Genomic DNA, 72,089 nt, shown 5'->3' with positions numbered 1-72,089 from the left:
TGTTGAGACAGAATTGGGTGTACTTTAAAGGGCTTTTAATTAGAATTTTTAATTTCCTTTTCTTAATTTTTATTATTTGGGGTTCAGGGCCATTCCTTCTGCAACTTTCAGTTAAGAAAGCCTATCTTCTGTTAATATTAACCTCACCTGAGCAACACCTGACTCATGGAATAATAGTGTTAAGGGGAGATGCTTGATATTCCTGAGGTAAATAACCAAGTGAGAGGAAGAATGGAATACGCCCTCTTTAAAACCTCTCAAAAATATTTTATTTGTGGGAGAACTTGCCATCTTTGAGACATGTAAATCCATTCCTCTCAATCAGCCCATTGTGACTTCTTTAAAATGTAGCCTTATAGTTTTGTAAGCATTGGAGTTTGCAAATTCAGTGTTTAATTTACAACCTGATTTGGTTTGCCTATAGAATCTGCTTAACTAGGTTTATTTCCTTAGGGGATATATGAGAGATGACTTTTTAACTGTTTCTTAAACTTTTATGACACTGAAAGAAGCATGGGATTACTAATCTGAATTTAATTTTCTTAGTAAATATTACTATGTAAAAGCTACTTAATGTCAATTAACTGACACTAGGATGCTAATCACTGGAAAAATAAATAATATAAGGAAGATATTAACTGTAAATGGCAAATGATATTAAAGAAAGCACATTGGAATGGGGGCTTGAGCTAATAGCATTAGAAGACACTGCCCTCAGGGGTGTTCCAGGGACTCTGAAGTGAGAGATGAGATGTAACCGGTTTTGCTCTGGTAACTCAACTTCCTAATTAGTGTGAGAGTTGAGATTAAAAAAAAAAAAAAAAGCAACCCAGAGCTAACAGGGGCTATGCAAATATATAAACAATATTTGCTTCGAAAATCATGAATAAAAGTCTAATATCCAAAATATGCAGAGAACTGACACAAACGGGCAAATAATTAATATAATTAAAGGATATTATGTTTTTAAAAAAATTGTAAATTATAAACAAGCACATGAAAACAGACTCCAAATAACTGATAGTGAGAGAGATGTGAATTTAAAAAAACTGTGAGGTTTGTCCTTGCACAGTGCAAATCAGAGAAGTTGGTTAAAAACATGGAACAATAAATTTAAATAGTTTGTGGGAAGACTTACATAGTGTCACATTGTTGATGAAACTGTGAAGTGACCCTCCTAGTGAGGAAACTCTCCCAACACCAATTGGTTACCAACCTGCTCTGAAACTTAGGCTTAAAGAGTTCATACTATCATTGCCATCTTAGGAAGCATTTATTAAGTGCCTACTATATTCCAGGCTTTAGAAATATTTGTAAATATTTATAAATTTGTAAATTTTGTAAATTTGTAAATATTTACAAATATTACAAAATATTACAAATACAAATACAAATTTACAAATACAAGTGCTTTACAAATATTATCTCATTTGATCCTCACACCAACCCTGTAAGGTAGATGCTATTATTATCCTCATTTTACAGTTGAGGAAACTGAGGCAAAGATTAGGGGACTTGCCCAGGGTCAAGCAGCTAGTAAGTGTCTGAGGCCAGATTTGAACTAGATTTGGGTTTTCCTGACTCCAGGCTCAGTGCTCTGGCCAGTGACTTAGGCAATTCCCTTAATATCTCTGGCCTCCAGTTTTCCACCTCTTTCCAAAGAACTAGATGAATTCCTCCTACAAGGTGTGGTTTTGCCACCAAAGATGATTAATTTTTACTGAACCCCTCCCCCCCCCCCCAGTTTATAACTGAAACTTCCCTTAATACTGTATTTAGTCCTTACCTATAGCTCTAGGACTCAATTTTCCCCCTTACTTCCACTCCCACAAATACTCTCTCCAATTACCCTTAAAAAATAAAAATATAAAAGTTTCTCAGTAATCTCTGGACTCTTCAGTTTAAAAAAAATAATCTAGGGTAAAAGTGCTTAACCTGAGACCATCCCAACCCCAAAGGGAACCCCTGTATATCTTTTAGGTGGTCAATGAACTTGGATGGTAAATAAATTACATCTTTATTTCAGTAACATTGGTTTTCTCTACAACCCTGTATGTTTTATTTTATGCATTTATAAATATTATTTTGAGTAGTGGTCACCAGGCTTCACCAGACTTTTACAAAGTGCCCTAACTCTAGAGGTATTTTGACAACTTCATGAAATATTTCATTGATTTTGTATAACTCAGGCATTCAGTTAAACCGCCCGTGACCTTTAAGTTTTTTTTGATGTAATCAGTCTCTAAACAAAAGAACTGCCAGATTGAGGCAAAGGGAGAAATACCTTAAAATACCTTAAAATTTCACCTTAAATATTCCCCTGAAAAACAAGAAACTCCCTTTGAAAATTACCACAGATTTTTATGCAAACAGAACTACCAAATTGTGCTGGAAACAACCCAAGTTATTCTTTTGGTTCAAATCAATGCACCTTACATAATTACAGAAATCATTGGGAAGCAATACTCTAATCAATTGTCATACCTTCCTTTTCAAAATAAAATCATAGAATTTCAGAGTTGGAAGGCACCTCTAAGATTGTCTGGTCCAACACATTGAAGCATGTCCTTGAGGAGTGGTTGGCCTAAAAATGGGCCCAAGCCCCAAGTGCTTTAAAGAGCTTGGCCTGAGAAAGAGTTTGGCAGTTCTGGTGAGTGCAAGCCAGGACCTGCTCTCATGAGGTAGAAACCCTAGGAGGGAGGGAGGAGGGAATGTTTTTCTCCTTCCCTTCCCCCACTGTCCAGGGTGGCCAGCTCTGAAGCTGTTTATACAGAAGGACACATCCCATTCAGTAGTTGAAAAGTCAGTTTAATCTATTAAAGCTTAAGACTTTGGGGATACCCTGTATATATTGACCTATCAATCAATCTATCTATCTCTCTAGCCATATCTAGTAGATTTCTTTATAAATAAACATATCTAAACAGACATATCTGTATGTAGAAAGTCTTTTTCTATTTAGTTAAGTATAATAAATTGAAACTCTTACTACCATAGTTTTATTGTGTTATGGAGATGGCTGGAGACCCCACCAGTTTCCTTGAAATTTCTAAAGTAAGCTTGTACCTTACTAACAGACCAGGCAGAAATCATACATTGAAATAGTAAAAGATTTAATTGTGACAGAATTGAAATACAAAGCAATTGAAAAATAATTCTCAATATCCCTACATGCTGTCCCCTATCCCCTGTCTCATTACCCTTAATCTTTAGCAAACAAACCTCTGAAAACATCTTCTCTGAGACTCATGCCTCCTGATGAAAGTTTCTCAATCTCTGCCTCTATCTTTGTCTCTCTGTCTTTCTCTGCTTCTGTCTGTCTGTCTGTCTCTGTCTCTCTCTTTTTCTCAGTAGGTGCTTCTGGTCCTTGCTAGAAAACCAAATATATTGTAATGTTCTATTCTGTAGCCATTTCAGGAACACACTGGGAGTCCTGGATTTCTGTATACCATGAAGTTCCAGATACCCCAATAACCCAGGTACACAAGCAATTACAAAATCATGAGAATTAACGCCCTAGGAATGTGGATGGGACCCATCTATGAGACTTACAGCCTTATACTAAGTGTATCTGGGTATGTCTCTGTCACATTAGTGTTTAAGAATAATTTTACAAAAAATTACTTATAAAAAATACAAATAATCCTCCCAAACTCATGTCCAAATTACTTTCCCTTTTCTGCACCTCATCTGCTATCTCTTCAGGTTAACCCCTTGAACTATTCCATGGCATTCTTGTAACCAAAAAACTGTCCTATGCTGGGTTATCACATGTCAGGTTCTTTCCATGGTCTTTTCCTTTAGCAACTTGAAATGGGATTGGTATCTTCCAACTTCTCTTTCAAAACTGGAAGCCAAAAGCAGCCCTAAAAGCCAGAAGAGACCTGAAGAGACTCAAAGCTTGAAGAGCTCTCCTCTCTCCCATCCTCAAACATGAGAAATGTCCTGGAAATTCAATTTTCAGCTAACAGGAAACAAATGCATCAATTCAGTGTACATTAAAGTAAAAATATCCACAAGTCACAAAAGTTTGAGAGACCCAAACAATGGAGGATCACAGGCTGAAGAAATCCCCCTTAAGAAAATACATACATAGCCAATATTTTAAATTCACTCTAGATCCAGGTCTTTTCCCTCCATCCACTCTTGACCTTCCTCTTTCCCTCAAGCTAACTTCGAGAAAAAAGACCTAAGGTCTTATGGCCTTTCAATGTAGGGATTCATTTATTATTTGTTCATGGAAGCATTTCCTGCACCAATAGTATTTCCTGACAAATAGTAGGTGCTTAGTTAAATTCTTGATGATGAATTGACTAAGAAATTCTAAAGACATAACTTTTTCTGAGGTAGTAAGGAGTTAAGGTAGCTGGCAGCCTTGAGTAATCTGAGTAATGTAAGCTAAGTGCTTAAATCAGTAGTTTCCAAACTTTTTATAGCAATATCACTCTTTTCTAATGACAACAACAAAAATACTTTCCCTCCTTACTTTTCTTTTTTTCTCATTTTTTTTATTTTTAACATGTGTTTTTAAAACTTTGGGTTACAAATTTTCTTCTTTCCTCCCTCCCCACCCACCCTCATTGAAAAAGCAAGCATCTCAATACAGGTTATAGATATATAGTCATGCAAAACACTTCCACAGTAGTCATGTTGTGAAAAACTGAGTATGTTTCCCTTCATCCTATCCTACCCCTCATTTATTCTATTCTCTCTTTTGACCCTGTCCCTCCTCAGAAGAGTTTGCTTTTGATTATCCTCTCCCCCAATCTGCCCTCCCCTCCATCAACCCCCTGCTCTCTTGTCCCCTTCCCTCCTTATTTTCTGGTAGGGTAAGATAGATTTCCATATTCCATTGTGTATGTTATTCCCTCCTTAAGCAAATCCTATGAAAATAGGATTCACTCATTCCCTCTCACCTTCCCCCATTTCCCCTCCATTGTAAAAGCCTTTTCTTGTCTGTTTCATGTGAGATAATTTACCCCATTCTACCTCTCCCTTTCTCCTTCTCCCAGTATAATCCTCTCTCTCACCCTTAATTTTATTTTCCAGATATCATCCCTTCATCTTCAACTCACCCTGTGCCCTCTATCTATCTATCTATACGTACATATAATTTTTCCCCTCCCACTACCCTAATACTGACAAAGGACTTGTGAGTTACAAATATTCTCCTTCCCTGCAGGAATGTAAACAGTCTAATCTTAATAAGTCTCTTATGATTTCTCTTTCCTGTTTACCTCTTCCATGTTTCACTTGAGTCTTGTATTTGAAAGTCAAATTTTATATTCAGCTCTGGTCTTTTCCTCAGGAATGCTTGAAAGTCCCCTATTTCATTGAATGACCATTTTTAACCCTGAAGGATTATACTCAGTTTTGCTGGGTAGGTGATTCTTGGTTGTAGTCCTATCTCCTTTGCCCTCTGGAATATCATACCCCATGCCCTCCAGCATTTTTTGTGGGGTCTCCTTTAGCATCACTCTCAGTTTTTCCTCTACTTCTCTTACTTGCTTTTCAAAATCCTTTTTGAGCTCTTCCATTGCCTGGGACCAATTCATATTTTTCTTGGAGGCTTTGGATGTAGGAGCTTTGGCTTGGTTGTCCTCTTCTGGTTGTATGTTTTCATCTTCTTTGTCACCAAAGTAAGATAATATAGTCTGACTCTTTTTGCGCTGCTTGCTCATGATCCTGGCAAATTACTTGAGTTATAAACTCTTTGTTAAGGTAGGGGACTGTTTCCAGTGTGGAGAATGTACTGTCCCAAGCTTCAGGGGTTTTGTGCAGCTGTTTTTAGAGATACTTCTAGGGACCTGTAAGTTTTCAGTTCTTCCAAGGTGCTATGATCAAGGGCGAGGTGTTTACTCCTTTCCTGGCCTGTGCTGTGGTCTATGAGTGACTACAAGCAATCTTTTCTGTCTTGGAACTGTGAGGAGGATTTCCTCTCCACTGCAACTACAAGCTCACCACGCCAGTGCTCCTCCTCGCCCCAGGACCACCCCTCAGAACTGTGACCCAGATCAAAGCACAGGCAAAGCAAGAGAATTCTGCACCAGCAAAGAGATCCCTGCAATCCCCTTCTGATCAGCCACTCTATTCCCCTCAGTCTGTGGCCAAAAGTTCAGGAGGCAGCCGCCGCGCCGGGGCCACGCTTGGGACTGGGGCTGGAACCCCACCATGCTTCTCTCTCTTACTGCAGAAACAGACTTTTCCCACTGACCTTCTAAGTTGTCTTTGGCGTTCATGGGTTGAGAAGTCTGGAAACCACCACAGCTGAACCATGATTCAGCCTTCTGATCCAGGTTTGCTGCAGCCTGCACACCCATGCCGAACTGTATTCCTCTCCCAGCCTGGTGCGATATACCTTTCCAACCAACCATCCAGGTTATCTTGGGCTGGAAATTTGTTTCACTCTGTCTTTTTGTGGGTTCTGCTGCTCTATAATTTGTTTAGAGCCATTTTTTATAGGTATTTGGAGGGGTTTGGGGGAGAGCTCAAGCAAGTCACTGCTTTTACTCCGCCATCTTGGCTCCACCTCCCCTCCTTACTTTTCATAAAACAGTCTACACAAATTATTTGTTTTAGCTTGTATTTTATTGAAATATAACTAAGTATATGTTATGATTTTATAACAATTTTAAACATGATAAAAGTAACAACACAAATAGATATTTTTAAATCCTTTATAATTTTCATATTTAGAACTCATAACAGTAATAATCAGAATAATATTATTATTAATGTGGTGGGAGGGCTTGTTTTTCTGCACAAAATTTTTCAAAATGAGTTATATTGATGATATTGCTATTTGTAATTGTTTTTCAACCATTAATCCAATTTGAAATTTAGGTCTTTATAACAAATACAACAAGAAATCCAATTTCACACAAAGATCCTAGGAATGTTAGTAAAATTTATGTTGTTTTGCTTGATAAACCAGAGAACACTTTCTTTACCTGTTGTTAAAACATAAAATTTTCAGATTCAAAAACTTCTCAACATATTATCACAAAACAAGTCTTATTAAGCATTCTTGAACAGATAAAATAACAACAAATGTCTATTTGTCTATGACAAATAGGTTCCTTATCTATTAATGTTTAGGAACATCAAGGTATTTAAAACAAAACAAAGATTGTTTCTGTAGACTGCACAAATGATTAACAAGCAGATTTTTATTTCTACTTCACTAGCAGGAAATGTAAAAATTAAAATAGGAAAACTTATCAAAATATTTTATAGATATATTATCCAAAGCTCTAACATTCATAAATGCAATCATTTTATCTTTTAATCAGAATATTAATTTGAGGACATAATGGTATACTGGGTCAAAGGGTATACACAGTTTTATAACTCCTTGTGCATAATTCCAGATTGCTTTCCAAAATTTTTGGATCAATTCACAGTTCTACCAACAGTGTATTAATGTCCCAATTTTTCCACATCCCCTTCAACATTTGCCATTTTCCCCTTCTATCATTTTAGCCAATCTGAGAGTTATGAGATATCTTAAAGTTGTTTTAATTTGCATTTCTGTAATAAATAATGGTTTAGGGCATTTTTTATGACTATATATGACTATATGTATATGTTTATATAACATAAACATATACATATATGCATATATATTTTTAAATTTCTTCATTGAAAAACTGCCGGTTTATATCCCTTGACCATTTATCAATTGCAGAATGACTACTTCATCCGCTTTCAATGCAAAATAGGAAGGTTTCTATTTCTCATTTAATTGATCCCAAAGGTCTTCAGTTCCATATCGAATTCTCCTTCCCCTTACCCAGAAAACCATTCTGCTTGCCCTTTGCCAGTGGAACCATTTGAAGTTGACTGCATTTTGATTTGCTCTATTGTTTTAACCATATCAATAGCTGCAGGTAGGTTTGTCCTTGTAAATTGTATTTAAAGACAGTCAATAATTGTGACCATTGCTTTGTAACAATTCCTTCTTTCCCTTTAAAGGTCTCATCTCCCCAGTAAAGTTAACCTCACAGTTGTGAAGACTTTAATTTAAAGACAGTCAATTGGAGAACAATTTGGGTTGCTCTCTCAGCCTCTAAACAAATGGAGAACATTAAATTAAATTCAATAAACATTTATTAAAGTGTCTATTGTACCTAGAATCATGCTAGGTACTAGAGGAGATGGGAAGTTTAGACATAACATGGTGCTAACCTTCATGGAATTTTATTCTTTCATTCATTCAACAAGTAAGTTAATTAATCAGTGAATCAGTCAGAAGTATAACATAGGCATGAACAAATTCTTAATCAATTTAGGACAAGTAAAATCCATTGATCATTTGATATCATATGAGCCACACAGGAAATATAATGGGATTGGTTGAGACAATCAGACACACCCCTGGACCTATGTATGCTACAGCAAGCCAGGTCAGAATGGTCATTCCAGCAGCAGTGAGTCATGGGGTATGGGGTGGGAAGGACCAAGTTTTTCCCATTTCCCTCCCCTCAACTGACCAAGTGATAGCCTTATGAACTTTGAAAGCTCAGAATGTCTAGAGTTTCCATTAATAATGGTACAGTGTACCTGAATTACAGTGGATGATGACACTTTCTTCATCAAGAGTTGATAGAAATGCTGAGGAAAGGAAATTTTGGGACCTTACAATGGCACTGACACTCAGCACTAATCAGATCTTTAGGAGGAACCCCAAAAAGAAGAAATGGACTTCAAATAATCAGGACCTGTTAGTTTATCCTTTGGCCACATTAGCTCTTTAAGCCTTTCTAGAGATGTTGCACGTGCAAAAGAGGGTACACCCCAGGTTTGGATAATGTTTCTGTAAAATTTTCTGTAATAATTATCCTTGCCATTCCTGCTTAGTAAATATCACTTTTTAAAAGCTAATTGTCTGGTTAACTGATAAACCACGGAGAGCACACCAGATGGGGGCTCATAAGTAATAGTACTAAAAATCCAAGACCTCTGAAAGTTCATTCCTAGAACTCCGAGGAGAAAAGAATTCATCTGTTTTCTGGAGACCCATCCTTCTAGTGCTAATAGTTAGCTAATAGGAAGCAGGTAGGGGAGAGTGGGGTCCTGAATGCGAAGAGCACAACATCTATCCCAGATGAGTCTCTCTATGTAATAATCCCACCCTAAGCTATTTCCTCCACCTTCACTGGCAGGTCATCAGGGTGCATATATAAGTGTAAACTGTATAAATGAGTCATGAAGCTGAGCTATACAACTGTGTAACTCCCGAGACAACTTTCAGCCGGTGAGCAATGACATTAACCACAGCCAATCTACCGCAGTGCCTTCAGCAGCTTCAGCACCAACGCCTCAGCTTAAAATGGCAGCAGAAAGCAAAGATGAAGGCAAAGTCGAGTCACCTTCAGCACAAGCAACCTCAGGCACAAAATTTCCAACCCTCATACCCTGTGAGATTTTTCTCAGTGTGGCTTATATTGTTTCAATTTAGTCTATGCAGGAGATTATTGATTTAATATACTCTCATACTTTCATCAGAAATCAAGGACATTCTTCTTTACCCCTCTCTTACTTCATGATTAAAAAAAAAAAAAAGCCCATACATAAATATAAATAATCTATCCCTTGAAAAGTAAAATTTCTTCCTAAACTCACCTAAAGCCACTATCATTAAATTGTACAAGTTGGGATTCATGGTCTACCACGTTTTCATTTATATCAAAGGGGATAAATTAAAAGCAATGAAAAAAAAATAGCAATGAGTAACAACAGTAAACAACTTTTGTCTGGTCTCTGACTGCCCAGGTTGCTGCTCCCCACAGGGGACTGATGAATCTTTTGTTCATGGGAGACATATGGTTTGAGCATTGATGGGAAAAAGTAAGAGGACACTTTTTCACCCAAAACTGCAAAGGAGAAAGATGGCCAGGATTCAGTATATCTTCTATCTCCCCGACTTATCTAATCAGTTTACAATATAGTTTCCGGACTTCCCTTTAGTTCCTGCTTTCTAATATCCCCATCAGCAACCCACCAATGTTGTCCCAGAGGGTTTCAAGACCCACAGAGGTAAGGAGCAGGGAGAATTTTAAGGAGCAGGGCAGAATTTTTCCTGCTCCTCTTCATGTTTCAAAAAGAAATGGATTCATTCCTCTTTCTAAGAGTTCTCCGTGCCAAATTTAAGAAGTCATTACTCCTGTAATTTGTAACATTGTTCATTTGGTTCTACTTCATTGTGCTTCAATTCATACAAGTCTTTTCATTCTCTCTGACTTCCTCAGTCATCATTCCTACCACAAGATAATATTCTGGGTAGTGCAGTGGATAGAGCATTGTTGGACCAGTCAGGAAGACTTGAGTTCACCCTGGGCTATGTTTTCCTCAGTTTCCTCATCTATAAAATGTGGATAATAATAGCACCTACCTCCCAGGGTTGTTGTGAGGATCAAATATGACAATAATTGTTAAATGCCTTCACGGTGCCTGGCACATAGTAAATGCTATTTAAATGTTAGCTATTATTATTATTATTATTATTACTATATTCAGGAATTCTACTGTATATTGTGTTTGAACTCTGAAGCAACTGTAAACTCAAGCCTGGAATACCATAGATTCCTATGAACACCCCCACTCATAACAAGAACTACCCAAAGATGCTAGTCACAACACTACCACCACAGTTGCCCTGCACCTCCCAACCAAAACCAGTCTTTCTCCACCAAACATAGACCAGTCTGATCAATGACACACTATCTGCCTTCCCACTATTTGGCTCACCTACATACTCTGGCAGAGGTACAGGTGCTGTTCAACCTGCACTCAATTTATCTGTTCCCAGGGAGTTTCCCCAGTGAATTTCCCACATGCTACTCATGCCTTCTTTCATCTCTGTGGCCCATGTGCCCCATTCTCCCTGACATTCTGATAGAAAATAATTCTTACATATACATTGATTTAGCCTGAAAGTAAGTCAATTCCTGAAATTTTAGACAGCAACCTATGCCATTGTTAAGTCAGGAAATATTTAGAGTTTATTCGGAGTGCAAGACTTGTGATCATGGAACTACTCGTTCACCATCCAAAGGACATATGTGATGAATTGTTTTTCCAATAGACTTTACTGTTGTGTACAGAGCCACTCTCTTTCTCAGCCCCAGTTGTGACCAACCATTTTCATTTTTAAGAGCCTAACCACATTTAGTCATGAATTTGGCCATGGATCAGAGAAAAGCCAATGGATTCACATAAGAGTGAAGCTCATGTTCTTGGCCTTGTTAGCAACATACACAAAGCTTTACTTAAACTAACAACTAGTTTTTGGAATGGATGTATAAACAGAAGGATAATTTATGGTTTCACTAATTATTCTTCCTTCCTGAAAGCGCTGACTGGCTTTGCTTGTTAATCTTAAACATAGTACAACTTTATTTTAAACAACTCTAATTTATCCTTATCATAGAGTTACAGCAGCAAGAGATCATCTAATCCCACCCCCTTATTTTAAAAATAAAGAAAACTGACTTCTGTGGAGCTTGAGTGATTTAAGTTAAGTTCCTTGAGAAGAGGAATAGTTTCATCTTTTGTTTTTGTAGCCTCAGTATCCAACTCGGTGCCTGGCACACAGAATGTGCTTAATAAGCACTTGTTGATTAATTGATTTCCTACAGTCACCCAAGTAGTAAATGGCCCAACCAGGACTCAAACTCTGGTCCCCACTCTTTCCATTATCCCATACAGTCTTTTGGTACAGATCCCCTCTCTCAGAGAAGACTTGTTTGCAAATGCTCTGGCTGATGAAGCCTTAGGGGTTTCTGGTAACTTTCTGCACTTATTCCAAAACCTTCAATTTAAGGAGGATGCCCAGGGCAGTCATTTCTTCATTCCTACCCAGCTGCATTTCTCTGATCTCTGTCATGCTCCCAGGAACCTCAGTATTCTGCAAAATAATATCAATTCTGAAACTCACAGTCCATCAGGATAGAGATGTCCCTGGGTCCCTCCCTCTCTGATTGGAGAGGGCAGAGGATGGATAGCAGAGAGCTTCTCCCAGATTCTCCATTTAAAGAGGGTGCCCAAGGTATCCATCTGTCTCATCATTTCCTATCCTGCTATACTCCTCTGGGCTTCATCATGCTCCCTCCCTCTCATCCTCCCCACTCCCTTTCAGCTGATTTTTATTTGCTGCTTTCCCCATTAGACCTTAAGCTTCTTGAGAGCTGGGACTCACTTATGCTTTTCTTTCTATCCCTAGCACTTACCATAATGCATGGCACATAGCAGACACTTAATAAATGATTATTGACTGGCTGTCTACTCCTAATTAAATAATAGAACCAATGGGTCTATCCTGTAACGGCGGCAAAGTGCATATACTAGAATAAGCAATAGGTCTAGAATCAGAGAATCTTGTTTAAATTACAACTCTGCTATTTTCCTGTGTGGATATGGGTAAGTAATTTTACTGGGCCTCATTTCCCTCATCTGAAAAAAATAGGGCATTGGACTAGACTTCTAAGTTCCTTGACAGTTCTAAAACTATGATCCTAGAAATTCTAGTGTTTTACAATTTGTATCAGGAATGTAGTTCTGAAATGAGGAAATTATAGATCCTTGAAATATCCTTTAAGTATTGACATAGCCAAATAAGATCCTATACCTCATTTTAACTACCTTTATGGGAAAATACCTGGAGAGAGGTGGAAATGGAGAACAGAAGAATATCCTATCACAAATATAAGACCCTTAGATATTAACCTAGCCAGGGCAAAGGTAAGGAAATTGAATAGAGATCAATTTGTAAATTTAAAGTATAATATGATTTACTGATAGGTAATGATGTCTTCAGTGAAGACAGATGAAGACATTGTTCAAACAAATACTTTATTAAAGGTGCCAACAGAAGTATAAATAGGACTCAATGAATTTCCTAATTGATCATTGCCTAACATGTAGCAGATTCTTAACAAATGTTGAACTAAATTGTTCTTCCCTCCTGGGACATTATCCCATTAGTGCCTTTAGCTAGGGCACTAAGAAATCCTGTCATGCACTTGATCTTGCCTGTTACTTACTTGTACATCAGGGCCTCAAAAGGAAGGCAGAATTAGCGGACCGATAACATAGGGGGGTGGGTACAGCTGATGTAAAATATATTGTCGTTTTGGAAAGAAATGGGCTGGATGATAATTTAGAGCAATACTTTGACCAATATGCCAGGAGAAAAGTTCTAGTTGTTGGATAGAATTATAAGGTATACAAGGCTCAAAATCAACATTACACACTCTTGAGGGAAGAGATATCCAAGCTTGAGTGAATAAGTTTCTTGCCATCAGGTATGGGTATATTAGGTGAGTCCTTAATCCATGAGTCCTTGATCCATGTAGGGCCAGTTCTATGAAAAATGATGATCTATTTGCTTTTTCTTGGTATTTCAGTTTGTCACTTTCAATTTCCTTGGAAATGTCTCCTATCCCCCACTCTTTCAGCGTTCCTAATCTGTAAAAATTAAGAGCTTGAAGTTCCTTCCATTTTTAAATTTATGATCATGGCATTTGTATACTTTATTTACCCAGTTCTCTGCCCTTCCCCATAAACATGCTGTGCTGGAAACTTGGCCCTTGGCTGGCACTGGCTTCTTCCAAACTTCCTTCCTATTACATGGCAAATTATAGCTCTGGTACTTTATTTGGAGGATTAAAATCCTTTCTTCTGCTTCTCTGTGGCCATTTGGTTGTGAACAGGTTGCTTTTAATGAAACTCTCTTTGTTCCTGGCTTTCTACCCCTTTAGGTCATTGAATTTTACTGCATTTCAAGTGAGTGAGTGTGTTTCAGAAGGCTTTTGTATCTGGGAGCTTGTGTTTGCTTTCTGACTCATTTTTGTGCAGTCAGATAATTGATTTATTCTTAGAGTAAAATGTTCTGCCCATATTAGTGGCATTTCAGAAGCAACTGACTTTTTTTTTTCCTGTCAGGTATTTTTTCCCTAATCTTTTGCTTCTTTTCTTTATTCTTTTTGTGACACCCTCAGAAATTTATTAAAAGTTCTTTTTGTGCCTGATTTATTTCCCCCACGATTAATTTTAAATTAGCTTTCTTACAGCAGAATTGAAATTCATTGTGTGTGAACTTTTGAACCTGTACTTCACATGAAATCATCAACTATATAAGAGAAAAAGCTCTGAATTTCCTAATTTCTTTCCCGTTGTGGGGAGGAGGGAGGAGGCAGAGGGAGACATTGTACAAAATGGCTGCTAATACAGCTTTAAGGAGTCCCACTATTCAATAAGCACTTAGTATCAGCTGCAGAAATGAAGAGGAAGAAAGAAAGGAAAGGTTTCTGGCGCTTGACTGGCATTCTGTCCAGCCTTTTTCTGCTTGGTTTTACAAAAAGGCATGTCACTATTTTACAAGTACTAAATGCATTCAAGTTTGAAGGTCAATATAGCTTACTAAGAACACTGGATTGATCCTAAACTATAGTTCTTTCCCTTACCTGCTGCTGTTTGGAATCAATCCTTCACAATGAAGAGGATAAATATAGTGGTAGCTCTTGGCTTTATAGTGGATATTTATGTAATTTAGAGTTGGAAGAGATCAGAGACTTTTAAATTTAATCCCCTCATTTTATAGATGAGGGAACTGAGGCCCTAAAAAGTTGTATGATTTGCCAAAGGTCAGACTGGTAGGAAGGAGTAGAGCCCAGAATCCTCATTCATTTTTTATACCAATTTTGATAGTTGTCAGAAAAGCGGGAAAGGCCTTTTACTAAGAGATTTCCTTTTGTTTTCTACTCTAAAATATATCCCAGTAGACTGTAAGCTCTTTAAAGGTAAAGACTATTCTGGTTTTTACAGAGCCTTTCCTTTAACAAATATTTGTAGAATTATACTGCCAGAAGTCATGGAGATTAGAAAAGAGATTCTATTCATTCCACCACAGGGTACCATATATGCTTATACACCTTCATGATTACCCCTTTTTTCTTTTTTTTAAAAATAAGGTTTTACTTTTTTTAATTTATCAGGTTTTTTCCTCCTACTTTTAACCTCCCTCACTGACAAGTAAGAAAGGAAGGAAAGGAGGGAGGGAAAGAAGGAGGAAGGGAGGAAAGAAGGAAGAGAAGCATGGAGGGATGAAGAGAAAGAAAGGAAGAATGGGAGGACCTGAGTTCAAATCCAGCCTCAGACACTTGACACTTACTAGCTGTGTGACCCTGGGCAAGTCACTTAACCCCGATTGCATCACCAAAGAAAAAAGCAAAAAAAAAAAAGGAAGGATGAAAGGAAGAAAAAAAGTAAGAAAGAAGTCCTGTATCACATAAGCATTGTGAAGAAAATAAATTCCCATGCAGTCCATGTCCAAAAATACATTTCTTATTCTGCATTTTAATCCATTATCTCCCTGTCAAAAACTGGGCAGTGCTCATCATCTATCTTCTGCAATTATGGTATTTAATTGATCACAGTACTTAAGTCTTTCAGGATTGTTTGTTTAATTCTCCTGAAGCTTATAAGTTCAATCCCTAGATCCTAAAATTCCATTTGTTCTTGACTTAGGCCCTTATTAATGCTGACTGTTGGTTATACATCTTATAAGATGAGACTCAATTAGCACGTCCTCTCAAACTTCTCTAGAATAACTCAGAAAAATAGAAATAATACTAAAAATGCCTGTAGGATACCTAGCGTTCTCATTGATTGAGCTTAAGGTGGAACTGCCTCTAGAAGAGTCAAAGCACTTAACCTCTTTGCTAAACAAAATCCATCAACTAGCAAACTAGAGTTTTGATAGAAATTCCAGCCCACATAGGAATGGGCCAGCTTACTCCAGGAACTTATAAATACAGCTCACAGATCTGCAGCACACAGCAGTGCACAGAGAGCCCTTCCAGGAGAGCTGACTGGCTGAAGGTGAGGGTTGAGTGGAGAAGGGTATGTATGTGGCTGGGAGGAAGCTTTCCTTTCCTCCTTAATGAGGGGAAAGAGCCCATACACGAGCAGTAGACACACATAATTCAAAACTCTACTAATGCTGAGATGGCTGAAAAGCCATTCTTCAGGATAATTTCCCCAAAGAACCTAGCAAAGAAAGTTTGGAAATGGCAGATTGCAGATAAGGACAAGATGGCAACTTCAGGATTCCTTAAAGTTAGTATTTGGGAAATACATTTTAACTGGACACATGAGCTTACTATTAAAGATCATACTATTTTAAAAAATTAGAAGAGAAACAGACCATACACCTCTCACAGAGATGGGTAAGAGATGTATTCTTAAGCAAACAAGAGATAAAAGCAATTACAAAAGATAAAATAGATAAACCTTGATTACTTGAAACTAAAAGGCTTCTGCACAGACAACATTTATGTATCTAGGATAAGAAGGGAAGTGGTTGATAGGGGGAAAAAATCTATGTATTAATTTTTCTGGTAAGAGTTTGGTATCCAAGTTAGATAAACTGTATGTGTATGTATATACATACATACATACATATATATTAATCATTACCCACTAGACTTCCAATGGATATGAACAAAGAGTTCTCAAAAAGAAGTGTAAAATATTCACAACCACATAAAAAAATGCTCCAGATCACAATAATAAGAGAAATGCACATCAAAACAACCATGAGGTTTCACCTCACACCTTGCAAATTGGCCTCCCCAAAATGACAAAAAATGGTAATAGTCAACGTTGGGAGGGTTTTGAAAAGAGGCACACTAATACATTGTTGGTACAGATTCGAAGTGGTATAACCGCTTTGGGAAGCAATTTGGAATTATGCAAATAAAGTTATTAAAATGTCCATACCCTTTGACCCAGACTCCATTACTGGGCTCATAAGAAAAAAAAAGTCCCCATATATTCCTAAATATTTATAGCAGTACTTTTTGTGATAGCTAAGAATTGAAAACAAACTAGATACCTATCAATTGAGAAATGACTAAACAAATTGTGATGCAGAATGAAAGAGAGCTAAAAAAAACATTAGATGCAGTAATTACAACGATTTAAATGAAAAGAACGACACACTAAAGAATCAAAAGTAAATGTAACAAAATTATGAAGACCAAGCAAGCTTCAAATAAGGAGGTATGACAAGACACCCTCAATCTACCCCTTCATGGAGGTGGGAGGTCCACAGGTGCTAAATATTGTACTATTTCAACATATTGATCAGTTAGGGTGTTTTCCTATCTAAAAAATACTATTTGTCATATGAGATGGCTCTCTTGGGATAACTATGGTGATATAAGAAATAGAAACTATCAATAAAAAAAAACTCCTAGAAGGGCTCAAAAGGGATTTTTAAATCAAATAAGAGGAGTAGGAGAAAAAATTGGGAAAAGAAGTGAGAATTATGCAAGAGAATTATGAAAAAAGAGCCAACATCCTGGTAAAGGAAGCACAAAGAAAGGGAAAAGACATATAAAAATTCACTGAAAAAAAAACTCCTTTCAAAGTAGAATTGGCCAAATGGAAAAGGAGGTACAAAAGCCAACTGAATTAGAATTGGCAAGTGTAAGCTAATGACTCCATGAGACATCAAGAATCAATCAACAAAATCAAAAAAATGAAAAAGTGGAAGAAAATGAGAAATATCTCATTGGAAAAACAATTGACATGGGAAATAGATGCAGGAGAGACAATTTAAGAATTACAGAACTACCTGAAAGCCATGATCAAAAAAAGAGCCTGGACATCATATTTCTAGAAATTATCAAGGAAAACTGCCCTGACATCCTAGAACCAGAAGTTAAAATAGAAATTGAAAGAATTCACTGACAACCTCCTGAAAAAGATCCTAAAATGAAAACTCTCAGGAATATTAATAGCTAAATTCCAGAAGTCTTAGGTCAAGGAGAAAATAGTACAAGCAGACAGAAAGAAACAATTCAAATATTGTGGAAACACAGTCAGGATTACACAGAATTTAGCAGTTTCTACATTAAAGGATCAGAGAGCTTTTAATATAACATTCTGGAAGGTAAAGGAAGTTGTATTACAACCAAGAATCATCTACCCAGTGAAACTGAGCATAATCCTTCAGGGGGTAAAACGGATATTCAATGAAATAGTGAACTTTCAAGTATTCTTGATAAAAAGACCAGAGGTAACAAGAAAATTCAATTTTCAAATACAAGACTGAAGAGAAGCATAAAAAGGTAAACAGGAAAGAGAAAACCTAAGGAATTCAATAATGTTAAACTGTTTACATCCCTACACATGAAGATGATGCTTGTAACTCTTAAGAACTATGTCACTATTAGGGCAGTTAGAAGGAGTTTAACATAGACAAAGGGTGCAGGTATGGAATGATATGAAAAAGAAAAAAGTATGCAGGAGAGGGCTCTGAATCATGGCCTGAGGCATACTCTGGATACCAGAACTATGCAGAGAGAGCATGTGTTAAACAGTACAGGAATACAGGAAGAGGCAGATAATTTTCTTTCTTATCAAAGCAAGGTAGCCAAGATCCTCAGTGGCAGGGGTTCTTAATCTGGAATATATGAACTTTTAAAAAAATTGATAACTATATTTCAATATAATTAGTGTCCTTTGGAATACTATTTTATTTCATGCATTTAAAATCATTATTTTGGGCAGGGGTCCAGAGTCTTTAACAGATTGCCAAAAAAGATCCATGACACAAAAAAAAGTTAAGAACACTTCCTTATCACTCACTCATATCACACTACCCTACTTCCAGCCTCCCACCAGCTTTGGTGATGCAGAGTGACAACATCAACTGTTAGAGCATATTTTCACATTAGCATTATAGGTGTTTTGCTTCTTCAGTATTGGCTATAGGTCCAAAGAGAGAGGATGCCAGGACGGACCATGTATTTTCTGAGTATTTTTTTCCTCCACGTCCTGCAGGGGCTTGAGTAAGAACACACTGGAGATAAGAAACTGCTCAGCTGAAAAAAAAACCCTCTTCTTTCAAATAAACTTATTCCCCCCTCTCCTTCCTAATCTCTTTTTTATTAAATGATCTGGGGGAATAACAACAATGGAGATTTGCTACAAAATCAATGTAAATAATATATATTTTACAAGAGAATATACCAAACTCTGAAGAACATAAAGAAATGTGTGTGTGTGTACGAGAAAAGTCAAATAAATTAAAATTTGACAATGTGTTTTTTTTTTATTCAAAGATTGTTATATCTGGAAGGGACTTCAGAAATCAATGAGTGCAAACTCTGCATTTTGCATATGGACAAACTGAGGCCCGGAAAGAAGTGACTTGACCAATGTCCCCCAACTAGTTGGTTGCAGAACTATGATCACTGACCTTAAATTCCAAAGTCTCATTACTTGTAGCCTAGTGTTTTTTTTAGTTTAGCACATTTATCTCTTCTTAAGAATCCCAGTTTTAATACCCCAAAGAGATAAAAGAAATAGTGGAAAGACCCATATGCATTAAAATATTTATAGCAGCACCTTCTGTTGTAGCAAAGAACTGGAAACTAATGGGATACCCGTCAATTGTTCCATAAAAAATGACGAAAGGTATAGATTCAGAAAAATCTGGGAAGACTTGTAAGAACTAATGTACAATGAAATGAGCAGAACCAGGAAAATAATTTCTACAATGAATACAACATGTAAAGAAAAACAGTTTTGAAAAATTTAAGGACTGATCAATGTAGTGACTAACCATGACCGCAGAGGACTAATGAAGCAATTTTCTCAGAGTGGTGATGGCCTAGTGGTGTAGAACAAGACAAACATTTTCAGACATGGCCTCTATATGGGCTAGGTTTGCTTGACAATTCTAATTTGGTAAAGGAGAAGTTTTTTTTGTGTTTGAGGGTCTGCATAAAATTTGAGGAGGGAAAACAGTGTTAGTGATACTGAAAAAGAAAAGAAATAATAGTTCACTAATGAAATATTTTTTTAATGTACAAAAGAGAACAAAGCATAGTTCAGAGGGAAACAGACAAAAACAGCTTTGAAACTAATGTGCTGAATTTATTATATACTTTAAAATAAGCTGTATATCATAGAGTGTTATGGTTTCATATATAGTCCTCTTTTTCCGTTCTTTGGATTTGCAAATGTTTATATTTGTTAAGTTTTCACCAAGTTCAGAATAACATAAAAGAATTTTTCAAAAATTATTGCTTTAAGCCATTAATAAAGCAAAGTCTCAATGTTGTCAAACCAGTAATCTAATGTGAAGTGCTGACTTTAATGCTCTTTAGAAAGAAATGAGTCACTTTTAAAAAGCAACTGGGAACACTCCTAAATATACTTTAATATGAAAGGAGAGGTAAAGATACACGGGCTGCTGTTTGCTTTTCATTAAATATAAACTCTGTGACCCTACTCCAAAAAAGAAGGGTAATAGAAACACTATTTAATAAAGATTACTGGGAAATTGGATAGCTGATGGTAAAAAATGGATTTCTATCCAAACTTCAAACCATACACCAGAATGAATTCAATTCCATTACCATATGACCTGCTGTTGCACCCTAAAGCTTCCTGGACCTTGTCATTCACTCTGCTGCTGAACTCTAAAAACCACTAGAGGCCTTTCTATTGGCTCTGCAAATGAACCCTGCTATAGGGTTCATCCCTGAATTGGGATGTGAGCTCCCGGAGATCAAGGACTGTTTTGACTTTTTGTCCCTCTGGTGCTCACTGCAGTATTTGACACAGTAAACATTTATAAAATTTTTTTATTTGTCCATTCATTCTAACTATATTGGTGATCTAAATATTAATAAATAAGTGAATCGTCTGAAGAAAGGCATCATGTATATAGAGAACTGACCTAAGATGTGAGTTCAGGTCTTGCCTCTGACATATTGCCCCGGGCAAATTACTGAACTTCTCAGTGCCAGTGCTGTAGGCAATTCTTTAAGACCATAAGTTGCTGAGCAGGTATCAACAAGTATTTGGTAGAGGGAGTTCCCTTTACCCAATGAAATCGCAACTCCAGTCCAAAAAAAATAACTATAAGAAAAATATATTCATCTTTACTACAGAGAGAATATTTACAGCAAACAAATAGAAAAAAAATCATTGGCAACAATAGGAATCGTTTGATTGTTTTTTGGTGCTGCAAACTTGGTAACTCCTCGTATATTGAATCTTTGAAGATGGAGATCAGCTCTCCCTTAACTCTTTTTGCCAGTTTAGGCTGTAAACTTTTGCTTTCTTTTGCATGCGTTCTGTTTGGAGAAGCTTTTGTGGTCTCCAGAAAAAATTTTAAAAGCTTGCCAGAGGTGAAACAGGAAATATAATCTTTCCCAGTTGGTTATTCTCTCAAAAAAGTCCAGTTCTGTCTCACTACTCAGACACTAGACAAAGAGACAAGACACCCATGGATTTTGGAGACTCATCCACCAAAGGAGGACATGAAGATGAACTTGGATTGTGAACTTTCCAAGAGCTATAAAATAGTCTGTAGTGTTTGAGGAGAGAATAAAAATTAACCACTTGTCAAAGAAAAGCATTGGTAAATTTGGGGCTGGCCACATGGAAAATTGTGAAGTAGGCAGATTGTTTCCATAGGACTGCCCTGCCCACTTCACCACATACCTCTTCTTTCTGTTCCCTTTCCCCTCCTCCATAGTACTTCCTTCTTCCTTCTTCACAAGACCCCAGAGTTCCCTACTTCCCTTTATCAAAGCCTATTTTGCTCTTAAGAAGGGAGATGGAAAATTCATTCTAATTACTGATAAGGTTTAATATGTTATTATTCCTAGGAATATTTGCTTTTATTTTGATGAGGGGGGAGAGGTCCCTACCTTTATAAAGGGAGCCTTCCTCGCTGAGGAAACTCTCTCTACTAATGCAGATCAGCAAATATTTGTAATTTATAGTCTTAGCTAGGTTCCCTGGGGCATTAAGAGGTAAAGTCACATAATCAATATATGTCAGAAGCAGTAATTGAACCCAAGTTCTCGAATCCGAGACCAACTCCCTAGAAGATAAACAAGGAATGAATTCCTACCTGTGGGATTAAGAATCATTGGGAGTGAGAAGGAAGACACCATGCAAAGGCTGTCTCTAGCCAACTGTTTCCAGTGGATAAGGCTGTCTCTTTGTGATTTTGCTGTCAAAACTTAAAACTAAAATAGTTCACAGTGTTTCATGTAAAGTAGTTCACAGGGTTTGAAATGAGGGTAACAAAGCTTGATGAGGTATTAAACAAAGCATTTCTCTGATTTTTCTTCAATCTGTATCTTAACAGTGACAGTATTATTTATGTATTTAGAGACAAACAATCCCTCCTCTGACATGACAGATACTGACTGTACCTGGGCAAATCATTTGATCTGAGGCCCTCTCTAAGGCTATAAATTGAAGAGCACGTGCTGATTTGCTCTGGTAGAGAGAGTTTCCTCACTAGGAGTTTCCTAGACCAATAAAATCACAGGTCCAGTCTTCCCCCTCCTCTTTAAATCATGGGTTTTAAGATTCAAGGTGAGCCTTTAACGGATAGGTCCTTAGAGCCAGGAAATAACACTCCTTTAAAGTCATTATCAAAATTATGATGGCAGTATCTCTGACAAGTATCTCTGCCAAGAAAACCTCACTTAGGGTCACAAAGAATCAGACAGAGCTGAAATGACTAAACAACTATCCTTCAGATTAAGTTTTCATAGTTTAAAAGACTAATCATTATTTGTTAGTACACTAATAGTTATGTTTAGCTGCAAGTTTGACTAGATATTATAGAATATTCCTCAAGTAACACAAAAGGATCCTTTGGTGGGACTGCCATGAGGAAAGCGCATTGTAAACTTTAAAGCAAAGTAGAAATGCAAGAGTGTCTTATTATTGGCAGTAGTAGGAAGTAAAATTTGTATTTCACCACTAGCTCCAGCGGTCAAAATAGCTTAAGAGTCTTGCAGTTGTCCTAGGGAACATAAAATAGATTTGGAGCTGGAAGGGACCTCAAAAGTCATGGGGTCTAACTCTTAGTTAGTTATGGAAACAGGGACCCAGAGAAGTAAAATGACTTGCCCAAGGTGGTGTAGGTGAGAGGTATGATTTGAACCTGTTTCCTGACTCTCAATCCAGTACAGATTACTGAGCTCTTTTACAATCTCTGATGCTTGTGCAACCTAAGTAATGGCTGTATAAATGTTTTAACTGGAATAGAATATGCTTTTGGTAGTGCTCATTCTGAACTCATTGAATTTCCGGATTTGGACTGGCTTATTGACATAATCCAGCGCTCTGACTTTGCTTTTCTGAATTATATTACTCTAAATTTGGAGTATTAGTAAATGTCAATTTTTTTTTATCCTATGCTATTTCAATACTTGTCAGCAGCCACAGAAGCCTCTGATGAATATGAACTATAGATGGTTTGGCATAGAGAGATTTGGGCTGAAATATTGGTTCTGCAACATACTACTTCTGTGACTTTGGACAACATGGTACTTATGTTTCCTCATTTGTCAAATCAAAGAGTTGGCCTACCTGATCCCTAGTGACACTTCCCACGCTGGTCAGCTCTGATAGTGTGTGTCTACTTCGCCACATTTCCAGTCATCATAACTCTACCCCACATACCTACATTGTAGTCTTCAGAAGCAGCTTGCCAGCAGAAAGAATTGCTTACTGTGAAAATGTCAGCATAATGTAAGAAAGAAGAACATGGAGTCTAGGAAAATCAAAAGAGGCAAGAACATAAAGGAAAGGGAAAAAGCAAAAGGAAAATTTATTTCTTAATCATTGTCCCCTTCTCCACTGATGGTTCACTTCAGTTCTCAGTTATAGAAAATAGGTCAATAAGTTTTTTGTTTTTCCCAGAAGACTTTTATTCTTTGGAAACTTTCTGTATATACTTGGGGATATATGGAACAAGGATATAAAGCCATTGCTGTAAAACCTACTTGTATTTCAAATCATCACATGAATATTGAAATTATATTAGTCTCAGCTGCTTTTTGAGTTGTTTTCATAATTTTTAGGATGTATGTGTAATTAATGTCCTGTAATAAAGTATTTATTTATAAAAAATTTGATAAACATATTAGTAACCATGGATATAATAGGCTTCAATCTACACAATGAAAACTTCTCTTAACCATGAAAGATTAAGTACACTGGTGTCAGATAAATTACAAGCAACTAGACTAATAAATATCATCTGGTAGGAGGGGAGAACTGGCCAATTAGAGTAATTAGTTCAGCAGTTACAAGATGTAAGTAAATTTTATTTTATTATAACAAAGAGAAATTAGTTCTATTTTTTTCCTACTTCTCAAATGAACTTTAGAACTTCATTACTAACGGTTCTGTTTAGGTTTAATTAGAAACAGTATCTTTAAGGCATAGCCATTTTGTCCTGGCTACGTGGCTTCATGCATGCAACTGGTGGTTTATGGAAACTGAAAACTATCCTGATGACCTTAAATCCTGATTGGCTGGGAGGATTTTTTTCCTCAACAAAAAGTGGAGCTTGGCTACATTTTCATTATATTTCATTCAACAACAAAGTGCACCAATTCTTTATCTTCATAACCCCCTAAGCCACTCAGCTCTCAGTCTCCAGAAGGGAAAGATTGACTCAAATCACTGTCTTTAGTTGTAAAATGCAAACGAATTAACACATCTTCCTTCAATTATGAAATGTCTGTTTCAGTAGATGCCGAAAATCCAGGCTTTTTCTATTTTTTTTTTGTCTTGGGAAATTGTATGTGATGGAGAATGCAGATATATCCACTAGGACTTTTCATTTTTCTCCCATCTGTCTTCTGTCAAAGATTCCATCTGTCTGGGGAGAGAAAGATGAAAGAAGCTTGTTTCAAGACTTTTTTTTTGACTGTTGATACTGCTAAATAATTTGATTCTCTGTCATCCCTGGTAAAGTAGTTTACCTCGGGGTTAATTTTTTAAATAATGTTTTTCTTGCCTCAGAGAAACCCAAGTGGCACATATACCCCTACACAAAGGGAATTTCAGATTACAAAGGTGATTGCTGTAGACATTACTAAAACCACTCTTTTCTGCTGATTTAGTGGAAAATAATAATGAGAAATTTGAGTGTGGAGTCTAATTTCATGGAAAGATCACAGCCTTGGTTTTGCATTTTACTGTAGCCCTGAGAATTTCAGATTAGTTTAATTGAAAATAAATAACAGAGAAGAGAACATTACAAAAATCCACGAACATTCTGAGCAGTATCCCTGGTGTTTTCTTTTCCAAAAAGGCCATAGGATCAGAGATCTGGAGTTAGAGGGCCCTTGAAAGCCAGTTTGTCCAGCCCTCTCCCTTAAGGAAATTAATACCCAAGGAAGCTAAGTAATTTGTACAAAGTTACACAAGTAAAAAGAAAGTTGTCAAACATGGGAATTGGACTCAGCCCACTGACTGAAGAACTAGTGCTCTTTCCATTGTATCCCAAGGCTAGGCACCGAGCACCACACTAGTCATTCAGAAGAAGTGATGGATGTCGGACGAAGGTTCCCAGGGAAACACCCACGGGGGCAGTCTCTGTTGGGCCAGATAAGACTGAGCAGGTCTTGTCTGTTCTACGTACGAGGAGGCTGGGGATTCACGAGACGTTTCCTCATGTTAAGAGGGTACATGGGCTTCAGTTTGTCAAAAGAGCAAGCATTCTAAGGGGTGGAAACCTAGCCCTACCTTTGGGCGAGGCAGGAAAACACCCTGAGCACCACCCCCACCCCACCCCCCAACAAAAGAGCACAAGGTGCTGCTCTAGGACACACCCAACCTCTGTCTCTCTTCCGAAAGGAGGGGTCTGATTGGCTGCTCGTCCAGTCTGTTGGAGTAAGCAAGAGGCCAGGAAGGGCGGCGCACCGAGCCCGGAGGGAGCCGCAGCGGCCGAAGCTAGTGGAGGCTGCGAGAGGCGCGGCAGCAGGTCCCGAGGCGGCCGCGGCTGACTCTCGCGGCCGGCGGCCCCCGCGGGGATGGGAGGCAGAGCGGCGGCGGCGGGCGGCTGCTCCCCGAGCTGGCTCTAAGCAGGCTCGCGCCCGCCCTCCAGCAGCCGGCATGGCAGCCCGAAAGAGCCAGCACCCGGCCCGGGAGAGGGACCAGCTTCCTGCCGCAGCAGGTGACGTGCTCCTCGGGCTTTGCAAAGGCTCCTGCCCGCTCCGTACCTCTTCCCCCGGGAGTCGGGGAGGGGGCGGGGGGCGAGGCTCTAAGGGAGGGAGGAAGAGATGCTGGAGAACTCTGGGTTCCCCTCCCCTCCCAGGAGCTGACCTTTGCGGGGGGGCGGGGAGCGGAAACTTTTTTTGGTGGGGTGAGGGAGGCTGGGGGAAGCCTGGACGCGGGGAGACGCGTGCACGGGGCGCCGCTGCTGCCCCCCGCTGCGGGGTCTCTGCACCTTCGCCCGCTGCCGAAGCGCTTGCTAACTAGCCGCGTCCCCCGTCTCCCCCTCGCCCCGAGCCTGCCGGCTTTCTCGGCGGCTTCTGGAAAGTTGTCTCCGGAGAGGCAGGGGCCGTGGGTGGGAGGGAAGGAGACTGAGGTGACAGCGACAGCGGCCGTGAGGGACAGCGCGGAGAGCAGAGGAGTCCGAAATACTTGCAGAGGCAGTGCATTAAACCCCCGGTTTCTTGGGCTTTGTATTTGCCAGAGGTTAGCACAGTGCCTGGCACATAATAGGCGCTTGATAAATGCTTATTGACTGACTGTCTTGGGGGTAGGGGCAGTGGGGAGGGACAGCGGTGTTCACCTCAAACTTGCTCCAAACTCCTGGGAAGTTTGCTGGCAGTGCCCTTTGGGCTCTTCTCTTGCCCACCCTTTTGGGGGTTGTGGCAGACCAGGACCTCAAGAAAGAAAATGGTATCAGGGTAGCCGGAGGTAACAGTATCAAAGGAGTCACTAAAACATCCTCAGGAGCCACTGAATAGGTTGGCCAATAATGAGAAAGACTGAGAAAGTATTTGCTTAAGAAAACTCTTGGGTGTTCATACTATTTGAACTGTTCTGGGCTTAAGTTGTGATGGCTCAGTAACCACTTTCAGAATTTATCTCTATTGGAAAGGTGGTCAATCCCACACTGGCCCTTGTATCAAAGGCACTGTAATAATCAGAGGTGCTGTACTTGTTCTTATGTATAATCAGACAGTCAATGTGGAAGAACACTGATCCTGGAGACTGAGGTGCTAGGTTCGAATCCCACCTAAGATACTTAACAGCTTGTGTAACCGTGAGTCAATCCTGAGTCATCTTGGGGCTCAGTTTCCTCAGCTGTAAAATAACGGGGGGGGGGGGGGGAGGAAGAGTTGATTAGATGGCCTTTGAGGTCCTGTAAAGCTATGATAATGAGCTGGCAGCCTCAAGGAGGAAGGAGGAAGGTGCTTGAACTCTCACCAAACTATCCTCAGCCACTGGAGAATTGGTTAAAGGAAAATGGTTATAGACCTATTCTGTTTGCTCTGTTTTGAGGCTGTCCCTAAAAACCACCCCTTTTCCCACGCCCAGGCACAAAATCTCCTCCCTTGAAGAAATAATAAAAAAAAAACCTGTGCTTTATAACAAGACAGACTTTTATTTAAAACCACACCCCTGAATCAGAGTTTCCCTGCAGAGAATAATGCTGTACACATTTGAAAACAGAATCACAGAATTGGTTGGGATCTCAAACACTGTCTAATCCAGCCACAGGAATCCCCTCCATAACATTAAGACAAGTGATCATTAGTGGTCTTGTTTATCCTTCGTGCTTAAAGGATACATCAGGGACATCAGGGAGGTGATGCCATGACATGCAAGTGAACTGGATTTAAGTGAAGCTTTGGCCTTCTAATTTTTGCTTGAAGATATTTCTTTAGTGAGGAGGGGAATCCACTAACTCCCAAGATAATCAGTTCTACTTTTGGGTAGTTCTAATTGTTAGGTAGTCTTTCCTTCTATTGAACTTAAATCTGGGTTCAGCTCTCACCTATTGCTCCAAGTTCTGGTGTCTGGGATCAAGCAAAACAGGTAAAATCCCTCTTTCAAGTGGTTGCATGTCAATTATTGCACTCCCCTTCTCTGCCTCCTCCTCTCCCCCTCCAATCCATTTCAATCCATCTAGTGTTTATTAAGCACTTTTTCTTCTGCAGGCAAAATAGCCATAGTTTCTAGCCCTCATGACATGGTCTTTTACCAAACTGTTCATATTCCTCTGAACAATTTTCAGCTTGTTGTGTGTATATATCCCCTTACTGAACAGAGTCTTCTAGGATCTGACCAGGGCAAAGCACCACAGGACTATAACTGAACACTCTACCTCTCTCAGTTCAATCTTAGACTGCACTAGCTTTTTGGGCTGCCATGACTTACTTTTGAATGCTACTGAACTTGTGGTCTTGTAAAAAACTTCAGATCTCTTTCACATGAACTGTTGTCTAGCTCCAAGTGTAGGACTTAGCCGGTGAGTTCCTTCACCTATCTTTTCTACTGTAGTGCTGGATCCTAGGTCCACGGAGGTTAAAATTGCTGGAGAAAGGAAGGAGGGAGGCAAAGGGAAGAAAGGAGGAAGGAAGGGAGGGAGGAAGCGAAACAAGCATTTTTTAAGTGTTTACTATGAGCCAGGCACTGTGCCTGGAGAGAGAGAGGAAGACAGACAGACAGATACTGGAATTCTATTTATCTATAGTCCTGTCACAGATAACTAACCCACTGAGGGCATCTTTCCTCTGTTGAAATGCCTTATTTATAATCACTTAAAATTTAGCCTAAATATAGTGAAGACTATGGAGCCCTGTCAGTGGATCAGTCTGTGTTTATTAACTGCAGTTTATAGTTATTGGTGTTCTGATATCCTATAGGGTGGGTTAGTGAAAACAGTACTATACTATTATCTGCCTCAAAGGCTTGTTTTGAAGATCAAATGTGATAATATTTGCTAAGTGCTTAGTGCAGTGCCTGGTACATAGTAGGCACTATATAAATGCTTATTGTGTTCCCCGTATTCTCCTAGGAGTCAAAAGACCTGAGTTCTAGTTCCTGCTGGGTTAGACTTGAATAAACCTTGGTCAGCTGGGCCTCAGTTTGCTTATCTGAAAAATGAATGGAAAAGACTAGATGATCTCCAAGACTTCCCCAGTTTTTGTTATTTTCTGTATTTTTCTTATTTCTCACTTCTTAAAAAAAAATTAGGAACAAAATGGTTTTGCCCATCCCTTTTGTACCTTATGGCATTATAGAATTTGCCAAATATTTCCCTGTAGGCGTATTTATTTGAATTCTTTATTATGTACTTCTTTTTTTCTCCACCTTATTTTGGCAGAGAAAGGAGAGATGAATAGAGCAAGTATAGATACAGCCAAAGAGAGCCATTTTGGAAAGAGGAAAGATCTCTAGTTGGATCTAACTAGCCCAACCAACACGGACTTTTTCCTTTCCCTACTTGGTCACAAGAATGCCAGCAAAAGTATTCTTTGTTTTTCACACTGTGATGTTGGAAGTTGAAATGAAAGAATGGAAAGTTGATTCTAGAAACAGGTTATGGAAAACTTTTCCACACTAGGTCCTAAAACATTGAGCCCTAAGGACCTGGAAGCATACTTTCCTTGCTTTGCTGGTTGTGTTTGGCACTGAATCTGTTTTAAAATTGGCTGCTAAATCTCTGGATGGGGGGAGAAATTTTTACTTATCCTTAAACAATTTTTTACTAGAAAGGGACTGAGGCTCAATTTGTGATAATGCTAACCCTAGATTATATTAACAGTAAAAACACTAACTATAAAAACCCTCTGGGTAAGAGAAAGATTTTTGTGTAGCTGTTTTCTCCCCCCCCCACCTCATCCCACCTTAAGAGAATCAGAAAGTTAGAGTCCTTTAGGGATAAAAACTAATTCCTGTGGTAAATAGATGAGGAAACTGAGATCAAGTGGTTAAGTGGCTTTGCTTGAGACCACACTTCAGTTAGTTGGTGTATTTTTTATGCAGTGCCATGGATTTAGTTTTTCAGAGATATCCAGGATAATTTTAATGTCACACAGTGGAATCTGGGGAATGATAAAGTGTTCTTGACCCATCATTAACAACACATACTCATTGAAATTTTTGAGCAGTAATGGATTTGTGGCTTTCTATTCCCGTTGCTCAAAGTGGCCTCACTTGTGACTGACTACAGTGAACATTTGCAGGCCAGCTGACTGGGGTTAGGGGTGCAATCTGTGGAAACCTTTATTTTTGCCTCATTTCCCTTGGAGCAAAGGGTAATTAATTCATTAAGCATGTATTAAGAACCTGTTTTATGCCAAATATTGTAATAGGAACTGGGGAGACAAAGACAAAATCAAAACTTTCTGCCTTCAAGCAACTCTAGACTGTAACATCTACTCAGATGAGTCAATAATATCTCACAGTTAAATAACACTTTCAAGTTTAAAATGTGCTTTATGCACATTATCTTATTTGAGCCCACAGCAGTCCTGTGAGCTAGGTGCTGCTATTATTCCCATTTCACAAATGAGGAAACCAAAACTCATAGGCTAAGTGTTAAGTGTATGAGGTAGGATTTGAACCCATGTCTCCCCGACTCAGAATCTAGCACTTTAATCTTTCTATCATATGTGTGCATACATACATATATACAGAGAGAGAGAGAGAACTTTTGAAAGGACACCCTTAATTGAGGGGATCAGGAAGGGCTCTGTGAAGGGTATGACAATTTAGCTGAGACCTGAAAAAAGCTAAGAAGTCCAAAAGGAAGTGGTGAGGAGGGCAGGCATTCCAGGCATAGGACAAAATCAATGCAGAAGTGGGGAAGTGGGAAGTGTAATGTTATGGATAAGGAGCAAATACAGTGGTGTGTAAATTAACCAGAACAAAGTAAAGTAATTAAATTTATTGACTTTTACAATAATCAACTTTTTACATCTTTAAAAAGAAGTCTCAGTATGTAATGTGGCCCCCTGTTGCTTCAGCCATTTGTTTTAAATAATTTGGAATTAAGTCCACAAGATTTTGATACATTCTTTAATTATTCATCATGAAATATTTATATATTAGATATTAAACATATGTTTGATGAACAATTCATTTCCCGAGTCTAGCTTTCATTATAGCCTATAGGTTTTTCACGAAAGTAGGTGAGTTCCCAGGCTATTGAAGCATGTTTATTATCGTCTCTTGGATAAATTTCATAACTGTTTGTGACATGATGAAAGGTCATATTGCAGTATTCTAGCACTATTTGGAAATTTCTGTAAGTCTGGAACAACTTTTTTTCATTACATCAATACTTTTATCAAAGGGGGGACCAGAGGACTTCCAAGCCCAAAAGGCAGCGAGGTGGCTCAGAAGATAGAATTCTGGGCCTAGAGTCAGGAAGACTTGAGTTCAAATCCAGCCTCAGATACTTAGCAGCTGTGTGATCCTGGGCAAGTCACTTAACCTCTGTCTACCTCGGTTTCCTCACATGTAAAATGAAGTTAGTAATAGCACTTAACCTGTTAGGTAGGTGAAGATCAACTGAGATAACATTTGTAAAGCACTTGACACAGTGCCTGGCACGTAGCAGGTGCTATATAAATGCTTATTTCCTTCTCTTCCCCAAAAGAAATTTTTAAAAATTACTGAAATATCATTTTGGGGTGGTTATTTTACAATGTGATGAAGATGCCTATATCTTACAGGCTCACCTGAACTTTTGACAGTGATTTCAGAATAGCTTTATGTAAAAAAGTGAGTTTCGTCAGGGAAAATTACTTTTTTCCAATATTTAGTACTCAGGTTTTTGTATTGTTTTCCCATGACAAGCATTTTTTCCCTTCATAGCATCAATTAGCCGCTTTTTTTCGTCTTCTAGTTTTCTCAATATTCTTCAAATTTCAATCTTTGCCATACTGTAATGGAATTAATAACAACTCTCTCTAAAGGTCTTAACTTTTTTTTTTCCTGAAGATTAATGAAAATGTTTTATTACCGTAGTTTTTCAGCTCTTGGTATCTTGGTTTGTTTTTAAACCTTACTTTCCTTTACACTTCATGTCACTAATGTAGTTTCATTGTGGGCACAAATGATCCTTGAAATGCTTGACTTCCCTAAACTAATAGACACTGAAATATCTTTGTCAATGAAGTGTATTCTTTAAGAACCACAAATTTTGCATTTTTTTAAAGTAAAAACCACAGAATTTAAAAAAAAAACAGCAAAAAGAGCAATGAAACACATGTATGGCACAAAATCTCACAGTCAATTAACAGAAACTTAACTAGAGGTGAGAAAACCATCTCAATATAGTTTTATCTAGTCAGAGTCAAAGGTTATGAGTTAGGTTAACATTAGTAGAAGCATACACCTGTATAACCACTGTGTCACAAAAAGAAACCATATCAAAATTATTACTTGTCCTAAGTAATTTGCACACAAACATATCTACTGTTACAATAGTTGGGGATAATGGTAAAGCACTGGGCTGTTTGCAGTGCTCTTTCGTTTAAAAATTAGTGTGAGAACTTATAAAAACATTGAACTTTAAAAAACCAATTTAAATAAATTCAACAGGCATTTATTAAACAACTGCTATGTCCCAGCTACTCATCTTGGGATACAAAGACAAAAAGGAAAACAGTTCCTGCCCTCTAGGACTTTACAATCTACTGGGGAAAATGACACATACACAGATAAGTGTAGGGAGTGGGCCCATAGGTAGTGAGGGCCTATGTGTATCAAGGGCTGTCACTGTGTGACTTAAAGGGAGGCAGAATAGACATCTCTAGCCTCTTCTCCCTGTACCCTTGTCCAAGGAAGACTTTAATTCCTTCTAGGAGGAAAAGCAGAAAGTTGGGATTGGAGGCCACACTGCTATCCTCAGAGAGAGGGGGTACTGAGCCATAATGGTATTGATTTGCTCTCAAATATTACTAGTCTGGGGATGTGATCAGGTTCAATTTAATTGCTGATTGCTTTGTCATTTGGGGGGAAAGAGGACCTCAAATTTTGTATCTGAGACTTGACCCCTTTCCTACCCAATTCCACATTGAACATACAGAGTAAATAGCTAAGAAACCCATTTATCCAAACTGTAGCAAAACCATAGAAATTATACATAGGAGAATATATACCAGACAATACAGAGTGAATGAGATAATTCAGCTCAACCAAGATAGAGGTTCCTAGATCTCGTCCAAGGTGAAGTTCCACCAAAATCTCTAGCATAGCACGATGGATATAGGAACATGATGGAGACTGCCTGCTCCTCTTTTCTCTTCCCAGAGTCTTTTCCTTCAGCAATCTGAAATGGGGTTGGCTTCTTCCAGCTTCCTTCTCAGAGCTAGAAGCCAAAAGTACTCAAAGCGACTGAAAAATTAAAGAGTCCCTAGAGCTTGAAGAGTTCTGAAGAGGACTGGTACTTGAAAATTCCCAAAGTGGACTGTCCTTGGAGAGTCTTGAAAAGGATTTACTTAGACTGGAGCACTACTTCTCTCCCCATCTCCACCCTATCCCTTGGGCATTCATTTCCACCAGTGAGCGAAGAGTCACATACCACTTGACTCTGGGACAGGGGTTCCATAAGTAAATGCAAAATATATATGAAAAATAAAGATAGAAAACAATTACAGAGTAGGGATGGGATGCCAACACAAGAAAGTCTTTTACAGGTCTTGTAGGAGGTATCGCTTGAACTGAGCCTTGAGTAGAACAGGGCTTCTAAGAGGTAGAGGTGAGGAGGGAAAGGATTCTAGGCCTAAGAAACAGCCTGTGCAAAGGCATGGAGGTTAGAGATTGGATGTAGTATCCAGGGAATAACAGTTCAATTTAGTGCATGAGAGGAAATACTGTGAAATCAGACTGAAAAGTTGGACTAAAGCCAGACTGTGAAGGACTTTGAATGACAGAGACCTTTATATTTTATTTAGAGACAATAGAGAAACTTTGAGCACAGAAGTGACATGGTCAGACCTATGCTGTTGGAATATCAGTTTGGCAGCTGTGATGCTGTGAAGGGAAAAAATGCTTGTCATGGGAAAACAATACAAAAACCTGAGTACTAAATATTGGAAAAAAGTAAGTAAAGAGAGTAGAAGAGGAAAGTGCATGTGTAAGGAAGAATGTGAATCGTGTGAATACAGTTAAGAAAGTAACTGTTTGGCTAGATCCACGCATGTGTGTGTGCGTGCGCGTGCGCACACTCATGCGCTGTATGTGTAAGGTGGCACTTGTCTGGTACGGGGCTAAAGAACACAGGTGTATAGAGTCAAAAGGTTCTTGCGTGAAGGAAGAATTATTTGCCAAATTTCTTAGTTGACTGAGACTGCAATACTAACAAACACAATATGCTATATGAACAAAGCACTTGGAATTCATGTCCTTAATCTCATGAATCTCGTTTACAGTATCCTAGAAATTAAAATAAATGAATTTTTATTACTCCCCTAGTTTGAACCTGTCCATTTTAGCAGCTAATCAAATGGTAAAGTAGAAAAGGGAACTAAAGTAGGAATAAAATATTACAAGAAAAATAAAGAGTACTTTTGAAAGCACATGGTAAGTTGCTTTTTTGATCTGTTGTGCAGCTGCATTAAAATTTTCCATGAAATAAGCAGCTAGTTGGATAAATGTCCAAAAGACCAACTTTAATAATTAACTACTTCACAGATTTATATTCTGTCAATTAACATTGCTAGAGAATTTGATGGAGAGAAACTTCAGTATGGCTTTAAATTTTGAAGGCTGTATATTCTTTTTGTTATGGTAATTTTTATTTTTATTTTTTTGTTTTCACCATTTACTTCCACAAGATTTTGAGTTCCAGATTTCCACCTCATCTCGCCCCTGCCCCCACCCCAAGATGGCATGCATTCTAAATACCCCTTCCCCTAGTCTGCCTTCCCTTCTATCTCTCCCCCCCATCTCTTATCCCCTTCCCCTTCAATTTTCCTGTAGGGCAGGATGGATTTCTGTACCCCATTTCCTGTATTTCTTATTTCCCAGTTGCATGTGAAAACATTTTTTTTGAACATGTGTTTTTAGAACTTTGGGTTCCAAATTTTCTCCCTTCCTCCCTCCCCACCCACCCTCATTGATAAGGCAAGCAACTAAATATAGGTTCTATATGTGCAGTTATGCAAAACACTTCCATAGTAGACATGCTGTGAAAAACTAACTCTATTTCCCTTAATCCTATCCCGCCCCCCCATTTATTCTATTCTTTCTTTTGACCCTGTCCCTCCTCAGAAGTATTTGCTTCTGATTACCCCCTTTCTCAATCTGCCCTCCTCTCTATCACTCCCCTACTCTCTTGTCCCCTTCCCCCCCTATTTTCCTGTAAGGTAAGACAGATTTCCATACCCAATTGAGTGTGTATGTTATTCCCTCCTTAAGTCAAATCCTATGAGAATAAGATTCACTCATTCCCTCTCACCTTCCCCTGTTTCCCCTCCACTGTAAGAGCCTTTTCTGTTTTTTTTTTTGTGTGTGTGGAATAATTTACCCCATTCTACCTCTCCCTTTCTCCTTCTCCTAGTATATTCCTCTCTCACCCCTTAATTTTATTCTCCAGATATGACCCCTTCATTTTCAACTCACCCTGTGCTCTCTATCTATCTATATCTATATATACATACATATAATTTTTTCCCCTCCAACTACCCTAATACTGACAAAAGTCTCATGAGTTACAAATATCATCTTTCAATGCAGGAATGTAAACAGTTCAACCTTACTAAGTCTCTTATGATTTTCTCTTTCCTGTTCACCTCTTCATGTTCCACTTTTGAAAATCAAATTTTCTATTCAACTCCAGTCTTTTCATCAAGAATGCTTGAAAGTCCTTTAATTCACTGAATGACCATTTTTTCCCCTGCAGGATTATACTCAGTTTTGCTGGGTAGGTGATTCTTGGTTGTAATCCTATCTCCTTTGCTCTCCAGAATAATATATTCCATGCCCTGCAGTCTCTTAATGTAGAAGCAGCTAAATCTTGTGTTATCCTGATTGTGTTTCCACAATACTTGAATTGTTTCTTTCTGGTTGCTTGTAATATTTTCTCCTAGACCTGGGAACTCTGGAATTTGGCTACAATATTCCTAGGAGTTTTCCTTTGGGGATCTCTTTCAGGAGGAGATCGGTGGATTCTTTCAATTTCTATTTTGCCCTCTGGTTCTAAGATATCGGGACAGTTTTCCTTGATAATTTCTTGAAAGATGATGTCTGGGCTCTTTTTTTGATCATGGCTTTCAGATAGTCCAATAATTTTTAAGTTCTCTCTCCTAGATCTATTTTCCAGGTCAGTTGTTTTTCCAATGAGATATTTCACATTGTTTTCTAATTTTTCATTCTTTTGGATTTGTTTTACAGTGTCTTGATTTCTCATAAAGTCACTAGCTTCCAATTGCTCTATTCTAATTTTTGAGGAAGTATTTTCTTCAGTTATCTTTTGGACTTCCTTTTCCATTTGTCCAATTTTGCTTTTTAGAGCATTCTTCTCTTCATTGGCTTTTTGGACCTCTTTTGCCATTTGGGTTTGGCTATTTTTTAAGGTGTTATTTTCTTCAGTATTTTTTTGGGTCTCCTTTAGCAAGCTGTTAACTTGTTTTTCATGATTTTCTTGCATCACTCTCAGTTTTTCCTCTACTTCTCTTACTTGCTTCTCAAAATCCCTTTTGAGCTCTTCCAAGACCTGGGACTGATTCATATTTTTCTTGGAGGCTTTGGATGTAGGAGCTTTGGCTTTGTTGTCTTCTTCTGGTTGTATGTATTGATCTTCTTTGTCACCAAAGTAAGATAATGTAGTCTGACTCTTTTTGTGCTGCTTATTCATGATTCCGGCCAATTACTACTTGAGTTTTAAACTCTTTGTTAAGGTAAAAGTCTGCTTCCAATGTGAAGAGTGTACTGTCCCAAGCTTCGGGGGTTGGTACAGCTGGTTTCAGAGGTACTTCTAGCGACCTGTAAATTTTCAGTTCTTCCAAGGTGCTATGATAAGAGGCGAGGTGTTTCCTCTCCATCACCACAACAAGCTCCACCACACCAGCTCTCTTCCTTGCCCCAGGACTGCCCCTCAGAACTGTGACCCAGATCCAAGCACTGGTAAAGCAAGAGATTCCTGCCTCAGCCCTGGCAAAGAGATCTTTGCAATCCCCCTCTGATCAGTCACTTGATTCCCCCTCAGTCTGTGGGCTGGAAGTTCAGGAAACAGTCACTGCCCCAGGTGGCCCTCGAGACTTGTGGCTGAGACTTAGCTCCTCTCTCACCGCAGTCACAGACTTTTCCCACTGACCTTCCACGTTGTCTTTGGCATTCAGGGGTTGAGAGGTCTGGAAACCCCCACAGCTGCCCACAATTCAGTACTCTGAGGCCTGCTCCAGGGTCGCTGTGGCCTGCGCGCCCACGCCGAACTGCGCTCCTCTCCCAGCCCGGTGCGATATACCTTTCCGTCAACCATTCAGGCTGTCTTGGGCTGGAAATTTGTTTCACTCTGTCTTTTTGTGGGTTCTGCTGCTTTAGAATTTGTTTAGAGCCATTTTTTTAGGTATTTGGAGAGCTTTGGGAGAGAGCTCAAGACAGTCACTGCTTTCCCTTCGCCATCTTGGCTCTGCCCCCAAGGCTGTATATTCTTCATTAATCCATTAGTCTTATTTTCTGGGATGCTGCTTCTGAATGTTTCCATGGAGAAGCACAACTAGAAGCAAAGGTAAAGTGTCGTGAATTTTAGGGTGTTTCTTCTAGCAAAGGGAATATAGTGTAAGAAGAGCTAAATGCCTAGTGATTGGTTGGTTGATTGGATAACAATTCAATTCACCAAGCATTTATTATATGCTTACTATGTAGCAGGCTCTGTACTATATTCTGGGAATACAAAACCAGTTAGAAATAGTTTCTAGAACATTATGGTCTATATAACAACACATATAGAGAAAATTAAATAAATCCAAAGTATTTCTGGAGGGAGGGTGATAGCAACTGGGTAGAACAAGATAGACTTCCTGTAGGATGTAGCACTTAAGCTGAACTTTGGAGGAAGCCTAAATATTCTGTGAGGCATAGTAAGGATGGAGTACATTCCTGACATGGCAGATAGCCTGTGTAAAAGCACAGAAATAGAAAATGAAATTCCATTGTGTGAAAAACAGCAGAAGTGCCAGTTTGGTTGGACAATATGCAGAAGAGGAAGAATGTGTATAAGGCTAAAAAGTTAGTTGGGGTCAGATTTTAAAGGGCTTTAAATGTGGGGAAAGAAGTTTAGTTTGGATTGTCAAAGCAAGAGGGACTCATTGGAGCTTCTTAAACAGAGAAGTGACTTAGTAATATCAATTTAGCACCGGGGTGGAGGATGGATTGGAAAGGAAAGAGACCTGAGGCAGGCAGAACAAATAGGAGGTTGTTGCAGTTATCCAGGGAGAGGTGATAAATGCCTGAGCTAGGGAATGGGTAGAGAGAATTTGGGGAGAGGGGACAGCTAGGTGGCACAGTGGATAGGAGTCAGGAAGACTCATCTTCCTAAGTTCAAATCTGGCCTCAGATGCTTACTAGCTGTATGACCCTGGGCAAATCACTTAACTCTGTTTGCCTCAGTTTCCTGAGGCAAATGAACTGAAGAAGGAAATGGCGAACCACTCCAGTGTCTTTACCAAGAAAACCACAAATGGGGTCATGAAGAATTGGACATGACTGAAACAACTGAAGAACAAGAAAGAATATGATATATGAGAAGAGCTAAGTTAGAGGCGGAATCAACAATACTTAGCAATTGATTGGATACAAGTTGTGAGGGAGAAGGAGGCTTTCTAGATGACTATTTTTGAACCTGGTGAATAGAAGGATGGAAGTGGCTTCTGCGGGATTAAAGAAGTTAGAAAGAGAGGAGGGTTGTTTTGGAGAGAAACATAATGAATTCCATTTTGGATGTATTGAGTTTAAGGAAATAGATTGAGAGCAGGAAAGCAATTTGGGAGCCATCTAGTCTAACCTCTTCTTTTTATACATGAGGAAACTGAGGCTCATGGAGGTTAAGGAACTTATCCAATGGCACACAAGTAATAGGTAGCTGGTGTTAGAAATTGAACCCATATCTTCTGATTCTATCTGGTGCTCTTTTTCTACAACGACAAACTTACGTTTGTGCTTTTCGTGTACTAGGTGCTCAGAAAGATGCACAGGTTAGATAGTAAACTGTCCTGCTCTCATGAAGCTTACTGTCTAGTTATCAATCAATAAATATTTATTAAGCAACTACTACGTGCCAGGTACTGTGCTAAGCACTAGGGATACAAAGAAAGGTAAAAGAGAGTCCCAGGTCCCAAGGACTTTATAGTTAGTAGATGGATAAGAGACCAACACAGATAATTTGACTACATGATATTACATTGCTACGTGCTTTTTCTCCTTCCATGGTCCAGTCTGCAAAAATCAGTCTTGAATAGCTTGAGGAAGTAGGGTAAAAATGGACCCAGCATGCTTTAGGGAATTTTCCTTGGGCTCAGCTTTCTCCTGTGGCCAAGAGAATCCTGCCAATTTTGCTTTGCCTAGGAATAGAGAGCCCAGGAGGGCAGTGATGGGAACTCTATTTCACTTTATCCTTCCTGGTGTGAATGAAAGAATGGAGTGCCATCTTTTCTTCAGAACTGTTTTTTCAGAGTGAGAGAAAGGCTTAGGGAGGAAAATAGACTGATATAGAATCTGAAGAACCTGAAAGGCACTATTTTAAATTGAATTTAATCAGTTACCATCTAGTAGTGAAACTCCAGACAGAAGTGGTATGAATGAACAGGAAGAGCTGGGCTGCATTTGACTTGGCATTTTAAAAAGTTAGTTTAATCCTTCCCTCCAAACTGAACTTTAAGGGGCCACCCAATTTGAAACTTAAACCAGAGCAATATAAATATAAAACCAAGTGATATGTTTTCATGTCAGCATCTCCCATCTCAAATGATACAAAGTTTGTCATTGATTGCTTCATTTCTTTCTAAAACCAAAACAAAGTGAAAAATCAATTTAAATGTGATAGAATAATCAACTCTTTTCTACTCAAAATCCTGTTGTTCTCATTTTAAAATGATTAACAGATTTTGCTTTTTAGCAGCTCAATTATATGCCATGGCAGGAACAGAATTTGTGTTGTTTTGTTCTACCTTGATCTTACTTTAACATTCCTACCATTTCTTATCCTATGCTTACTTTTGTTTTCCTTTTTATTTTCTGCTCTATTTTAGATATTGTGGGATTTCAAGGCTGATAATCTGGGGGCTTTACTTTTAAAACATTAATTTTTTAAAAATAAGTTTTATGGATGCCTTTTGTTTTTACTTAAAAGTAATTTCTAAACATGTAAGCAAAGCCACCGTCCTCCCCTCCCTTCATTCAACCGTCCCTCGTGAACAAAGAAAAACAATTCAGCAAAAACTCATGATAGAGTGACCACATCTGAAAGTGTGTACGTTATATCACCATTGTAGGGCTTGACTTTTAGACTATGTAATGAAACTCCTTTGGAGACTCCTTGGCTTATAAGACCTAGAATACTAAGAATATGTGCTTTACGTGTGACACTACTATATTTTTTGTGATTTTAATCAAGGTACAATAAATCTTCTGGCAAGTGCTTAGATCTTTCCTGTGGTACAAGCTTTGAGTCAAGGTTTTGGTTTCGGTTGAATTTCACAGTTATTTTGCAGTGGTTTAGAATCAGGTAAAGTACATATATGTCATCATTCCCTACTACTGAATGATGTGAAATTTGGATGCTTTATGGGAAATTGCCAAATTTTAGGGCCAGAAAAGATTTTAGGAATCATCTAGTTCTAAAATATATTTTTAGAGATAAAGAAACTGAAGCCCAGAGAGAGCTGACAGCAAATCACTAACCAGATCAAGCAAGGACTAGAATCCAAGGCTTCTGACTCCCAGCCCAATGTCCATTTTAGTAGGGAAGAGAAGGGAGTAAGCATTTATACAGAGTACTTACTATGTGCCAGTCCCTGTGCTAAGCACTTTTATAAGTGTTATCTCATTTGATCCTCATAAACTCTGGAAGGAAGATGCTATTAATATCACCATTTTACAGTTGAGGAATCTGAGACAGAGTTAAGCAACTTACCCAGGATCACAGAGTTAATAAGTGTTTGAGGCTGGATTTTAACTTGGGTCTTCCCTAGGTCCAGAGCTCTATCCATAGCTCCACCAGCAGCCTCTAATACTTTGGAGCAGACCAACTACTCATCAGTCACTATACTCTTTTTCCTTGCTTTGTATTTATGTCCCTATTATTACTAGAAAAAAGTATTTCAGTATTTTATGTAGAACAGGTTTTGAAATAATTTGAAATTTGTTGAGAGACAGCATGGCATGGCAGATAGAAAGCTGGCTCCCTAGGGAAGAAAGCCTGGATTCAAATTCAGCCTCAGACAATACTGGCTGTGTGGCAGTGCCCCTGGCAACTCTGTGTAGCAGAGCAGGTGTTCATCTGCTTTGGTAGGAGGAGTTTCCTACCAATGAAATCACAGCTTTACACAAGCAAAAAAAAGGAACTTATTAATATTAAGTGCAGTAATTATTTTTATAAATCATGATTACTTCTGGAGAATTGGTGCTTCCTAATGGTAGATGAAAACATACTACTTGTTTGTTGTTATTTTTTTTAAACAATTAAACATTTTGACAAAGTCGTGTATGTATGCTACAAGTTCCAAAAACTGTCATTTTACTTATTTTCAAATTAATACTAGATATGAGTACTAGAATTCTTAGTGATTAAAGCTCTGTGTGTCTGTCTGAGATAGAGATTATGATTGTTTATGATCTTGGATTTCTTACCAGAACTTAAGCAGAAGTCTGGTGAGAAACCTAAATTTAGAGTAGGCCTTATTGCCTTTCATAGCCCCTTCTCCTCTGGTTGTCATGGGAAAAAGCATGGATATACATATACATACACACACATACAAAAATCTTAATAAAGCTTAAAACAGGATTGAGACTTTTGGAACATATTGTATGTGTGTGTGTGTGTGTGTGTGTGTGCATATATATGCATCATATAGCCCTTTATAATTTACAGAGGATTTTCCTCAAAATTCCATGAGGTAGGAATCCTTGTATTAAAGATGGAGAAATTGAGGCCCAGATAGTTAAGTGATTTGCCCAAGGGTATATATGTACATATGGGAATATTTTTAATATTTCATGTTTTTGTAGTATATTGACATATTTCTATATGTTCATACATGGAATATATATTTTAATCCAGAAATTATAGGCCTCTAATATTCCCATAGGGAAGAGGTGATTGATTTATTATCATTTGGAGTTTCGTTACTTGTTTATGCAGTTACAGTTTCTAGTTGTAGTTCTTTACTTGAAGGAGGAAAGATATTTGTCTACATTCACACACACACACACACACACACACACACACACAGACACACACCCGCACACAAACATACCATCTTTACTGCCTTTGCCACATTAAGGTTCCATTGACTTGGTTAACTGAACCAGTGAAAATTTGATTTGCGTTGAAGGGGATGCTTTGAGCAAAGCCCCAGGCAGACCTGGGAACGAAACCTCTGCAAGACAGACAGTAAATATCCATCATTACCCTGTCAGGTATGTCTCTGTAAGCCACATGTGTGCATACAAATCACATGTACATCTTAGCAAGCTTTAGTTTCATCCCCTCCAAAGTGTGGAGGCCAGACTACTTCTGGTTACAAAACCTGAAGGACAAAGGGGAAGTATCAGTGTGGCCTTTCAGCCCTGAGAATGGACTTTCCAAAGAGGTATTTTACATTTTCTTCTATTTTTTTCATTCTTTTGATTTTGTTTGACTGATTTTTGATGTCTCATAGAGTCATTAGCTTCCGCTTGCCCAATTCTAATTTTTAACAAATTGTTTTCTTCAGTTAGCTTCCGTACCTCCTTTTCCATTTGGTCAATTCTACTTTTTAAGGAGTTGTTTTCTTTAGTGTACTTTTTTCCATTTTGTCGATTGTATTTTTAAAAGAATTGTTCAATTTTTCTTCTACCTCTCTCGTTTAACTTTTAAAATCCTTCTTGAGCTCTTCCAAGAAGGATTTTTGGACTTGATATCAGTTCATATTCCCCTTTGAGGCTTCAGATGTGGGTATATTGACAATGTTGGTCTCTCCTGAATTTGTGTTTTGATCTTCCCGGTCCCCAAGATACTGCTCTATAATCATTGTTTTTCTTTGTTGCTTCTTGCTCGTGTTGTTTGCCTTTTTTCTATCTTTTAAAGTTGATTTCTGCTTCTGGAGTACAGGGGGCACTGTCCCAGGCTTCTTGGGCTGGGTGCTAGGGGCCTAGTTACTGATTTGTGTGCTGTGTGCTGGGGCCTCAGGGACTAGTAGCTGGAGGCCCTAGCAGTCTGGTAGCTTACCTGGTGCTGAGTTGGAGCTGGTGATGGTGGCTGGTGTGTGCCTGGTGTTGGCACTTGCCTACTCTAGCACTCTGGGGCTCAGGATCTCCCACTGGCTTGCTGAGATGTCTCCCATCCTGTACTGGTTCCCTTCAGCCACAGCAAGTGGGACTTTTCCCATTAATTCCCCTAGCCTCATGAGCTAAAAGACTGCTGTACCTCATCTTTCTGCTGGCTTCATTTTTTCAGATTTTTCCTGGGACAATATTCTCTGGGTTTTTTGAGGTCAGTAAGGGAGGGTGAGAGTGACTTACTGCTTACTCCACCATCCTGGCTCCTTGAAGTCGAAATAGATTACTTTCAAACATTCTGTCTGTGGGCTGATAGCTCCAGGTGCAGCCGCTGCAGGGCCACTGCTGCTGCCGATTCAGTCGCTCCCAGGGCCTGCTCCTCATTTGCTGGTGCCGGGGCTGTATTGGCTTCTCTCTCACCCGGTTCCAGCAGACCCCTCCGGCTGACCTTCTAAGTTGTCTCTGTTGTCTGTGGGTTGAGAAATCTGGAAACTGCCGCTGCTGCCAGTGATTCGGTCCCCCAAGGCCTGCTCTGGCTTTGCTGGGGCAGGGTCTGCGCTGGCGCGGCCTGCCCTGGACTGTGCTCCTCTTTCAGCCTGGTGCAACAGACCTTGCCCATCCACCCTTCAGGTTGTCTTGGGCTGGAAATATGCCTCACTGTCTCTGTGGGTTCTGCCGCTCTAGAATTTGTTCAAAGTCACTTTTTAAAGGTATTTGAAGGGGTATGGTAGGGAGCTCAGACTGGTTCCTGCTTTCACTCCACCATCTTGGTTCTGCTTGAAAATGGACTTTCAACATTGAGAAAGCAGAGGCTTAAGAAACTAAAGTTTTCCACCAAATTTAAAATAGATTGATGTGACAGATTGTCCTGGCTACCAAGTTTTTCTTCATTTCTATCACCCTCCCTGGATTTTCCCATTGCAGTTAAAGTTATAAAATATTTTGTTCATTTTTTTACTTATAATAATATTTGTTGGTATGCTGTCTTTCCAAGACCAAAGAAATTAGAAATCACCAGCAGTGAGCAGCCTGCCCCACCCACCATTCAGTAAGCAGAAGTTTTATGGTATTCTGCACCCAAGTTTTAAGACAGTAGTAAAGGAATGAGGAAAAAAAAAATCAAGTGTTTTTTTTAAAGATGATGGGCAGAATTGAATGTGTTTTCAACAAAAGGGTAATGAAAATATTGAACTTATAGGGTTGCTTTAAAAAAATTCTTTCAATGTTTGTCAAGGAGCAGATCCCTATTCTATTTACTAACTTTACTCTTTTGGGCTTAGTTTAATGTGAGTCTCAGATAAAACGTGCCTATTCCTATAGTCAGCCTGCTAATACCTGAAATGGTTTCATGATAGAACTTGCTACTGAAAATCTTACTCCTCAGTCTTTCCAAAATAAAAATATTTTACTTTCAGGGCATCATCACTGAGTGATTAGAACCTTCTAAACCTTTTAATATGAAGATACTACTAGGTGACAGAATATGGCTCAGTTTAAGAGTACTCACTAAAGCCAGCCTTAATAGTGAGAGCACACAATTTTATATATAATATCTAACGTTTATGTAGGGCTTACTATGTGCCAGGCATTGTGCTAAGTACTTTACCATTATCATCTCATTTGATCTTCACAACAGTTTTGGGAGGTAGGTTCTATTTTGTTGTTTAGTCGTTTCAGTCATATGAACTCTTCATGACTCCATTTGAGGTTTTCTTGGCAAAGATATTGAAGTGGTTTGCTATTTCCTTCTCCAGCCCATTTTACAAATGAGGAAACTGAGGCAAACAGGGATAAGTAATTTGCCCAGAGTCACACAGCTAGTAAATGTCCGAGGCCAGATTTGAACTCAGGAAGATGAGTCTTCCTGACTCTAGGTTTAGCAGTCTATCCACAGCACCACCTAGCCACATGATAGTTTTAATAGCCAGACTATTAACTAATGGGGAGACTGAGACTCACAGTGACTTTGAATCCCATCTCTTCTACTCACATGCAGGACTGTGGTAAAATCTCATCACCTTTCTGGACCTCTCTAAAGTTCTTTCCACCTCTAAATCTTTGAACTTGTGATCCTATTCTGACATAAAACCATGAAAGAAAATATTTTTCTCTTAGTGTTTTCATGTTTTTCAATTTTTAAAGTACTCATTGTGAAGATTTCTGCAAGAAATAAAAAAATTTCTATTCATTTTGTTTCAAGGTTTCCCAAGAAGGTGGAAAGATTGCTAATATGACCATAATCATACTGTTCTCTGTCTTTATTTTTAGATAGATAAAGAATATTCAGCACTTATGGTCCAGGCACTATGTGCTAAACATTGGGAATACAAATATAAGCAAAGAAGACAGTTCCTGACCTCAAGAAACTATTACATTCTAATGGGAGAAATTAGATTAATGAAATTAATTAGAAATTAGATTAGAAGTTAATTCATGGGGAATAGAAATGAAGGGGAGAAGAGGACAGAGGGTACCTGAAGAAGCAAAGCTACTGGAGAGGAGGCAAAGTCCAGAAAGTTAGGTTAGTGCTAAGTAAGTTTTCCTCCAAGTATTTGCAACTTCATGACCTAAAAACATTTGTTCCATCTTTTAATAACTTCAATTCTCTTTAGTTTAGCTATTTGATACTTGTAGTCTTGTGTATAGTATTTTGCATTACATATTCCTGAAATGTTTGTGAATCTTCAAGAGTTAAGAGATTTGCTCCAGCAAATCACTCAAACCTTTTCTCCCTATAGCTTTAAGGTCTGTAAAGGTTATATCTATTTTAAAGCTTTCCTTTTGAGGAGGGGTAGATAGAGTGTAGGTGGGGGACAGCCGATCCATTTGCCATGAGAAATCAATCACTCCCAAATATCTCTGGAAGAACACTTATGGATTTAAGGATGCATTGGGGGTAGGGCACCTCGCACTTAGAGGAATTTTAACCAAAATTGCAGGCCCCTTCCTTGACCATTAAAGAAAATATGATTAGAGAGCCCCTTAACTTCCTGGAAGTGTAGAGGCACGGTTGCCATCTCCCAAGGGTATGCTGAGGGACAAGGAGACATGAGGGCAAAGGCTTTATTTGACCCTGCCCTCATCTCACTAGTCTAGTGCCTGGACTTTAGGATCTCACTTGTTTTCTCAGAGCAATAATGAAGGTCCTTATGATCCTGCCATAGTGTGGAAAGTTACACACTTGTGTGTGTGTGTGTGTGCGTGCGTACTCATGTGCCTTTCAGGGGGAGGCAGAATATAGTGGGAGAGAGATAAAGGATAGATAAAGGAGAGAGATGGATAAAGGGATTTTCAGGTGCAGAGGGAGAATTTATTTTTTCATTTTGTTTTTCAAGAGAGGATCTGGTAGATCTGGTAGAAAGGAAATAAATATCTCAAGATTTTGAGCATTGGAGATTAAAAAACATGTTTTGAGTCATCATCATCAACAGTGATACTCGAGTTACTTCAATATTTCAGGTGATCTGTGAGCTCAAGGATGTAGATGCTTCTTATAAGACAAGCTGTCCATGCATGTTAGCTTTGGCAGTGATTGTGTCTGTTTTTCCATTGAGCTCCACAGGCTTTGCCCAAGCTATTGGAGGTTGCTTCTTGCCTTCAGTCTTATGGACACCTCTAGCCCCTTGACATAGCCTGTGGATCTCTTCTCAGAATGATGTTATTAAATGCATAAAATGAAATATACGGGATCACAAAGGAAACCAATTATATTGAAATAAAGATATAATTTTTTCTCATCAGAGTTCACAGACCTCCCTGAAATCTATCCATGGGTTCTTTGGGGGTTTATGGACCCCAGTCTAAGAACCCTTTCTCTAGGGTTTTTTATATTTGAGGAGTACCTGTGTAGTACTTGGGATATGTGTTATCCCTCACTCTTGCTACTTGATTGGCTCTCTCCTTTTCTCGATAATACAATTCCACGGTGATTTCTTTCATTACTCTTTTGATGTGGTCATCTTTGGATATATGCCAACACCTGTTTGGACCCAACATTTGTCTCTCTCCTCATCCTTTAGTAACCCACCCTTTTGATTATACACAAATTGTGGTGGTTCAAGATTCCTAATTCCACGCCTTTGTTGGAAAGATATTTGTATTAAAAAGATGAGTCTTTGAACTGGGCAATACCTTGGAGTCATTAAAAGCAGTGAGCAGTTTTTCTAGTGCAGTTCAGCCTCATCTCTTCTCTGTCAGTTCTGAACCCAGCTTGTTCTTCATCTACAATGCTTGTCCCAGATGTATGTACTGATATAACTCAGCGAACTGGCTACCAAGATGATTACTTATTAACATCAAGCAAAACCAGTGTTAACCCCAAGATTGTAACTAGGAAATAGGACTTTTTTTCCCAGAGCTCTCAAATTTAAAAGGCACTGAGAACATTTGCATGCCTTCAGACACTTTGAAACCACTGAGCTCAGCACTTAGTTAGCAAGACTAATTAGTTAAAATAGCAAGCAAGCTTCTTCCTCCTATTCAGATGGGCTCCTTTAGCTCTGTTCACCCTCCCCCACGTTGATGTAGGGGTTCTGTAATTGCTAGTGATAAGTTATAACTTTGGTTATTCCATACACAGGTTGGCTAGGTGGTACAGTGATAGCATGCTGGACCTAGAGTCAGGAAAACTCATCTTCCTGCATTCAAATCTGGCCTCAGACACTACCTGTGTGACCCTTGGCAAGTCATTTAATCCTATTTGCCTCAGTTCTCATCTGTAAAATGATCTGGAGAAGGAAATGCCAAAACACTCCAGTACCTTTACCAAGAAAACCCCAAATGGAGTCACAAAGAGTCAGGCACAACTGAAATGACTAAACAACAACGAATTCCATATGCAAAATAAAGGGGCAAGGTTCACAGGACAGGATAAGGAAACTGTAATGTAGGGACCAAGTTCAACGTGAAAAATGATTGTGTCTGGTCCCCATTATAATATTATTGTGGCTTCATGTTGCTCCTAGTCTTGGGTTGTCCCCAGTCTACAATAATCTTGACTGAAGATGAGTCTTTCGGAGTCTTTTGTTACACAGCTCAGGATGTGGCAAACAGCTTACCTCCCACCTCTGGGGCCCCTCCATACACCTTTTACTCCTTCCTCTTCCCCTCTTCCCTTTTTCTCCAGTTCTGTCTTCTGTTTCTCTGTGCAACTAGCTTTATGTGGCTTTCTTTTCGCTGCTTTACCTTGCCTCTCCAATTGCATCTTTGTCCCTCTCCTTCCCCTTATCTCTCAAACTCTCATAGAATATTAGAGCTGGAGGAACTTTAAGGGTTACAACTAATCTAACCCTTAATTTCCCACATGAGCAAACTGAGGCTCAGAGAGGGGAAATACCTCTTCTCTTGTTCCTTTTTCTTTACCTCCCTTAACTGTTTGTAATAAAAAGTTGACACATATTTAACAATAATTGTTATATTTGTCATATAAAGTTTTATGAACCTTGTTAAAATATTTAAATTAGGGTAAATTTAACCTTTGTCATGTCACTATCTTAGAAAAAAAGACGCAAAAACTCACGTAAATTAAATTGCTTCTTATTTCCTTGTAATCTTTGATTAAGCCCTGTTCTCCCTTCTGGATTTGTGGTCACAAATAGGAAAAAGATGCCCCACCCTAAGTAGAAAAAATAGATGGTAAATTTTCACTTTGTGGTGAGAGAATTATGCTGAGAGAAACATACTAAGAATGAGAGTGAGCTTGGGATAGAAGTTAGAATGTCTGGAAGAGACTAAGAGAGTACAAATGATAAAGAAAATTGTCAGAAATATTACGGATTGTATTTGGAAATGTCGAAGGAAAAGCAGGAGATGTCAAAAGAGAAGTAAGAGAAAGAAAATGTAGTGAATTGGGGACTAGATGTGCTTATAAGGATTTTTACACTACAGCCTGAAGAATCACATGACTTCCTGCTTTAAGTGTCTTTTCATTTTGTTTTCATATTTTTTTAGAAGGGGATGTTTCCTGTTTAAAGTTTGATATTCATTTCAGCTTTGGTAGAATTTAGAAAACAGAAAAAAAATTCAGAACAGATTTTTTGGACAAGAATGGCTAGCATTGCTTACTATTCTGGTTGAAAGTCACATTTACTTTAAATCATAGAGGCAATATTTCATAGTGGCTAGAGAGCTATCAGGAAAGAACTTGTGTTCAAGTCTCACCACTGGCTGTCTGTGTGATTCTGTACAAATCACTTAATTGAGAAGTCTCTACAACATACCTGACGAAGATATAATGATGATACCTACATGAAAATATCATGGAGACACTGTGAAGTGGTGGAACTAATTTTTTGGAATTTTTAGAATGTTAGAGCTGTCTTTAAGAATCATTTGACCCACCCCCCTCATTTAACTTGTATGGAAGAGACCCAGAGGTGTCAAAGGACTTGCCTAATGTCACATAACAAGGCAGTGATGGAACGGAGACTAGAACTCACATTTACTGCACTGTTCGCTACACTATGTCATTCTTTGAAATAGATACATTATTCCTGTAGCAGTCTCCTAATCTATCACTCTATTGACCCTAAGACTGGCATAGTATAACTTTTTGGTAAACCTATGTTCCTTCCTGATACCTAATAATCTCTGTACTTTCCTTTCTAAATAATCACATATCACCTTTTAATAACATGCTCCCGGATTTTGTAGGGGTTCATGTCATACTCATTGAGAGGCAGATTTAAGAAATTAATAAAATTATATATGGAATTGACTTTAGGTTATTAAAATTCCTTTCTTGAGCTTGTATTCTTTCTTCCCCAAAGGCCAAAATGATTGTAGATATATCTTCTACTAGTTCTCAATTCTGTTATAATTTCTTTTTTGTTCCTCTTGTGATTCTGATTGTAGAACTTTGTTCAAAGGGAGAAAATAGGATGTTATGTATAGAATTTTTTTTTTAAAGTAAGGATGCATTTGCAACAGCAAATGGAAGAGAGTTATCAGTTTTGACTTGTGAATCGGGGATATTAACATTTCCCTCAATCAAATCTGTGGCAGTAACTTGTCAGAAGCTCAAGAATTAATTTTATTTATCTAATCCTTTGAGAGTTAATTCTTATTTTATTTAGTCAAAGTAGATGATTTAGAAGTAAAAGGTTTGGACTTAGGCATTGTTGTTTTTGTTTTGTAAGGATTTGTCAGGTATGATGTGTTTAAAGAGCTCTTGTTTTAATCTAAGGTTTGGTGTTTCATTATAGAGATGCCTAATATTTCTCAGTGGATTCCACAGGCACTTTAACGTAATATACACATACATACATATTTATGTATGTTTGCATCTGAACAATGACTGAACATAGCAATCTTTTTTAGATGGTACTACAAGACTACAAGGTTATCTTAATTATTTTAATTTGTTATGGCCAGAAGGTATTTGCATGGTTTTGAAAACAATTAATGAAGGCCAAAAAGGTTTGCAAAATGTCTATCATAAAAATCTCAATTGTACTATTTTACTACAACTTCTCATTCAATTTCCATTGTAGATGGTATGTCATTTCATGATTTCAATCTTTTAAGTAAGCTGAGATGGTCTTATGCTCTTAGAAAATGGATAGATACTAATTGAGCTCATTTACTGGATCTTAAGAGAATAATAGGTAGCATTTATGTAGTGCCTTAAGGTTTGCAAAGCTCTTTACATGTGTTATTTTATGTGATCCTCACAGCATCCCTGAGAGAAACATCTACAGGCATCTGACATCTGCTCTTATATTTTTTAAATAGACCATTACATCTGAAAGACTCTTTTTAGTATGGTTATGATAATTCTCTTATTTATAGAATATTTTTCACACAGAATAGGCAAGAAAAATCTTATAAATGTGAATGTGTGAAATTGTGTAATGTTTTTCACTGTGAAGTTTTTTTTAAATATATTTTGTTCAAATGTTTACTGACATCAGAAATGGAAATATTTGGAGCTGAACAGACTATATAAAAACTAGTAAGAAAATGCACCAAGAAATGTCAGGGTTTTTTTTCCTGATTTCAAAAGCTTTATTTTTCTCCTCCATGTATGTGAATTGTCAAGGTGGCATTTTAAAAAGATAGAATGAAACCTCACTAATTCAGATTAATTGGTAAGGCCAGCTTGAGTTATAGAGTTCGAGGAAGTATAGTTTTATTATCTTTAGTTATATGTAGTAATTGTAACGAGTTGACCAAATTACAGCTTGCCAAATTCTGTGGAGAAATGGATATATAATAATGTTTTGTAATTAGGTAATTAAATGTTATAGGTAAATGAACACTTTTAAGTGTTTGAAGGGGTGGGGAATCCTCTTAGCAAGTTTTAAAACCTCCCAAAAATCTTGTTTCTACTCTGTTTGTTTAGTCAACCCTTTTTTGGTCATTAGTCTGAAAGTAAACTTCAGCTATACAATACCACAAATTCTAATTTGGAATCCAAATTAATGTGCATTTTGCTGTGGTTGTATCACTTGCTTGTTACTGAATCAGATGGAATAGAGGAAATTATTATGTAACTAACTGGAAGAGAGAGCTGGTCTTTATTCCAAAGGTTTCTTCCTCATTTTGGCTTTAGCCACTTTCATGACACTGTTACTTAACATGTGATACATTATACCTTCTAGAATAATATGGTTTGCACATAATAAAATAGTATGCAAAATGTTATCACTTTATATATAAACCTCAGCATGTTTAAAATTAGCAGATGCTAGCTTTGATTAAACCATAATTTTTTTAAAGGCATGAGCAGATGATTTATGAGTATTACTTTAAAAAATAGAAATTATATTACTATTTTAGGATTATATTTTAAAAGTTATGAATTTGGTAAAAACCAAATTCGCAGATCTATATATAATCTAACCAAGGCGGCCTTAAATCCCTAGTCATGGGGCGATAGGCATCAAAGTTCCTGTTTAATATGTTATCAGGGAGAGCATGTGGTATGCAGTTTGTTTGACATTTCTGATAGTACCTCCAGTGCCAGAACCCACCCCAAACAGTTTTGAAGCTTGTAATCTTGTGACCTTAATAATGGTAAAGCAAGGCATACGCTCCCTAAAGAGTGTTGAATGGATAATTGAAGAAGGGATGGGGGGAAAAGTCCCCACTCTTTCCCAGCTTGGTGCTGCAGAATTGTATTTTATCTGCTTTTTAAAAAAAAATTTATAGAATACTCTATAAATATAAGCTATTATTAGTGTTGTTCTTATTATTTGAGGCTATTTTGCCCCCAAAGCATAACCCCTCATCCCACTGGAAAAAAGAAAAGAAAAATGATGAACAGATGATGTAAAAATTATTAAGAAAATGTACCAAGAAATGCCAGGCTTTTTTTTTTATTTTAAAAGCTTTATTTTTCTCCTCCATGTATGTGAATTGTCACGGTGGTGTTTTAAAAAGGTAGAATGAACCTCACTAAATCAAACTAATTGGTAGGGCCAGCCTGAGTTACAGAGTTCGAGGAAGTATGAATGGATAATATGACTGTGTGTGTGTGTGAGTGTGTGTGTGTGTATGTGTGTGAGAGAGAGAGAGTATATGTGTGTGATATATATATATATATATACACACACACATGTATATCTAAAACATGTATGTATATATGTGATATATAAAATAGATATATATTACACACACACACACACGCACACACATGATAGACAAATAGAGTTGGAGCCCTTTACAAATATTCCAAACTATAGTATATGGATTCTAGACATTTTTGAACACACTGATCCTGAGCAGGTCAGATAAGGTTAAACAAATAGGTGGATAGAATTCCTTTGGTGTAAAGGGCCGCACTTAATGGAGTCATTAGTAGCTGTTTTGTCCACAAGTTCCCCTCCTGCTGGGGAAAGGAGCCAAGTCTAACCAGATGTATCCATTATTGTTGTTGTTGTCATCATTGTTGTTAAGTTGCATATTGACCAATATATAGAGAGCAATATTACTGCTCTTCTTTCTTACTTGGGCTAAGTATGGGGAAACTATCTACGTGTTAGTTGTTGGTGTGTTTCTTACTTATTTTAAAAATGCCCAGTGACCTCTGTTAGTTCAAACATATACAAGAAAATTATTGTAGATAGCAAAACCACAGGAAAAATGCTTCCTTTATAATTTGGACTGTGATATTTGCTGAATGAAGATGTTACTATATGCAAGACTAAAAACCAATAGAATATACAAGACACATTTTTATCAAGAATTCTGAATCTCTGAAATTTTTTAGTGTTTTTGTTGTTGTTCAGTCATTTCAGTCCCATTTAACTCACTGGGATTCCATTTGGGGTTTTCTTGACAAAGATACTGGAGTGGTTTGCCATTTTCTTCTCCAGCTCATTTTTACAGATGAGGAACTAAGGTAGACAGGGTTAAGTGACTTGCCCAAAGTCACACAGCTAGTAAGTGTTTGAGGCCAGATTTCAACTCAGGAGAATGAGTCTTCCTGACTCAAGGCCCAGCACTCTATCTACTACATCACCCACTAATTATTATACTGTGTAAGAAAAGTTAATAAAATTTATGATCTATTGAAAAAATGAAAACACAAAGACTAAATCATATATTTCTATCTATCTATCTATACATCCATCCATTCATCCATCTGTCTGTTGCTTAATTGTAGGGAACCATAAAGTTCAACCGTGGACAGCAGTTACAAACCAAGCCTTAGATGTCGCATGGAGAACAGTGAAGGGACCAGTGATGTTGGGTATATCATTTCTTGCTGCTGCCCTCTGCCACTTCAGAAGCCTATATTTATATTTAGGACATCGGTTAAAATGGTATGTTCTTTTGCCATTTTCTATATTTTAAAAAAAGCCTCTTTTTGAAACAGATACTTTTTTATAAATCATCATTTGACCCTACTGTATTTTTACCATTTCAGGTGGAGCGGATACCTGCAGAGAAAATTCAAAAGTAAATACTCTCTTTACAGTCTCTATTGTTCCTGTCGTGGGAGGGAGTGGAGGGAGAAATTGAAGGAAGAAGAAAAGGGAAATTAACAACTTTTCATGTTCAATTTGCCTAGAAAACCTCAGTGTGGAAGCAGAAGTTGATCTCCTTGGTTATTGTGCAAGAGAATGGAAAGGAGAAACAAGCCGTGCCAAGCTGATGAGGAAGGTATCATTATTTTTAAAAGCAGGGAAGAAACAAATTCCATCCAACTTTATTTAATGTCAGGGAGCCCAATTAATTCCAAATACCAAAGTACAAGTAAATGCTATTTTGTTCGTTAAAACTCCTTGAGTCTTACATTGTCAATTCAAAACTGACATACTCTACTGCAGATACTATTTAGTGTAGTTGCTGTTAAGAAGAACCCCTTTAAATTAGGTTTCATAATTCAGGAAATTTCAGTGTTACAGATGTTTGCTAAATTTACTGTAATTCAGTGGACATTTATGAAATACCAACTAGGTGCTGAGGACACAGAAACAAAACAAAACAGTCCATGCCCTCTAGGAGATATTCTGGGGGTGGGGGGTGGAGAGCAGGTGTAATACACATATAAGCAGAAAAGTACATACAAAGTAATTTCAGAAAAGAGAAAGCATTGGAAATGATCAAGAAAAACCTCATTTAGGTAGAAACATCCAAGTTGTACTTGGAAGAAAACTAGGGATTTTATAAGATGGAGATGAAGAGGAAGTGCATCCCAGGCCTAGCAACTCTCTGGGCAAAGTTGGAAAGTCAGGAGACGGAATGTTGTGATACAGAGAGAGATTAATATTAAATATTTACTGAGTAACTATTATAACCCCCTTCCTTGCTCCAGTAGACTGTAAGGCTGTTGCAGAGAGATTTTATCATTTTTATCTTTTTATCTTCAACTTCTAGTATATGCACCTAATAGATGCTGAACAAATGCTATTTGTATTGAATCTGATTAAATTTCTGACCCTTTGAACTGGGCCCCTTTCAGTTTTTTGTAGATGCTAAGGAATGTGTGTATAATCCTTAACACAAAGTCATTGTATACAAAGAATCTTAGCTGTTGGGTTTTTGTAAATGGAGCAAATTTCTTAAAATTTCTAAAACTAAAATGAGAAAAAAAGCTTTTTGTCTTCACTTTTAGAAAGTAAATCCTTTTAGTCTCTGACCTATTTGAAATATATAATGTGTAGTGACTATAGACCTTTGGTAAGGGAAATTGAGGTAATGGGGAATAAAGGTTCAAAGTAGTTACAATGGTGGCATATCACAGAACAGATTTTTCAGTAGATATAAGAGAATGAAGCACTGGGGTATTTTGGCTGTAATCGGTCCTGCTGATCAACTAAGCCATTGAAAATATATGTTTTGTTTTCAAAGTTTGCATAATTATTAACCAAAAATGATGCTTTTCCTTCAGGTAGGCAAAGCAGTTCATTGTAGCATTGGCATCTGTAGGGGTCTCCTCACCTCATGATCTATCTGGCAGTCATGCTAAACATTTTAGCAAGATTAGCTCGATGCTGTCCACAGCCCAGTAACATGCAGAGTGTATGTAGTCCTTTTGTAGTGGGTGGGCATTCGTTGATCAGGGCTGTAAGGATGCTCTGAAGAGATTTTACATTCTGCTTTATACCTTTTCTTAACATTTCATTTTCTACCTCTCAAACTAATTTTCATTATAGTTGTTTTAAATTTTCTTTCTCATCACCAGGAATGATATCCCTCTGTGCATTGGGTCAAATCACTTGCATGTAACATTGGTATTTACGGCACTGTTTTCTGATTTTGTCTAAACTTTTCCCTGATCACTCTTTTTGTTTTTAACATATAGGCAACTGTATCTTGGTGGTCATTAAATATTTACTAAAAGTTCTCCGTATTATTTATAGACTGTACTTCATGGTCCCTGCTGTCTAGGTACTTGCTTTTTAGTATTGCATGATATGGAATCTGTGCAAATGGGCCTGGAGTCAAGAAGACTCACCTTCCTGAATTCAAATCTGGCCTCAGATACTAGCTGTGTGACCCTGGGCAAGTCACTTAACTATGTTTCCCTCACTTTGCTCATCAGTAAAATGAGCTGAAGAAGGAAATGGCAAACCACTCTAGTATCTTTGCCAAGAAAACTCCAAATGGGGTCGCAAAGAGTCAGACACGACTGAAAACAACTGAACAACAACAACAAAAATAATATCCTTTCACACTGAAATATGAAACAATACAAATGTGAAACAGTAACTTTTTAAAAGTTTTTCCATTTATATTTGGAGCTTCACAGTTAAATTTTATTTTATTTCCTTTCTTTAGACTCTTCCCCTTCAGAATTACAAAAATACATATTTTTTCCCCTTTGCTCTAATAGGCTTATGAGGAACTCTTTTGGCGTCATCGTGTTAAATGTATCCGGCAAGTCAAAGGAGATAACTATGATGCATTAAGATCAGTCCTTTTTCAGATACTCAGCCAGGGCCTCTCTCTTCCATCCTGGATGAAAGAAAAAGACATCATAAAGGTAGGATGTCATGTTTTAAGCCAGAAAATACTTCCAGTATAATCCTATGTGAAATGAAATACTGGAGCACAAACACCTTCATTTCAACTACCCACGTTTTGTTTTTTTTTTAATGGTCGGAGTCTGAAAGGAACCCTGAGAGGTGTCACTGGGCTCTTATGTAAAAGTGTATTCAAGCTATTCCAGAAAGATCTTCTTTAGGCTCTTCCTCAAAATTCACAATAAGGTAGTTGATTCCCTTTATATAGGATTCCCTTTATATATGTGTGTGTGTGTGTATATATATATATTCTATTTCTCACAAGTCCTTACAGTGAGAAAATTTTTCTTAAGGCATGATCTAAATTCTTCTTCATGAAAATCAGTTTTATTTATTTTGCTGAACTAAAGCTAAGATATTTAAGGACAGAGAGGATCTGAGGAGAGTCACAGTGTATTATAAACATAATATCTTGTCTTTAAAATTACTCTGTTTTAAAATTGCTTAGTTAAGATGAGTCATTCCCAAAAACACATGCCTTTTGTTAAAGATATTTTAATGAAATAGATTGGATCTGTTGACTGTACATTTTTGTTTGTTGTATTTGAACTGTAAGAATTTGTAAATTTTTAAAATAATAATATGCCTTGTACAGAACTATAAAAATTTTTTTAATAATGTTCTACTTACATCCTTGGGTGATTGCCAGTTATTTAATTTGGGGGGGGAGGGCACAGTCATATCTGTTTTGCATATGTTGTATCTCTTATTTGTGACAAAATGCTAATTATTTCATAACATTTATACTTTTTTCCCTCCAAGCTTCCTGAAAAGCTACTCTTTTCGCAAGGTTGTAATTGGATTCAACAATACAGCTTTGGCCCTGAGAAATATACAGGCCCAAATGTGTTTGGGAAATTACGTAAATGTGTTGAATTATTAAAGAGCCAGGTAAGTACTTGGAAACAGACTAGAAAGATGAAAATACATTCAGAAGTAGTAATCAGTCTTCCTTCTGTCATCACTTTCGTTGTCTTGGTTCCTGATCTCAAGTATGTTAGTTTGTGTTGCATTTAAAGGTGTAGAGAAGAAAATGTTTCCTCCATCCATTGTTATCTTCCTGTCTGGGTTCACATCTCTTCCTCCTACCAAGTGGTGAATACCTGCAAGGTTTTTCTGCTTCCACAAAAGAAAGTGAACAGTTCTCTTCCCTTCTGTGTAGACAAGAGAGCAACCTTCTGGTACTATTCCTGTATTTCCTCCCTTCCTTTCAGGTAGCTGAGAGAGACCAACCCAAAGAGTCAGAGCTTTTTCCCTTCTGGGAGGTCTTGAGAGTATAATGCAGCTGATCCTTATTTTGGCTAGTTCTGCTCCAATATGTAGGTGAAAAAAAATCTGCCTCACAGCCTTTTTTTCCTGTGCATGTGTGGGTGTATGTATGTATCTGTCTCTTGAGAGTCTCTGTCTCTTTCTCTACCTCTGTCAGTCTCTTTACTTAGTCAGACATAGTTTACCAGTCTTGTTTATGGTGCCCTCCTTCCCCCTCTCCTTGCCCCTGTCTGTCTTGTCTCTTTCTCCCTCTCCCTCTTCTCCCCTCCTTACCTCTCCCTCTCCTTCAGCTTAACACAGATTGCAAATAAATGTTTGTGGAGTCCATAGTGATCTTCTTTCTTCCGGATTACCATATGTCTCATAATTGTAGGATTATTATCAAGGATTTCATTTTTTGTTATATGGAAGTTATTTTTGAGAGATTTGTGTGTTTGTTATTTAATAATAAGCCCCTAATTGTACGTATGCTTGATAGTTCAACTCATACTAGATTTGTATGTTCTCTACCGACTTGATCATTTCCTTTTATGATGTATGTTCTGAGAGTTCCTGTTAAGGTTCTAATGGTGAGGATGAAAGTAACAGACTAGGAATAATTTCAGGTTGTTTGACCTTAGGAGGCTTTGTCACTCTTTTGTGTTGTAATAAGCCGTGCCTGACTCAGGCTGATCTCCTGGTAGTTTAGGTCCAAAATTGGAATGAAATGAGACATTCATAACATATTTAATAGTAAACAAAAGGAGACTTATTTAGCTATGGCAGGGGAATGATGCTCAGGGCAAGGAAGAGATGTTCATCCAGGATAAAGCATAGATTGAGTTTTTCACAGCATCCCAGTCTTGTTCAGGCTGCTGGTCTATGGTCTGAAGCCTCAGAGAGGGACACTAACTCCTTATATCCTGGCTATTTCATAACCAGGTGATTAGGAAGCTACAGCAGTACCCTAAACCTTTATACCCTGAACAAATCAAATCTCTGGGTCAGTTTCAATAGCTTTTAAAGAAAAAGCTTAACTTACACGGAGGGGGGCGGTATAATTAACTGTGCCCCAGATTGGGAACTATTGTCTGGCAAAGGACATTGCTTTTCTAAAACCTCAATTAGCTTGACATTGGGACAATCCCAGATAATATAGGATGTATCAGAATTCATAGGGGAATAACCTTATAAATTGTGGTGAGATGGGCTGATTCTATTCCCATTAGTCATAGTCAAGGTTATAAGTTAGATAAAGTTTATTAGCCTCCCACTCTACCCTCCTACTCCTCCTTTACAGCCACGTAATTTGCCTATCATATTTCTTTCTCCTTTATTGAATCATAGACTTTAGAGTTGGATGGAAACATAGAAATTACCTATTCCTACCCCCTCATTTTAAAGAGGAAGCATTAGGACCTCATGTGTCAGCTAGAGAATCTGTCTAAGTAATTAGTGCTAGTGTGCATTTTAACTGTGACTTTTAGGAAATTGTGTTCCCACAACTTTGGTCTAGCTCATTAGTGATAACAATAGAAACTTCAAGCCAGGTACAAGTGGAAAGAGAGGACTGGGCTCCAAGGTAGGCTGGTGGGGGACCTGGAGGAAGGGAATATTTCTTACCAAATGGGCCTTTGGTTCTCTCAAATCTCACTTCCCAGGCAACTGTCAACCGTCCTTTTCACTAGGACCTATGCTGCTCATAGTCCACTTGCCCCTAGTAGCATCCAACTCTGGACAGTTGACACAATTAAATTTATGTGGCAACATTCAGTGATTTGAGAACATGAGATTTGATTTGAGAATCATGAGAACATGATTTCACTGAGAATTTCCCCTGCATTTGAATGATGGTGGAAAGTATTAGACCCCTAGAATCTTAACATCCTTTACATAGCAGTGCTCAACGTTTTGTAAACTGAGTTGTTTTATGAACTAAGCTTGAGTGATTTGGGGACGCTGACTTACCCTGTACACTCCTTAAGGTCAGAGTATGTTCAGCTTGTTGATTACATTGCTTGGCACAGTACCATAATATGTAGTTAGATGATATTTAAGGGCCGTTGATGGTTTTCCAGTCTTTCTTGTAATTTTTGTAACCCTTCTCAAGCTTATTTTAAAATTTCTTTTTTAGTGGACAGAGTTTAGTGGTATTAAGGACCAGCACAAGAGAGGAAACATGTGTAACTGCCTTTTTTCTGATGAGAGCCTGGAGCACAAGCTGTATGAAGCTTTAAAATTCATCATGTTATATCAAGTCATCGAAGTGTATGAACAAGTGAAGAGTGAAAAGGCCATTCCCAGTCTTTATCGCCTCCTGTTTTCCAGAGAAACATCTTCAGATCCTTTAAGTTTTATGATGAATCACCTGAATTTTATAGGTGATACATGTGGATTGCAACAGGTAAATGTCAAAAAACGAGTGTCAGAGGAAGGCCCTGGCAATACTCAAGGGGATGATGGGCAGCATGTGGTTCAATTCAATTCAACAAATATTTATTTTTAAATCTCTTTTTTTCAATTAACATGCATTTATTTTTTTCTCTTTTGCATTTCTGTCCACCCATATAAAAAGAAAGAAAACATAATTTGTGACAAATATGCCTAGTCAAGCAAAACAAACTTCCACATTGGCCATGTCCAAAAATATTTAGCTATTGCTATGTGTAAGGCTCTGTTAAAGATCTATATGATTTTAAGGATTTCATAATAAAAGAAAAAAAGATACTATCTCTCACTATCCCGTGACAGTTAAATGTTTCCTCAGATCTATAACCATGGGGTACCTCATCTATGATCCTTCACAATGGAGTTTCTAAAAAATCTCTAATGGTTCTTGTCAAATGAAATATTATATCCCCATAACAGAGGCTGACCAGAAGTTAATTGTTTCCTTTGCAATACTCAAAATAAGCTTGATTTTATTGTGTGCTTTGTGTTGTTATTTATTTTTAAATATTAAAATTTTATTGCTTCCCTCTTCCCCCTCACTCCTCTTTCGCTTTTTTTTTCTCTAGGAAGTCTAGAAAAATTTTTCCTATATAAATTGTTTGTAAGTTGACCAAAAAACTAATTGGAAGACAATTCAGCTCTTGTGTACATCTTCTGCATTTCGTATTTATCCTTATTCCATACACTCCCCTAAAAAATTGTCATCTCTTCATGAGGTATAGAGTTATTCTTATAATTTTCACTCTTGATTTAAAACAAATTCTGGGTACTTGCTCCTAATTCTTGGCCTATTCATAGTCTTATATAGGGGACTATAAACAGATTACTTCATTAAAATGTTTTCCTTCACTGGTGGAAGAGCTGAAATTTGTTAATATAGTACATTTGTGACCTTTCTCTAATTTTCCTCCCAGATTGACATGTTGATTCTTGGACACTCTCTTGAAGTCAGAATAAAAGTGTTTAGACTGTCTAAGTTTAATACCAGAGACTTTCAAGTATACTATCCAGAGGAACGCCACAGGGAATGGCCTGAGATCTGCCTTCTGACTGAAAATGACCGCCATTACCATATTCCTGTTTTTCAAGTGTGAGATAGAATTGGTACTATTGCCTACAATAGCAATGAATATGCTTAAAATAAAGTATTGCATGAAAACCAAAGCTTTTTATCTGGCTCCTGAAGGAACTGAACCTTTTTTTCCCTTCTGGACTTATGCTGTGATGGAATAAGACCTATGTTGTTCTTTTGGGTGTGTGGTTTCTTCAAAAGACACCGAGAACTAGGATTTATCAGTTTGTTTGTTACCTAGTTCACACGGGATTTGGTTGTTCAAGATACCTTTGAATGTCTCAGAATGTTGACAAAAGTGAGCCTGTAGTTGACTTAGAAAAACTGACCTTTTAAAAGTCTGTAACCTGAAAATAGTGGGACATTGTTAACCCTAACCTCAGTAAAAGAAAAGTCCTACTTGGGAATCTTTCCATTTGCTGATTATGAGTTGATATGGCCTTAGCCATATCAACATTATCATCTTCATCCATCAAGAATCTCCATGGTACTTTGGTTTTCTAGAACCATTTGCTTGACTCTTTAAAAAAAAAAAGAGCATGCAAGTGGGGAAACTACTTTTATGCTATATTGTATGAATTGTTTTATATTATTTTCAACTTTTGTGGCTGGATCTAATTGGCTTAACATTATGTGTGCAAAAATGAATGTTCTTATTAAATATTCCATAGTTTAAAACAAACAGATACAAATACTGTACTGTTTCCGAAATGTCAACCTATTATGCATCATATGCATTTTTAATATGGAATTACATGCTCTGATGTTTCTCTTTGTATCTAATGCTATTTTGAATGACAGCATTTTTCTCTGTCATCTATATCAAATGTCATTACTGTTATACTCAAAGAAATGTAAATTTGTAAGTTAGAGCTTCTACCAAATATTTGCTACTTCAAAGTCATCCACTTAAGGGGAAGGCATGAGGACTCAATATAGTTATTCCTCCTTAAATATAGTAAGGAATAGTTAACTATGAAATGTAAGGAAAGGGGCATGTTAGCAAGTGTTATGGTCCATGGAAATCATACCCATAGTTAAAATAATCTTAATATAATATTTTCATAAGCTAAGACTCATGAGAGAAATCTCATAGGTTATTGTGTACAATTGTAGTTCATTATTTCCTAGCTTAGCAATAGAAAGTTTGAGTCAAAAGGATTTGTATTCCTTATATTCCATATAATCCAGTTCAACATATGGAATCTGTGGGTTTGGATTCTATGTAATATTAACTTTGTGATCTCTAAGGCTCCCTATATCCCTAAAATTCTGTGATTCTAACTAGTAACTTTTAAAATGCTTCTTGTATGAAAATAGCAGTTTTGAAGTGTGTACTGGTGTGATGTAACTGGCTGACTTTCTGTAACAAACTCATGTTTTTTTTACCTTTGGATACTGGCTGAGACAGTGAGTCATTGGCTGTTCTCTGGTATGTCAATTTGGCAACACTGCTAATTGCTACAAAGAAACGGCAGCACATTCTGTTGAGGTTTTTAAACCAGGAATTCAGAATTTTTAAGTTACTCGTTGGTTTGGACAGTCCTCACTTTCTTCGATTATTTCAGCACCTACATACTACTAAAAAGACAAAAACCTTATCACAGGGATCAGTATCTCTCATTCTGAAAGTGGTACCCAAAATGATTTTTACTGGTATAACATTAATGAATTGCTTCTGGGCCCACAGGGGACTATGTTTTTTCTCTCTTTCTAAGGAGCCCATCTGCTGTGAGTCCAAACATAAGTACTGGACTGTATGCAGTCCTGCGGGAACCTGGCTTCCAGTTTTAAGGGCATTATATTCCCTTTTTTTCTGGGTATTTAACCCCCCACCATGGTGCCCTAGGGATAAATTGTAGAAAGCTTAAGTTTAGGCTCTGTCTAGGATTTTGCCAAAAGGAGGAATTTAAAAGGTAGTCAGTGTATAATATGAATCAGATATGGAACAGATATTTATTTTCTACACAACAATATTATCGTCTACTGGGAGGGTGATATTTAAAGTTTATCAGAACATAAAGCAGTTTTTAAGATTGATGATTAACCATTTTACATTTCACCTCACCTCTGCAGTGTACAAAAATTTCTCCAGTACAGCCTTGGGTCAATATTCTTGTTTGTGATCATTTTCTCTAATACCGAAGTTGTTCCTGACATCAACCGTCTATTCTCTCTGGACCTTATGAATTCATGAGTTCACCTTCAAACCTGATTATGTCCACCTCAGTGCTGATATTCTACCATCTACTCGGGAAAGGAAACACAAATTGGAAAAGGAAAAAAGGACTGGTATAAATTTTCTTATTTGAGACCATGTTTCACATAGGAGTGGTGAGGGGTTAGAGGGAAACAGCACAACTTATTCTCATCACCCCATCACCGAGAATCTAGAGATAAAACCCACTGCTTGCTGTATGGGAGCCTTGATGCAAAACATATTGAACTGAAAGTTGTCTCTTGTTTTTAACTGCCTCAGCACTCAGTCCCCCTGCCATGGTCATGGGGTAGGAAGAGGATCAAGGGACCACTAAGGGTTCATTACATCATAGCAAAACGCCACATGGCTGGAAGAAGGCCCATAAACCTCCAGCTGGTTGATTAGAACCAGGAAGGGCAACTCTGAGCATACTCTATGGAGTGGCTCCCAGAATTGTAGAGTACGTGGCAAAACTGAAACTAAACTCCACCATCTCTTATTTTCTTCCCTCTGTACCTATCCCCTTCCCTGGATACCCAGAATATCAAGAGTAAAAATCCTAGAGGAACATTTTCCTCTGCCAATAAAATCAGTCACCTAGACTCCCTAACTGGGCACCATTAACTGTCACTCTCTTTTCTGCTTTAACCAACTTACAATTTTAACCACTACTCCTTTTACCATTCATTCACTAGGGAGAACCACTGTGGATGCTTCACATCTTCCCAAACCCAGCCCTGGAGGCAAAGAAGGCTTATTTGGTGCCTTCCATTCTCTGGAAAGGTTGTAGATCCCTGCTCTATTAAGAAACATTTTCCCCTTTGGTATTATAATGTGATATTATTGTCAAACCCTCAGAATCCACATAATACCGGTTACATGTGGCAAATCAGCTTGAAACTTGGGACTGGAAACTTGAAAGTCAAATGAGAGGATGAGTGGTGTGTAGATGACAGAATGCTACACTCAGTGTTATGAGGACAGGATTCTAATCCCATCTCAAATTTACCCAGGTAAGCCTGGGCACGTCACTTAGCCTCTCTTGGCCTCAGTTTCCTCATCTGTAAAATGTAAGGATTGGACTTGATGCCTTCTAAGATCCCTTCCATCTCTAAGTCTTTGATCCTAATATTTCTGTTCATTCTTAGGTTTGGAGAGAAAAGAATCTCAAGATAGAATTGTGGGGAGAGAGGGGGAGGGAAAAGCATCCAAAGATTTGGAAAGTATGAAACATCAGGTATTAACCAAATGACTTTTTATTTAGTTGAATATCTTTGGGAAAGCCAAAACATCAAAAATTAATGTCTTGCCTTTGATCTCTAATTTATAAACCCAATTAACTTGATTTAGTTAACTGGGCATGGTTTGTTAACTCTGTTGCCACTGAATATGAATTAGGGGGAAATGTCAGCTTCCTGTATGATGGCAATATCTGAATGTCTTTCACATTTGTTTTAAGACTATGTAAAATTTTATACATAAAATATAGAAATCTCTTTCATCTTTGATGCATATTCTTACACATTGTGAGAATTTTTGTGAATATGTATTCAAAAGATTCTTTCCATAGTGGAACATGTTTAATTGCCTAACTAATGCCTAGATTAATTTTATCATCCACATTCTATTAATGAAAAACTCTTATTAATAAGAACACAGCTGCCTTTGGGCTAAAAGAGGCAATATGGAGATACCCAGTATAGTAAAGAGTTAGATGAAAAAATGACTGGACAAATAACATGGAGAGATAACATGTCATTGTTGATATAGTATGGAACTTAGAGTTGGAAAAGCATGGGTTCACATCCGACTTCTGATTCTGATCAACAGTGTGACCGTGGGCAGGTAAGTCACTTAACCTTTTAGCTTCAGTTTCCTCATCTGTGAAATGGGGATAATAATGCTTTTACCTAGCTTACAGAAGTTGTGAAGTTCAAATGAGATAATGCCTGTAAAATACTTAGAAAACTTTAAAGTACTATAATAAATGCCAGTTATTATTAATAACATCCTACTTCAGTTCCAAAGTCCAGCCAAGGTGTCCTCCTCTGCAATCTGTACATTCACTTGGCTAGTTCAGAGTAAGTCTGTGGTATTCTTGAACCAAATCAGATCCCGAGGTACATGTATCCTGGATAGCGTCAGATCCCTGTGCTTGATTTCTAGGTGCTTTTATGGAGTAGATGCAGGATTCTGCATCCTATCCTAAGCCAGACCTTTTACCTTTCTACTCTATAGCTAGAGTTGATCTCTACGATTGAAAGTTGAATGAAGGTCAGGAAAGAATAAAAGCCACAGTCTCTTGGGTTCTGTCCTTGTCAGCTTCTCCATCTCACTTTCGAATAAATTGGCTCATTTATTCAAAGACTGTTGTTTTGCTCTTTAACCCTAGAACCTAGTATATTTTAAAGTCTTTGACACATTTCAATTTGACTGAGGCAACACCCATTCAGAGATTAAGGGGCTAGGTAAGAAATCAGGTAGAGAATGGCCTCTTTTACCTAGTCAAAAAAAAAATCATTCTGGGAGGGGAAGACAATTAGGGTTTCTGGCCAAAACAGAAACAATTGCTGTTTACATCACTCTGAGCCAATTGGGGCCCAAACAATAATAGCTTAAAAAGGCCAAGGTTTCCCATTGCATCCAGAGCCATCTCTAGTCATCCTGATCTATCTTGCCACAGGACCCAAATGGCTCCAGAGGAGAAACTGAGGTTGGTGTCTTTGCACATCACTCCTTCACTTACTCAATTCACTTGTAAGTCATGGCATCATCTTCCTGATGCCATTCTCTTTGAGAACAAAGGACAAACAACAACAAGAAGTATATTTTAAAAGAAATTTGTGTTTCCTGGTACTAAGTTGAAGTGATATACTTGCATAGGGGTACTTTTGTTTTTCTTATATGAGGCTGCTAAGTAATGCAATGGATAGAGCCCTGGACCTGGAATCAGGAAAACCTGAGTTCCAATACAGCCTCAGACAGTTAGTAATTAGCTGTGTGACCCTGGGCAAGTCCCTTAACAACTCTGTCTTCCTCATTTTCCTCTATAAAATGAAGATAATAACAATATCTATCTCACAAAGTTGTTGTGAGGATCAAATGAGATAACATTTGTAAGGCACTTGGCACATAGTGATTAATAAATTCTTGTTCCTCCCCCCCTTCCCCTTCCTACATCTAAGTGCCAAAATCAGGACTAAAATCCAGATTTCATGTGACTCCAAGTACCACATTATTTCTACTGTACCAGGCTGGTATCTTCCTAGGCTAACATCTTTATCATTCTATCACCTACCTTTCCTCCCTCAACTCCTTTCTTTAGTTTCCAGTTACCACCTATCAGCATGCATACCTTATGTAGACATTTAAAAAATTTTTTTTGTTAACCATTTTTTTATTTTTCAAAATTCACTTTCACAAGATTTTGAGTTCCAAATTCTCTCCCCATCTCGTCCCTCCCCCCCCACACCAAGATGGCATGCATTCTGAGTACTCCTTCCCCTAATCTGCCCTCCCTACTATCTCTCCCCCCTCTTCTCTTATCCCCTTTCCTTTCAATTTTCCTGTAGGGCAAGAGAGATTTCTATACCCCATTTCCTGTATATCTTATTTCCCAGTTGCTTGTGAAAAACAATTTTTTTAACATGTGTTTTTAAAACTTTGGGTTCCAAATTCTCTCCCTTCCTAGTCCATCCTCCTTGAGAAGGCAAGCAACTTGATCCAGGTTATACATCTGTAGTTATGCAAAACACTTCCATAGTAATCATGTTGTGAAAAACTAAGTCCTATCCCCTCTAGTCCCCCATTTATTCTATTCTCTCTTTTGACCCTGTCCCACCTTAAAGTGTTTGCTTCTGATTACCCCTTCCCCCCAATATGTAGACATTTTTGTTTGTTTATTTTTGTTTTTCAGTAACTCTGGATAGGAGAACATCCCTGCTGTGGGATGCTAGATTTACAGCATGGACCTGAAGAGTCTGAGTCCAACCCCTCTCCCTCACCTTACAAATAAGGAAATAGGTATTCAGAGGTTAAGTAATTTGCTACAGTTGCACAGCTGGTAAGTGTCTGAATCAGGATTTGAACAGAGGTCTCCTTGAGTCCAAGCCCAATGCTCTATCCACTGTGCCACTTGATAAATGTCTCTTTGAGACACAGTTTTATCATTTGTTAATTTACATAACTACAGTTTTCATATGACAAATTATCCTGGAACCAAGACTTGTAACTTGGTCACATGTATTTGAGCAAATATTTTGTGTTTCTTACAGCATTCAGTGTTTCTTGTAGCATAAAAAGTCTTGGAATGTCTAACCAAGGCTATTCCCTTAATTTTTTTAAGTATCTGCTATAAATAAACACCCATCCTAATCTTTATAGCCAAAGTTCTACAAAATCCTTTAAAGTACAGAAAATCCTTTATTTACAACAGTGATGTGTTCTTGGGAAGCATGTTATAATTTGAAACTTAGAAATATTTTTCCATGGAAATAAAAAGTATTTATACCTTTCAACAGAGAATGTGTTCAGTGACGTACTATTTGTTCATAATTTACAGAAACTTTTTTGTAATTACATTACCAAAAAAATTTGTAATTTTAATAATTACATTTTGGTTTCATACTCCTTTGTGCTTAAGGATATCCCTTATTAGCTTGTGGACCAGAACTCCAGGTTTACAAGAATTGGGTTCAGTCTTGGAACCATCTCTCAAAAGTCTCTTTGGCTCATGCCCTTGGGACTATCAGCACATATAAACATGGAACTTTGAAAAAATACTTCACTTAACAAGTTTAGAAAGATATATGATGGAAGGTAGTAGATAGATATTAAGTAGTAATGTTAGACTGTTTTAGGGTACCATTTTTAAGTTGAAAAAGTCCTATATAATTTTTATTAAAGCAAGTATGTCAATGAAAATTTCTGAACAAATGCAGTTTATTGGAGCAGTCCTTGTCTGTAGGCTTCTCAAGTATTCCCAGAGAGGTACTCCCCAATAATTCACAGATCTGCCAGGTCCTTGGCATGTTTCCCTGACTCAAGAGAAAATTTTAGGAAATAGCTTTCAAATATTTACAGGCCAAACCAAATGGACAGCAGAGAATAACAGAAAGCACAGTAAGGCTGCATGCTGCAAAAACAAGGATAGCATAAATTCTCCTGTATATATTCCTCCTTACAAATTTGGGCGTGTGGTAAGAGATAGGGAACTTGGTCACCAACTTGGTGAACTTGGCTCTTAGGGAATAGTGAGGAGAAGAGAGGGGCTGGCTGCAAGAAGGGATTTCTTCTTTGCATGTGTGCTTGACCACCTACACTACTACCCCCAACCAGCTGAATCTGAGCCAGCTTCATGAACAGAGAAGGATCCTGAGCTCAGCAGCAGCCAGAGAGCTCTGCCTTAGGATTAGTTTATCACCTCAGTGCCAGATTTTATAGGCAAACATTCCCCAAAGAATAGCAATGTGGCGTTTAAAGACTAGATGGTAAGATGAGACGGGACAGGTAAGGCATAAAAGCAAGGGTAGTTAATTAGAATTCTGTTTTTCAGGGATTGGAAAAAGCATGTCATTATAGGCATTTTTGTGGTTGTTTAGTCATTTTCAGTCATGTCTGATTCTTCATGATCTTTTTTGGGTTTTCTTGGTAAAGATACTGGAGTGGTTTGCCATTACCTTCTCCAGCCCAGCTGATAGATGAGAAAACTGAGGCAAATAGGGTTAGGTGACTTGCCCAGGGTCACAAAACTAATGTCTCAGGCTCGATTCCAATTCAGGAAGATAAGTCATCTTGACTCCATAGTAAGTCATATTTGTATACTCCAGTGCAATCCCTGGGATTAAAAAAAGGAGGACTCCTTTTTTCTTCTTTCCCAAGTAGCATAATATCTGACTGTTAACTCCATGTTGGTTCCATATTTCTTTGTGCTTAATATATCCCTCATTATCCTGTGGCTCAGAGCTCCAGGTTTGTAAGGATCGGGTTCAGTCTTGGAACCATCTCTCAAAAGTCTCTTTGGCTCATGCCCCTGGACTATCAGAAGTTTCCTCATTGTACCCCTATTCTGAGTGACCCCTAAGGACAGCAGAATTTGCTTCATGTCTAAGTCTCCACAAAAATGGGAAAAGACCCCCAAGCTCTGATACAAATATATAGGTCATACTTTATTTAATCTGACAACAATAAAAATGTGTTTAAAAAAAGGGGGGGGGGCTTGTCCTGGAGCTCATGAACAATGAAAGCAACTACCCTTCATGGAAGGTCTCACTTCCTCTCACTAGTCCTCCAGACTTAGAGCTCTATTTGAGGGTTGAGGCTCCCCAACAATGCACCAGGTTTGAGGTGATGAAGGCTGGTACCAAGGATGACATCTGTGTGAGGAGAGAGAAGACGACTTCTATGATGTGAAGGTAGAAATGATGAAACTTGACAACAGACGATGTATGGGGTGGGATCACACTGAGGTTGTGAACCTGGGCACTGAGAGTATGAAAGTGCCCTCAATTGCCAAGAGAAGAGGGTTAGGGGGAAAAGAGGAGGAGTTCAAATTTTACTTTGACATTTGGCTGGGTACTTAATGGGCAAGCAATTTAACTACTCATCTTCAGTTGCCTCGTGTAAAATAGGAGTCATCATAGCTATAATATCTCCCTTTCAGGGTTGTAAGGTTCAAATGAGATATGTACAGTACTTTGCAAATCTTAAAATGCTATATAAAAGCCAGTTGTTGTAGTCTAATTTATGTTTTACTCATAGTATTTTAATCACTTAGAGGCTGCAGTGGTATATTGGAGAGAGTGGATAAAGAGCTGGCTTTAGAGCCAGGAAGATCTGAGTTCAAATCCTGCTTCTGACACTTCCTGGCTGTGTGAACCTGGGAAAGAATCATTTAACCTCTTAGTGCTTCAGGTAGCTCTAAGTCTGTGTTGCAAAGAAGGTACTGACTTGCATTGGTAGAGGGAGTTTTGTTAGCCATGATTTCTCTGTATTAATGAAAACATAGGTCATATCATATGCTTATTGATTGGCTGATTCATCTCCCTATCCCCATTTGTTATACATATTTAGTCAACTTTCTCCAATTATATGCTTCTTTTAGGCAAGGACTGTCTTATTTATTTCTGTTTTTCTCCCCATATACTCCATGCACATCTGGTTGCATAGAGTAGGCATTTAATAAGTCTGATGAATAGATTCTTCCATAACTCTACCTGAGATCTCCCTAGCTAGTGCCATCTAGGTTCCAAATTGAGTTGATTCAAAGACTGCTATAATTTGACATATGCATTCCTAAAAGTCACTGCACTTATGCATTAAAAGCCCTAGGGCTTGTGGGGGAAATGGGGTTAGCCACACAAGACTACAACTCAGTACCAAGGAAAGCCACCACAGCCACAATGTAAAGATCTCCCACAATAGGATCAAGTCACTGATCAGAAGCCAGCTGCAGTCCCATGAAGGGCATAGGTAGGATCTACCTATGACCAGGGGCACCCCCTACCACACACACACACACACACACAAACACACACACACACAGATTGGTGTACCATGATAGTCCCCAGCTGGGCTTTTCCCTGAGCAGGTGGCTGGGGTCAAAGGGGCCATGTCATCATTGTGTCTATTTTAGGGTGGTGGGGGACTCATTGAGGTTTTCCTGTCTTTCCTTTCTTAACCCCGTGCCTCCTGCTCCCCCAAATGTTATACCCATCCACTCATTCCCAATAGCTCTCACTACATCCTGGACTGGGGAAGATGCCCCCACGGCACTTTTTCCCTAGTTGGTGCCAAACATCTCTTCTTCCCACAGCCCCCCTCCCACATACACACAGCATGCAGGCAGCACTCTCTCCCCAATGCTTCCGCTGTCAAGGTCATCTCCCCCAATCCATACATGACTTGCCAACATGGTGCAGTTTTCCTCAATGATGAAATACACATGAGCAAAGGCTCCCATTGAGTTCAAACTGTTCCCTGATATATTAATTGTGTTGGAACAAATTTGCATTTTCAAAACAAGTATTAGCATAACTTACTGTACCTCAATCTACTATGGAATAAGAATGTGACAAACCTACAAGGTGGTAAAGCCCTCCTGCATGTAAGTTTCCTTGACAAGGTTAAATCTTTGACAAGAGTAACTCCTCATTAGCAAAGGTGCCGGCGAGAGAGTTGGGGCCATAGACACAAAAATCAAGCTCTGGATTGATGCAGGAGATTCTCCTAGGTCAAATGAATATGCTTCTTGAGGGCTGAGACTCTTGTGTTTTTGTCTTTGTTGTTTGTCCTTTGTTCTTGAGGAGGGCTATGACATTAGGGAAGTGATGCCATGACATGCTAGTAAATTGGATTT

At 38.1% G+C, this 72,089-nt stretch overlaps 1 protein-coding gene across 1 annotated transcript; it reads left to right on the top strand.

Annotated features, from left to right (window-relative positions):
• Nucleotides 1-25,907: 25,907 nt before the first annotated feature.
• OTULINL (OTU deubiquitinase with linear linkage specificity like) lies at nt 25,908-65,239 on the top strand. The gene is made up of 8 exons (XM_027868891.1): nt 25,908-26,020; nt 53,897-54,056; nt 54,161-54,192; nt 54,305-54,396; nt 56,573-56,722; nt 57,525-57,653; nt 60,145-60,414; nt 61,376-65,239. The coding sequence occupies exons 1-8, from the start codon at nt 25,960-25,962 to the stop codon at nt 61,553-61,555; spliced, it is 1,074 nt and encodes a 357-aa protein (XP_027724692.1). The 5' UTR covers nt 25,908-25,959; the 3' UTR covers nt 61,556-65,239.
• Nucleotides 65,240-72,089: the final 6,850 nt, after the last annotated feature.

This window comes from Vombatus ursinus, unplaced genomic scaffold (assembly GCF_900497805.2).
Source record: "Vombatus ursinus unplaced genomic scaffold, bare-nosed wombat genome assembly UNPS02014791.1, whole genome shotgun sequence".
NCBI lineage: Eukaryota > Metazoa > Chordata > Mammalia > Diprotodontia > Vombatidae > Vombatus > Vombatus ursinus.
This window is presented reverse-complemented; position numbering and strand designations above follow the sequence as displayed.

Excerpts from the sequence above, each read along its gene's own strand:
- OTULINL (XM_027868891.1), top strand. The coding sequence starts at position 25,960 with ATGGCAGCCCGAAAGAGCCAGCACCCGGCCCGGGAGAGGGACCAGCTT. Across the intron at positions 26,021-53,896 it reads CCAGCTTCCTGCCGCAGCAG|GGAACCATAAAGTTCAACCG; the intron begins GTGACGTGCTCC and ends GCTTAATTGTAG. Across the intron at positions 56,723-57,524 it reads AAGAAAAAGACATCATAAAG|CTTCCTGAAAAGCTACTCTT; the intron begins GTAGGATGTCAT and ends TTTCCCTCCAAG.